The 72089-nt window shown below is 35.7% G+C and overlaps 6 protein-coding genes across 6 annotated transcripts; 1 reads left to right on the top strand and 5 right to left on the bottom strand.

Annotated features, from left to right (window-relative positions):
- Positions 1–5861: 5861 nt before the first annotated feature.
- Positions 5862–6809, bottom strand: LOC143391432 (olfactory receptor 56A3-like). The gene has a single exon (XM_076844133.1). It carries the CDS (start codon positions 6807–6809, stop codon positions 5862–5864), a length of 948 nt encoding a protein of 315 aa, XP_076700248.1.
- A 10283-nt stretch (positions 6810–17092) lies between these two features.
- LOC143391431 (olfactory receptor 52E5-like) lies at positions 17093–18034 on the bottom strand. Its single transcript, XM_076844132.2, has one exon. It carries the CDS (start codon positions 18032–18034, stop codon positions 17093–17095), a length of 942 nt encoding a protein of 313 aa, XP_076700247.2.
- An 11689-nt stretch (positions 18035–29723) lies between these two features.
- LOC143391430 (olfactory receptor 52E4) lies at positions 29724–30668 on the bottom strand. Its single transcript, XM_076844131.2, has one exon. The coding sequence runs from the start codon at positions 30666–30668 to the stop codon at positions 29724–29726; it is 945 nt and encodes a 314-aa protein (XP_076700246.2).
- Positions 30669–39662: 8994 nt separating this feature from the next.
- On the bottom strand, positions 39663–41989 carry LOC143391429 (olfactory receptor 52E8-like). Its single transcript, XM_076844129.1, has 2 exons — positions 41982–41989; positions 39663–40605 (listed from the first exon to the last, which is right to left on the bottom strand). Exons 1-2 carry the CDS (start codon positions 41987–41989, stop codon positions 39663–39665), a joined length of 951 nt encoding a protein of 316 aa, XP_076700244.1.
- An 11836-nt stretch (positions 41990–53825) lies between these two features.
- On the top strand, positions 53826–54767 carry LOC143391428 (olfactory receptor 52E8). Its single transcript, XM_076844128.2, has one exon. It carries the CDS (start codon positions 53826–53828, stop codon positions 54765–54767), a length of 942 nt encoding a protein of 313 aa, XP_076700243.2.
- Positions 54768–68399: 13632 nt separating this feature from the next.
- LOC143389092 (olfactory receptor 52N5-like) lies at positions 68400–69353 on the bottom strand. Its single transcript, XM_076842394.2, has one exon. The coding sequence runs from the start codon at positions 69351–69353 to the stop codon at positions 68400–68402; it is 954 nt and encodes a 317-aa protein (XP_076698509.2).
- Positions 69354–72089: the final 2736 nt, after the last annotated feature.

The raw sequence follows: 72089 nt of genomic DNA, 5'->3' as shown, positions 1-72089 counted from the left end.
CTATTACTAGAGATGTTAAGCATTTTTTCATAAATTTTTGATTGATTGTATATCATCTTTTGAGAAGTGTCTGTTCAGTTCCTTGACTCAATTATTGATTGGGTTATTTGTTTTTTTTGGTGTTAAAATTTTTGAGATCTTTATGTATCCTAGAGATTATTGCTCCATCTGATGTGTGTGTGCTAAAGTTTGCCCCAAAAATATAGTATATTTTAATTTCTGGTATAGTGATGCCACCTGCTTCACTCTCCTTGCTAAGGATGCTTTAGCTATTCTGGGTCTCTTATTTTTCCAGATGAATTTCTTGATTGCTTTTTCTATTTCTATGAGGAATGTCATTGGGATTTTGATTGGAATTGCATTAAATCAATGGTGCTTCTGGTAGTATGGTCATTTTGACAATATTAATTCTTTCTATCCAAGAGCAAGGTAAATATTTTCATCAGGATGGTATTTTAATCTCACTTAGATGTTTGATTTTAGGATCACTAGTTTCCTTCCCTTTACTCAAGAAACTTTTTCATCTGTTGAATAACCTGAATTCACAATTTCTTGCTACTACCAATAGATTGTGAACTCATTCTTCTTTGCATCTGTAACATCTAGCATTAGATATAATGTTATATAACAAGTGATTTTCGTCTCTGTCAAGACATTTGTTCCCACCAAGGGATTTCTCAAGTATAGTCTCATTCCAAAAGACAGTACTGCTTATCGATGAGATTTTATATAGATGTTTTAGCAAACATATTAAAACATATGTTATTTTACAATATCAAAAGTATTAATTAGTGTAATGTAGCAGAGAAAAGGAATTTCTATATTTAAAATGGAAGATATGCTTCTAAAGCAAGCTTTAAAGAAACACCAACAACAATGTGATATTACATACTTATTCCACAGAAAGAAATTAAGAAGACTCCCTGAATATGTACCCCATCCCACCCCTGCTTTCCATCCAAGAATTCCTCATAAAATATATTGGATGGGTGATTGTTTTAGGTTCTTTTTAGTTATAGTCATCAGCCAGTTGTAATAATTTTCTACCATTTGTTTGAGATCTTCCTTTAGATGCATCCAGTCAAGAAGTAATAAGGATGGAATAATTGAGGTGTATGCTTTAGAGTTGAGCACCATAATAATTAAACTTATCCAAGATATAATGTATTGGGTTATAGTATTCCTTCTCTAGTACCAATATACCAATAAGAATACAGATTTTAAGGCCTAGTCTCTTCCTTTATATGGGCTCTGGTTCATAGGAAGGGCTCTCTGCTTCTGACCCATGTTCCCATTCTAGCATTCTGCATTGACTTTCAGTCATCTACCAAGTCTGGGCTTTGAAAGTCACCTTCTCATGATCAGAGGTACTTTATTTAGAGAAAGAGGTCCTACTACCTGTAGTCAGAATTCCTCAAGTTCCACTGACCTGACTTCTGCCTTTTGCTTCCCATGACTGTATCCTATCATCCCGCTGGGATGTCCACTACTCCTTGGACTTCCACTTATTCTAGGCTTAGACTGTATTTACTGTCCTATATGACTGACACAGATTTACTCTTTATGTGCAGATGATCAACATCCAATATGCATAATTTTAGTTCAAAAATAATTTTCACAGAAATCACATTCTTTTAAATATTTTTTGTTTTATTCATACATGACAGTAGGATGTATTTTGAAAACACACACACACACACACACACACACACACACACATATATATATATATGGCATACAACTTCCCATTCTTCTGGTTATATATGGTGTAGAATTACATTGATTGTGTATTCATATATAAACATAGGAAAGTAATGTCTGATTGATTCTACTAACTTTCCTACTCTCAATTTTGCTTTCTGTCCTTCATTTCCTTTGTCTAATCCAAAGTACTTCTATTCCCCACCCCCATATTGTGTTAGCATCTGCACATTAGAGAGAACTTTTGGCTTTTGGTTTTTGGGAATTGGCTTGCTCACTGAGTATGATAGTCTCAGTGCCATCATTTACTGGCAAATGCCTTAATTTCATTTCTCCTTATGGCTGAGTAATCTTCCATTGTGTATATAAAACACATTTTCCTTATCCATTCATCTTTTGAAGTGCATCTAGGTTGGTTTCATAGTTTAGCTATTGTAAATTGAGCTGCTCTAAGCATTCATCACGTCAATAGATTTATAGACAACAATCTCATGACTATCTCAATAGATGCAGAAAAAACACTTAAGAAAATATAGCATCCATTCATGTTCAAAACACTAGAAAAACTAGGGATAGTAGGAACAGACATCAACATTGTAAAAGCTGTTAATGCTAGACCCAAGGACAGCATCATTCTAAATGGAGAAAAATTGAAAACATTGCCTCTAAAAACTGGAACAAGAATGCCCCTTTTTCCCCTTTTCTATTCAACCTCATCCTTGAAACTAGTCAGAGCAATTAGTCATGAAAAAGAAATTAAAGGGATATGAATGTGAAAAGAAGAACTCAAAATATCATTATTTACCAATGACATGATTCTATATTTAGAAGACCCAAAAAACTCCATCAGAAAACTTCTACAACTGATAAATTCAGAAAAGTAGCAGTGTATAAAATTAACATTCATAAATCAAATGCTTTCCTATACATCAGTGATCAATCAACTGAAAGAGAAATTAGGCAAAGACCTTAAAAGATGAAAAGATCTCTTATGCTCTTGGATAAGCAGAATTAATATTATCTAAGTGGCCACACTATCAAAAGTACTATACAGACTTAATGCAATTCCCATTAAAATTCCAATAATGTTCTTCAGAGAAATATAAAAAGCACTCATGAAATTCATTTGGAAAATTAAGAGACCCAGAATAGCCGAAGCAATCCTTAGCGAAAAAATTGAAGTAGGAAGCATCACAATACCAGACATTAAATTATACTACAGAGCTATAGTAACACAAATGCCATGTATTGGCACCAAATCAGAAATGTAGATGGGTGGTGTAGAATAGAAGACACAGAGACAAACCCATATAAATAATTATCTTGTAGTAGACAGAGATCACATTCTTAATAATCACATGAAAAGTGGCCTTTTAAAAATTAGCTGTACATAATTGTGGGGTTCATTTTTATATAATCACACATGCATAGATTATAATTTGTTCCATTTAACTCTCCAGTACCTCTTCACTCTCTTTCCTTCTCCCTTGGCATCTCCACTTCTTATTCCCATAGCCTCAGCCCAGCACAAATTTATTGTTTCTATAATTTAATACTTATAGGTGTAAATAAAGGTGAAATTCACCATGGTACATTCACACATGCAAACAGCATTATTTGGTGAACTTAATTCCACAGTTCTTCCCTTTTTCCACCTCTTCCCTTATCTACACCACTGAATTTCGCTTCCATTTTCTTGCATCTTCCTTGCCCACATCCCCTCCTTATTTTCTTGGACTTACACATATGAGAGAAAATATTCAACCCTTGACTTTCTGAGTTTGGCTTATTTCTCTTAGTGTGATGTTCTCCAGTTCCTTCTATTTACTCGCAAGATGCAAGTCACCGGATGAATGAATAAAAAAAAAACGTGGCATAACTACACAATGTAGTTTTACTCAGTTATGAAGAAGAATGAAACTCCCGCAAAGTGTCCTTCTTCTGACTTTTCTGATGGAAAGAGATATTATAACATCTTTTTTTTTCTTATAGCATGTACTACTTTCTGAAGTAATTTTAAAATTTGTTTCTTTACTTAATGTCTTAAATTTCCCTTCAGAATATACATATATCTTGTTTTTTTCGTGACCCTATACTCAGCACATAGAATGTGTGACACTTATCAGGTATTGAATATGTATTGGACAAAGAAATAGCTGGTCCCCAAATTTGGCCTTCAGGGCTACTGCTGTGCTGTGGACACTTTGCAATTTTGATCAATATTTCCTTGATCACTCTCTAGTGAAATATTTCCTTAGATATCTGTCAGATGCACATAGAAGAGTGGCTAATTCCTGGCAATGTTAAAGTTATTGACAAATCAGGGCTGGGGCTGGGGCTCAGCAGTACAGCACATGCTTTGCATGTGTGAGGAAGTACTGGGTTTGATTCTCAACACCATATAAAAATAAATAAATAAAATAAAGTTACATAAAAAAGTTACTGACAAATATTATCTATGTGTTCCATTGTTCAAAGGATGAGATTTCCTATATCTGTTTCTTACTGAATGCTAGGTTATGAAGTATTCCATATATCTTATGCCTTCTCTAAAATTTTTTATTTACAATTAAAATTAGCCAGTTTCTGATATTGATATATAGAATTGTGAAAATCTTTTGAAGGCAAGATTTGTCTTAAGACATAAAAATTAGGATGCAATTATTTCTTTAACTCCTAACTTAAACAATTAATGCTTATTATAATGCTATTATTTTTTATTATTCATTGATAAAAGTAATTACAATGTACATTTTCCTGGATTTAAATGTAGTTCATTGTGAGCCTGTCTAACATACAGAAAGCTAGTAAGAAAGTCTTCTGCCATTTTAAAAATTAGTTTTCAGGCTTTATGTGACAGACATGGATCCTGAAGTTGAGTGATACTCCTGGGTTCCTCTTAGCCACAGAAGTCACCTATGGTTGTTGAAGCACCACAATGCAGAACATGGAACTCACCATCTCATATCTCAGGTTTTCTCTTTTTTGAGTCATTCCCTGAATGTATATGAACATATTTTTTATTTCTCTTAATTTTGATGAACTGTTTTGCTCTTGAACTTGCCGTCCTCCTTCCTCATCCTCCCACGTATCTGGGATAACAGGTGTGCACCGCTGTGTCTGGATTTGTACCCCGTTTTTCCCTGTCTTTTTTACGTAGGAGAAAATATTTTTTAATAATCCTAGGTCCCAGATTGTTTTATATTTTGTCTAAATACCATATGAGTTTCTCAATGATTGTCAATTGTTCTATGTATCTTTATACTTACCAAGTTTTCTAACCAAGTTCCAGGAAGAAAAAAGTTGCTTTAGGAAACTTGTGACTCATTGGTAATAGACCCTAGTATATTTAAGTGTCCTTTCTAGGGTGCTTTCTGATATTGTAACATATGAGAATGCTGCAGTAGAGTCCTGTCCACAGGTCACAAGTGGAATCACTGTGAATCCTGCATGTGAACTTCAAGCACAGACAGTGGCACAAAGACATTAAGGAGAAGGCTCTCTATGGTAATTCCTTCTAACCCAGGAAAAACTCATTACTCTGTGGGTCCTTAATTTTTATAGAAGCTTTATTCCTTTGAAGATTCTGCCAACAGAAAAGGGTCTTTGCTTGAAAAAGAGGAGGAGGGAGAAAAAGGTATTGGTCTGGTTAGAGGAAAATGAAAGAGATTATGGATTCTAACCACTGTCAATGCTGACATTTAAACTATTGTGGTCTTCAAAATTGCATTATGTAGATGGGATAACAATAGAAATCTTTATAATAGCAATTTATTATCAAGGCCACTAATATCCACAGTTTTATTTTTTAAAATATTAAATGTTTAAAGATGTAAGTTTAGTGTTAACTGGGAGTAATTTCTCTAGTATTCATCTTCTTGAGTTCTTATATTTTAGACAAAATAGAATCATAAATATTAGGGAATCATTGAAAGGTCACAAAGATGTTGGAAATTTTTTTTTCTTTTTTTTTTTTTTTGCATGTGTGTTTTGGAAGAGTTATTGGGTTTAAAGAGTAAGGAGTCAGGAACTTATTTCAGAACTAGAACTTACCTTTATTTTAAAAATCTTGTCTCTAAGTTATGGGTCTCAGCCCAATTTTCCATCAACTGATCATCAAGTCATCCTACATTAGGAAAGCAGGGAGTCAGTTGCCCTGGTTACCACCCTTTCTTCAGTAATCTCTGGATTCCTTGCTTGATCTCCTGGGTTCTCACCCCATAAACAATGGGGTTTAGGGCTGCAGGGATGACATGGTGAAGGACATTGAGCAAGACTGGGACATTAGGAGAGACATTTCTCTTGACCACATGTGTGAGGACAAAGACCAGAAGAATGGTGCTGAAGAAGAGGATGAGGATGAAGTGGGAACCACAAGTGCTGAAGGCTTTGGCCACAGCACCGTCAGCCTTGAGTTTTAGCACAGCTCGCAGTATGAGGATGTAAGAGAGGAAAATGAGGATAAGATCAGATCCCAGTAGAGTCCAGCCTGCAGCAAACTGGTAAAGGCGATTGAGGGTGACATCATCACAAGAGAGCCTGGAGACAGACATATTGGCACAGATGCAGTTCTCAATGACATTTCTCCCACAGTAATAGAGTCGTGCTGAGAGAATGGGAATGGGCAGAGATATAAAGACATTCCTGGCCACAATGAAAATGACAGCCTTGACTACAAATTGGTCAGTGATGATGGATGGGTATCTCAGTGGGTGGCAGATGGCTATATAGCGATCAAAGGCCATTACCATGAATGTACAGGATTCCATGGCTAGAAAACTATTCATGATATACATCTGAAGGAAGCAGGCAGAGAAGCTGATGAGCCTGAAATCAAACCAGAAGATGGCCAGGACCTTGGGGATGACAGTGAGGCAGAGCACAATGTCCAGCAAGGAGAGGAGGCTGAGCAGATAGTACATGGGCTCATGCAGGGAGGCCTCCAGCCAGATGGTGATCAGAAGGACAGCATTGGCCCCCATGGCCAGGAGGAAGAGGAGACTGAGGGGCAGGGACAGCCAGAGTTGCCAGCCAGGAGATGCGACAAAACAATTCAGAAGGAAGTCTGAAATTTCACTGGGGTCGGAGTCATTTTGGTGTGCCACCATATTCAGTCATGAATTTTTACAACTTTCTTTTAGTGATCTGTAAATTGAGAATAAAAATCATCTAATGACTCTAAGTACATGGAGATAAAACAACATTCATTACATGGACACAACTGGTGGCAGTATATCCAGGCCATTGTTATTTGTCTGTTTATCCATAATGCCATGCTAGTTGGGCTACTCCTATTACATTATACAGTGCAGAGGACTGAGATAATATGATTTATTATGGACTTGATTTAATCAACTTATGCTTTCAATAGAATTCTTGGGTACTTTCAGAAACTGAAGAGGAAAAAATTACTTAGGAAACACTTTGGGGACAAATGAGATTCTCAATTTGTATCTATAAATTTTTCCTGTTTTCTTTTTCATAGTCACATAAACTATCGTATCTGCAATTTAACTCTCACAGTATGCCTAGTAGAGCCTGACATAAAAGGGGCACAGATAAATGTCCCTAGTTCCCATGCAATTTGCATTATGTGATTGTAGTTGAATTTATTTTTGATTTAATTATAGATTTTTATTCATCATATACTAAAAATAAAGTTAACTTCCACTTTTCTAAGAGCTCACTTTTATTTGGTAAAATGGACCCTACCACATAATTGTACCCCCATCTACCTCTTAGATCTTCATATTTGGAGAATAGCTAATTTCTGGAAGAAACAAGTTTAAAGTGAATGAGCAATTTCACATAGTCACAAGGGAGCAATAAGTGTCATTGAACAAGTGGAAATCTGGTGATTGCAATGGTGCAGGGGTGCTAGAGCCCACCTTTCCAGCCTTCCATCCCTTTTTCATGCTCCTTTTCTATCTTGAATATAATGATCCATGTACATGTTTCTCACCCTCTGGACAGTAGTTCAATATTGCCACTATTTTCTTTTTATTTAGTCTTTCCCCTGGCATTCCATTAGGTGCCAGGTCCACAAATTAAATAAGAAACACTTTTACTGTGAAGGAGTGAAACTAAAATAACTCTTGAGGCTGATGGGTAATAATGAGAACAACCAATAGGAACAATGATAATTATATGTGCAAGAGCGATGGCTAACTCTGACCTGAGGGATAGGCTTGAGAAAAAAAAATTGTACATAAATTTGTTAAGGAGATCCCAAAAGAGTGTTGTACCTTAGCAAAAGTATCAGTCAGGCCTTACAAATCATATAGTCCTTTGTACTTAAATATGTTTACTGGGACAGAAATCTCTATTAAGTTGTTATTTTGTGGATTTAGAAGCTCTTTTTCATTGAGAATTTAAGAATTGTCCTGTTTCTTTTTCATTAGGCTCACCAATATAACATAAAATTATATAATTATTTTTGGAACCCTTACTATTTCCTGTGAAGTGTGTTCAAATATTCTAGAACTTTATAGCATTTAATCATCAATATCTAGTAAAATATATCTTATTATCAAATATATCTTATAAATAAGGAACTGAGAGCTCAAGATCCAGATTGGTAGGCAACCATGCTGTACTGTTCTAATCTGTGTAAAGCCCACTTTACACAGAAGATTGGATACAATTAATTTCTAGAACCCATTTAGGCCTCGCAAATAATTCCATGAAAATGTGCTTGCCCATCAATCTTATAAAAAATGAAATATACTTTACTCGTGATGTAACTAACCATTTAGAAAATGGAATCTTTTAAAGAAGGAATAGTTTGGGGTAGAGGTAGGGTGACAAAGACGTTGTAATTATACCATAGACCCCAAACTGTGTGATATTGACACATTGGTAGAGGCATACCTTTTTTAAGAGATTCAAATAGTACATTTGTCCAGTTATGTATTTCTTTTTCCCCAAATGCCATTCCAATCCTGTCAGCTGGCTCATCTCAGATTCTTTTCATTTGGGAGACTTTTAGTGATACTGGCTGCTCTACGTGGAGGGAGGATGGACATTCCTTTCCTGGTCTCCCCATTTCACCTCTGCTTCCCCAAGAAAGTCTGACAGATGTAGCTTTCCTGCCTGATACTTAGAAAATCTCCCAAGTCTTTTTGTCTTGCTAATAATAGAGTATATTAGCAATGACTTTGGCAAGTCCAAAATCAATTTTAAACAAAGTGTTTCATTTGTGACACACAATGAAGTAGGTCGGGTAAGTTGACTACTTTAGCCGTCTGTCTTTCACTGTGCAAGTTCAGATTCAGTGATATTATGCCTTTTCTATGGTTTAACTGATAGTATTCAAATGTGTAAGAAATAGAAGTTCAAGTCAAATGGAAGGACTGGGAATTCAGCCATATTTGTGGAGAAGCCTAGGGGAAGAAATATGTGTTTTTTTTTTTTTTTTTTGTCCCTTAATTATTTTTACCCTAGCATGGCATTTCTGAGGGCAATATAAGAACTATAAGATTATTTTGTCTCCCATTCATTTTCTTCTCCTTTCTATGAACATTTCTGCATGTTCTTCACTCATAAGTCATCTAAAAAGCTCTGAATGACTTACTCAGCCCTAGAAGCAAAGCACTTGTCCTTTTGCCTCCCCTCCTCTTTTAATCTTGTTTGCAATCTGGATTGGTAGGCAACCATGCTGTACTATTCTAATCCTAATCCCACTTTACACATAAGGTTGGATACAATTAATTTCCAGAACCCCTTTAGGCCTTGCAAATAATTCCATGAAAATATGCTTGCCCATCAATCTTATAAAAAATGAAATATATTTTACCCGTGATGTCACTAATCATTTGCGAGAGACCGAACTGGTGATAAGGACTAAGAGCTTGTGTTTTCTGTTTCCAGCCAGAGACAGCATGAGGAATCCAAGGAAGCTGAAAGTCTAAAATCAAATCAAAGTATTTGAAGCCCAAGCCCTTCCCCAGGCTGCATGACAGGCCCACAGCATGGCACCAGGGAAGCCTTATTTTAAGCAGTGGAAAGGTTGTTGGAGGGATCACCTAGTTGGATAAAACTCAGGCATGGAAGGCATCTCTACACATGTAGTTCCAGCTACTATTGAGTGTAGATAGAGATAGGTAGCTCCTTGCTTTTCTGGGTACAATTTTCTGAATTTGGGAGTAAGAGCTTTTACCAATTGATTGGGTTGTGCTGAAATTTGCTCAACTACTACTTTCTTACTGCCACCCAGCTGTGGTCTTTGTCCCCTGCCTCTGAAGTTACATACACCAAATGTAATTTCTACCCAATGATCAAAGATTTTTAGAGGCAGATTCTTTGTCTTACAACCCCTAAATTTCTATATTTGTAGCTGAAATCTCCAAATTTTCTTAACTGGGTTCCAGATGATGCACTTCCTAGTTCTTCTACCTGCTATTAATCTCCTTTGGACAAAGGAGCTTTTATATTTTATATTTCTGGTGCTACAAAGTGCCCAGAGGAGGACAAAGAGAGAAGTTCCAAAAGTATAGACTCCCCCACTTGTGCCTCCTTACCTGATGAGGAGATGGTCTATATTTCTTGCTTTTCAGACTACTTCAGCAGTACTGACTCAGGAAAGAAAAACAGATTGAGATAGGTGTCTTGTCTTCTGGTTAAACTCAGTACAGCATCCTGTGCTAAGATTCACTTACAGAAGAGATGAAGCATGGGGTCAGGTTCACAGGAATTGAGGCTCTGGTTGGTTCCAGCGGTATCTGCAGAATATTATACTCTAGATGCTCAGGGACACTTCCTTTTTTGAACTTCTCAATTTGCCTTCCCCTGGGCCTAAAAGGTCCTCCTAGGTTAGGCAGGTGGATGAAAAAAAAGTGATTTTCTTTCTTTCTGAATGCTTTCCTGGTAATTTAGCCCAATACTGTGCAACAGGTGGTCTCCTGGGTACAAAGTTTACTTACTCATCTATGGATTTTCATGCTCATTTACATGTGCACATTCAACATCTTTTGCATATTCCAAAAACTCCTTCAGAAGTTCTGTGGGCTTCTGGCACATGCTTATTAGATATGTACAGCCTATTCAATTGAATGAATGAAAGTTAACTCCTCATGGCATTTGTCATGGAACTTTAAAAATGCCATAAAAATTATAGTGTATGCTGCAAATTATACAGCAGGAATCTTTCAATTTAATGAAACAAATCCAACTTTTTTTCTTTATGCAGTAATAATCTACCCTTGATGCCATCAATCTACATTTTCATCTTTGGCAGTTTTCCTTGTCTTCTGAATGTCTTCTATGACTCTACTTAATGTTTTTGAGTGCATGGGATTCAGTTTTAATGATTGAATGTTTTTGTTTTCTAATTTGCTAATTTTGATCGATTAATTTCCTTCCTCATCCTATTTGTGGTTGTATTTTCTACTTATATTCATTTCTAGAAACTTTTTATTGTATATCACATATTTTGGATTTTGCTTAGATACTAAATTTAATTTAGTTTTAATTCTGCAAATATTCTTAATCTTTTCTCTGAATGCATGTAACTTACTTGGAAACAATTTGACCTTTTTGGACTCTGTTAGCATAACCAGAACAAATTTTGGTCTAGAACTAGTTTTGATTTACAACTGAAGAAAGATTTTTTTGAGTATTCTGACTGAAGCCTCATGAATTATGTTTTTGTTTTCCTTTTCTGGCTTGTAGAATGGCTATTCTTTAGGCTGATGTGAGAGCTGGACACTCTCTTTTTTAATCCTTAGGGTACTGTAGTTTCTCCCCTTACCTCATGTAGCTTCCTCATTTGTTACACTTATCACTGGATGATCCTTTGCAGATTGTGACCATTCTCTCTGTGTGCAGTTCTTTCTTCGCCAGAACTCTGCCCTGTTAACTGTAGCTTTATTCTTCTTTATATACTTCCAACTAGACCTCTTCAATTCAGGGACTCCACTGAATTACACCTGGGGACCATCCCTCTTCCCTCACAGTAGCCTGGGAACTGGGTCGAGGCAGCAAACTGGAGCAACTGCCTCACTTGTTTCCCATACTGCAGGGTTCCTGTTCTCACTTGCATGATGTCTGGTGTATTAGAACCATTACTTAATATATCTCACTCAGTTTTGATTGCTCTTTTTTTCTAGTTATTAATGTGAATTCAGTTCCTTTTACTCTATCTTGGCCAGAAGCTGAAGTTTATGGGAATTTTAAACTTTACCTTTTATCACCACTTGTTGTGGTTGACCTAAAAAGATGATCTCACAAAGTAGCAAGCCAGTCAGGATGCCATATCTTGTGTGATTTCATTATCTTGAATCTGGAAATGGGTTCATTGAAACTGGTTCAGTGAGTGGAATCCCTGCTCTGACACCAGCCTTCTGCTCTGTTCATATACTTCCAAGACAATCTGGTTCTATACCATTGAACCTCCTTCAGAGAAAAATGGACTATGGTTTGGGCATCCAAAGATCCTCCTTCCTTCTGCTTCTGCTGTTTCTGGGGTGAGGTGGGGATCAGGAGTTTACAGTGAACATCTATTCCATTTCATCCTCATGTCCTTTCCTCTCTATCTTTTGCCTTTTTTAATCCTCTTTATCCTAGTTGCTTAATTTCTCCCAGTCACATTCTTTCACCTTCTTCAGTTTCTTCAGTTTTCCCACATTTTTTAAAAACAAGGTGTTAGGGAGAGTCTGAGTTGATCACCTTGCACCATGTAACCCTGAGTTACATTCTAGGACCCCAGGGCATCTACTGTAGATGGAGTGCCCAATATGGCTTCTTTACTTATAGCTCTGGCTCCTGGGTTGGAATGGCTCAAACACAGCAGAATGGCTAGGCATAGTCCTTTTTCTGAGCCTTCACCATATTGCTAACTTGGCCTCCCTCATAGCAGAGTTGCCTCAGGGTAGTTGGACAATTTTCTCGCCAAGGGCTCTTCTCTACTTGCTTTCAAACCTGATCCTCAGCCTTCAACCACAAGCTTTCCAAGTTGCAAGCCCAGCTTTCATCATACCACAACCCCTGTTCTAGGCAGGTGTCTAACATCATAGTGGTGACTTGATGCCTTCATATCCCCATTTGCCAGACTCTGTCAGGCAAAAATGTTCCTGAATCTGACTCAATATTCTTAACTTGTCGTAATTTACTCCATTACTTCCTGCAGGTAAAATATATGGCTGAACTTGTGGTAATGATTTCTTTTTTTCTGACTAGTCCCCTTCCTTGTAACCAAGGATTCAAGTGTAGAATTTGGGCAGGACAGAATTTTGCTTCCATGTCTGCCACTTGACAAGTTGCATAAATTATTAAAATATTATATTTCTAATTTGTTTATTTACTGGAAGAAATAAATGTGAGCATGTTTGTAAAGCCCTTAGAGGTTCTTGTTGGTGGTTCAATGCTGTTGTGTTATCATTATGATTATTATTACTAAACCCTAAAAATAGGCTTCTCAGTATGTTTTTGGGGAAAATGCTAATGAGCAATAAGTAAATGTTTGCTGCTACTCAACTTGGAGCCCATTATTCAAAATTGTCCGTGAATTTTAATCTCAAATCAGTGCCCAGTCTTTGGGGCACATGTACTATAATTGTTGGTTTTGTGTTAATTTTATAAAAAATAATTTCCTTGGCTCAGAGCATCTTAAAAAATTGTTGCCTATGGGCCTCTATAGCCTAGGCTCATTTTCTGTGGACTATTGTCTAGATCTTGAAATCATCCTCTAATTCCCCTCAAAGTCAACTCTGCACATATTGTGTAGCTAACTTTTAAAGTCAGACATTCCACAGTCTGTCCGGCTCTTTTCATTTGCTTTTGAAATAAGGATAAACTTAATTTTAAACAATTTGCATACAAATCAAAATCACAATGAAATATTATCCCACTCCAGTTAGAATGACTTATAAAAAATAAAAAGTAAAAAAGTCAGTCAAGAATGCAGAGGAGAAAAATCTGATAACTCATTTGATGGGACCATACATTAGTAGAGACATTATAGGAAACAGTATGGAAGTTCCTCAGAAAATTACCACAGGATACAGCAATTTCAACACTGGGTACATATCCAAAGGTGAGGAAATTTGTATGTTGAAGAGATATTTGCACTCATATGTTTATTGCAGTAGGATTCACAATATCCAAGGTACGAATAAACCGAAATGTTTATTGGTGAGTGGATGGACAGAGCAAAGGTGGTGTAAATACACAAAGGAATGTTATTCAGCCATTAAAATCATGACATCCTGTCATTGGCACCAAATTGAGGACATTCATTAAATGAAATAAACCAGGTGCAGAAGACAAATACCGTATACTCTTCCTTAAATGCGAAGATAAAATCATTGACCTAATAGAAACAGAGAGTAGAATAGTGGTTAGCAGAGTCTGGGAAGGGTGGAGGATAGGGGGAGATAGAGGATAGTTTACAATTGGACACCTGTAGCTTTTAATTAAAAAGTAGAAAGTATAATGTCTAATGATCTCTAGCACAGTAAGTAACTATGGCTGACAACATTTAATAGTATATTTCAAAATAGCTAGTAGAGAAGGTATTGAATGTTTCCAACACAAAGAAATGATAAATAAGATTTTGGATATATCAGTGTGATCTGATCATTAGAAAATCTACACATGTGTTAAAATATCACACTGTACTCCAAAAATATCTTTAATTGTAAAGTGATAATGAATTAAAAAGCTAATTAAAATGTATGCAAGCAAATTGATGTCAAATTTATAATTTTATCTATTTTTATATGTGGGGTTAATCTATGTATCTGTTTCTCTTGAAAAACTTCTCTGTATTTACGTTCTTCTGTTTTTTTTTTCTTGTTTATTTTCTGATTTTGCCATAAGGATAATGTTAATTTTTGAAATGGAATTTGCAAGTTTTTGAATTTTTTAGTTCTGTTAATATAGTATAGGAAACTCAATAATGTATGAATATTCCATGATGAAATCCACTATTCACTTGTTGATTGATTGTATGTCCTCCTCTGAGAAGTGTCTGTTCAGTTCCTTGGCCCATTTGTTGATTGGATTATTTGTTATCTTATTGTTTAGTTTTTTGAGTTCTTTGTATATTCTGGCAAGGATGTGGGGAAAAGGGTACACTTGTACATTGCTGGTGGAACTGCAAATTGGTGCGGCCAATTTGGAAAGCAGTATGGAGATTCCTGGGAAAGCTGGGAATGGAACCACCATTTGACCCAGCTATTGCCCTTCTCGGACTATTCCCTGAGGACCTTAAAAGAGCATATTATAGGTATACTGCCACATTAATGATCATAGCAGCACAATTCACAATAGCTAGACTGTGGAACCAACCTAGATGCCCTTCAATAGATGAATGGATAAAAAAAAATGTGGCATTTATACACAATGGAGTATTACTCATTACTAAAAAATGACAAAATCGTGGAATTTGCAGGGAAATGGATGGCATTAGAGCAGATTATGCTAAGTGAAGCTAGCCAATCCCTAAAAACCAAATGCCAAATGTCTTCTTTGATATAAGGAGAGCAACTAAGAACAGAGCAGGGAGGAAGAGCATGAGGAAAAGATTAACATTAAACAGAGACGAGTGGTGGGAGGGAAAGGGAGAGAGAAGGGAAAATGTATGGAAATGCAAGGAGACCCTCATTGTTACACAAAATTACATATAAGAGGTTGTGAGGGGAAAGGGGGGGGAACAAGGGAGAGAATTGAACAACAGCAGATGAGGTAGAGAGGGAAGATGGGAGGGGAGGGGAGGGGAAATAGTAGGGGATAGGAAAGGTAGCAGAATACAACAGTCACTAATATGGCATTATGTAAAAATGTGGATATGTAACCGATGTGATTCTGCAATCTGTATTTGGGGTAAAAATGGGAGTTCATAACCCATTTGAATCTAATGTATGAAATATGATATGTCAAGAGCTATGTAATGTTTTGAACAACCAATAAAAAAAAGAAACCCACTATTCAGTGTAATTCATATGTAACAATAAAAGAATTTTTAAAAAAGCTATATTGGCTTGACATTTATTTGGAAGACAATCTGAAATGACTCTTTTGTCATCTTCATTTTTTGTTATGTTATCATTTTAGTCTTTTGAGCTCTTCTTTCTGGTATTTCAAACTTTCTATTTAGAAAATTAAGGGCTAAGGATGAATGCTTGCCTGAAGTATAGGAAGTCCTGGGTTGGATCCCCAGCACTGGGGGAAAAAAAACAGATTTCCTGACCATTTCTTTCTTTGTGTCTTTGTTTCATTTCTTCAAATTTTGCTTTCTCCTCTTTCAGTTTACATCACTGTCACCTTAGCCCATTCTCTGTGTTTTTCTGCTCAATGTACCCCGAGTTTCAACCAGGGTCTTATTTCCAATTAGAAGTCAGTTTCATGTTTTTGCAGCTCCTAGAATACCCAACAAATCAATGCTCTTATTTAGCTTCCACACCCTAGTGAGAATAACTTTATGCTCTTGCAGTAGCCACCATTGCAGTCTCTCTCAAAGCTCATCTCAAGGAGGACTGTGAGGCAAAGGTTTTCTCTGATCCCTCAAGCCCAGATAGAGGCCATTAAACTAGTCAGGGCTTCAGTCCTCCTGACTGAGAGTGTCTCTGAAGGTAAGGGCTGAGAGGACTACAAAGAGGACCAATTGCGGGACTAGGGACTGTGCACTGGATCTGGATTTAGTAAGCTAAATCTAGAAGCAATGCCAGAAGGCACAACAACACTACCTTAGTATGTACCCTTTTTTCCCAAATCTTTTAATGTTTTACAAGCTGTGAAGATTTTCACTACAGTATTTTCAAGTTCCTAGTACTTAATTAATATTATTTTATAACATTTTATGGACAGGGATATTGATGTTCAAAGAGTTTTCACTGTGATTCTCTGGTCAAACTTCTAGACAAGTCCAGAACCTGAATGTGTATGTATAATTTAAGACTGTCAGTTAATTTCTCTGGCCACTGTATTCTGGTTGGTTTACAAGAAATCCCACATCATTTTTCTGCTCATAAACTTGACCTTGTGAATGTGAATGGAGAGAATCTCCAGGTGGGAGGAAGTTGTTCAAGGTACTTGTTGCTGCAACAAGTTTTTGCAAAACTTCTTACTCCCTTCAGGAATTTTGAGATACCTGTAGGGTTAAACATGAATATTGTTTTGTACTCTTCATGGATGATAGTAGAGAGATTGTTGTGGAATCTCTATGCTATGACTTTTGATGGGTGTACTGGAGTTTTGGGCAATGGAGGAACACATAATGTGATTAGCTTGTGTGGGAATGTCAGAGGAGTTAAACAGAAATGTTCCTGCTATTTATGAGCTCATTATTGACTTACTGGGGAAGTTTAACAAAAATATTTTCAGTTTCTACTTCTGGTATGATCTCATTATTTCCTGATTGGACTACTGTGGAAGATACTCCTGGGGATAAATGTCAATGGCTTTTAGGATGAAGCATCATTAGTACTCGCTCTCGTATCTGTTTTGTCCTGACCCCATAGATAACAGGGTTAAGGGCAGGGGGAACAACCACATACAGATTTGCCAAAAGTATGTGGATATAGTGAGGGACATTGTGGCCAAAGCGATGTGTTATGAAGGAAAAGAGGGCTGGCAGGTAGAAGGCCAACATGACACAGACATGGGAGCCACAGGTGCTGAGTGCCTTCATCCGGGTATTCCAGGATGGGAGATGGAAGACTGCTTGGAGAATTTGAATATAGGAAAATCCAATCACTGAAAGGTCAATGAATCCCACTGAGAAAGCAATGAAGCCATAAATAACATTGACCCTAACGCTGGCACAAGCTAACTTTGCCAAACCCATGTGTTCACAGTAGGTATGGGGGATAATCCTGACACCACAGAAAGGCAATCTCAGGATAAGAAATATGAAAGGAGTCATAAACACCAAATTCCTAACTATAATGACTATGCCCAGAATGGCTATCACCTTGTTGGTGAGGATCATGGTGTATCTTAGGGGGTTGCAGATGGCAATATAGCGATCTATGGCCATGACTGTCAGCACCACAGATTCCAGGCCAGTGCATATGTGGATGGTGTACATCTGTGTGATGCAGGCACCAAACACAATCTCTCTGAGATTGAACCAGAAAATGCCTAGCATCTTGGGGATGGTGGCTGTGGACAAGCCCAGATCAGTGCAGGCCAACATGGCCAGAAAGTAAAACATTGGTTGATGGAGGCTGCGTTCAGTCTGAATCACAAACAAGATAATGATGTTGCCCAGCAGGGCTATCAGATATACTGCAAAGAAAGGAAAGCCGATCCACATGTGCACATCTTCCAACCCTGGGATACCTATCAGAAGAAAGGAGGAAGGGTGGAACTGTGTGCTGTTGATCTGAAGCATGTTGGTGGGAATTGGTTATAGGCACATTTCTGACAGGAGTTTTCTTGCTTCCAGTGACAGACCCTGACTTCTGTCATAGCATGTTGCCTATTTCTTGGAGAAATGGGATGTCCATTCTTTAATTCCATAACACAGCAGAGGAGACCTAGAGAGGGAATATCAGGGACAGTTAACAGATACATTTGCTTTGAAATATTCACCTCATCTGTAGAAAATCCATGTGTAAAATTTGTAAATATAATAATAATCCTGAACTTTCCATCTCTTTTGTCCCTTCAGTCTCTAAGGAAGAAACTGCATATGGTATTAAATTAGCAAATACTCACTGTTGATTATAATTACTAATGAGGATGTAAAGAATAACTGAGATTTTGTGTGTGTGTGTGTGTGTGTGTGTGTGTGTGTAAAATATCATCAGATTGTGATACAGTGTTTGTGGGGGAGATGATAACCCAACCTGTCTGGTGGTTTGAGCAATGATATTTTCTTGTAAAGTGTTTCTGAGAAATTAAGAAGAGGCTTTCTGGGAAAAAAATCCAGAAAAAGTGGAGGATTGGATAATTGTTACTTAGATCTGAACTTGAGATGGAATTACAAAATTTAGATGCAACTGGAGGTTATTATATCATTTCAAGAAACCAATGTTCCTTCCTAGAACTAAAAAATTGTATCCCTCACCTCATTATGTTCCTTAGCTGAACAGAAAACACTGGATTCACCCAGATAGTTTTCAGAGCCTTTTATAATTTATTCTTTTTCATGCCATGTTATGTAAATGGACAATCCTTTCATAGTACCAGGGAAGTGGCAGTGGCAATGTCTGTGTCTTTTTTAAAGTGAGAGCAAGATCAAGGCTAAATACTTGCCTCAACCTGAGAACAGTCTAGTTTATATTAATTCTGTAGCAAGTTTCTGATATAGTGATGGGAAATAATAAGTCTAAGTTGGCTGCAGTCTAGTTTACTATAATAATTGAAGATGTCTGGTGCCTTGTGTTCTACTTATGTTGTAATTTCCCCTATGGCATGGAGGCAAGCTGTAAAATGATGTGGTGCTTAGGTGCACATGAGTCTAGGTAGGACATTATTAGAAATTTGACAATGTATGTTTTGTGATTGGGTTATAGGTGGGATTCGGATAGAGACTGGGCTAGTTGTACCTAGAAAGTGACATATCTTTAGACATTCCACGTATAGTTATTATGTCCCATTGGCTAAGTTTTGGAAAGTTCTATTTATATCCATGTTCAACTTTTTGTTTTTCTACCTATTTTCATTTTTACTGTTATGAAACATCTGACCATCTTTGTTCTTTTGAGCTATTTCCACATTGTCCTATGTGGTTTTTCAGTCTTCATACTTCCTTCAATATAACGCTTCTAGAAAGACCAACCACATGTTTAATTTATCTCTGCTAATTATAAAGATTAAATAAAAATAGAGTTATGCATCCCAATAATATTAGTTATCTCAATGAAGAAGCTGCAGAAAGAATTTAGCAGGAAAAAACTTAAAGACTAAAGCTAAATAATTTTTCCTTATCTGCAAAATAAGAATGAATAAGGAATACCTAAAATTGTCTGCATTAGGAACACAATGGTAAAAACCAGCAAAGGCATCAACATTTAAATTTCATTTTATACTTTCACAGCTTTCTATGACTTTAAATTCATGTCCTCTTCTGTAATATGCTACATTCAATCAAATCATTGTTCTTTTTAACCTTTAGGTTATACTTATTACAAGAACTATATTTTCTAAAGATATTAGCTTTGGAAAAAGGAAATTGAGATAGAGAATGGATAGTAGGGGTAAGGGAAAAGAACGAAATGAATCTGACCTAACTTTCCAATATACCCATATGAATATATTACAGTGAATTTTACCATTATGCCACAAGATACTAATAAAAAGAATGTAGATAAATGGAAAGATCAGTAGGGTAGAGGAAAGGGAACAGGGGAGGGTGGAGGCAGAGGGCAAGGGTAAGTACTGGCCACTGAATTGGAGCAAACTGTATTCCATGCATTTATAATTCTGTCAAAATAAATCCTAATGTTATGTGTAAGTAGGAACCTATTAGATAACTAAAAAGAAAAAAATTAGCATTGGAAAATTATATTGTTTCCTTAATGTTTTAAACTATCTTTGGTGTTAGTATTTACCTACTAACACTGTCACAGTGAATTAACTCCCAATAACCTCAGTAACATTTTCATAGTTAAACTCGGCAAATGAAAAATTTCTAGTAATTCTCTTATCAATGAAAAAATATTTCTAGGTTTAACGTCTAAAGTAGCCTTTCTCCTCTGTTGGATGTTGAAATAGTTTTTTTCTTTTTAAATCAAATTCATTGCAGAAGCAAGTGAAATCTTCATCTTCTGGGGTTGCAAACTATGGCCCCGGGCTTCATCAGCTGCTTACAAAATAACTTCCACAGATGTAACATCTTATCTAATAAAGGTCATTTCAACTTGATCATCTCCTCTCTGAAACCATTCGTCTTCCTTTTTCCTCAACCCTACTTAATGGTGTGATACACACATTGTCCCATGAAAGAAACCCTGGAGACATCCTCAGTACTTTCCTCTTCTCTACATTCCCTTACTCTTCAGTTCTAAACACTCATCTCTTCATTCAAGTCCACTTAAATACTAGATAATCACTGGGTACACAGTATCAATGCTCAAGTAGCTAGACATACTTGTCCTGCTCTTATGGGTCAAATAGGTTAGTGAGGAGGACCAACACTGATCAGATCATTTAAGTGGCAACTGGATTACAAAGAGGAGTTGCTGTACACTAGGGGCTTAACTAATCTGGTCATTACTTTTGGGGGATGATTTCTTGAGGAGCTTTGGCTAAATTGACAGCAGAAGGATGAGAATGAAGAGTGATAAAAAAAAAATTCTCGTTTATGGAAAAGAATAGGAAAAGATTTGAGTGGTGAGGAATGACAAGGCAAAGATGAAGGAATGGAAGGTCAGAGTGAACCTGGCTGAAAAAAAAGGCACAGAATCGATGAGATGAGAGTTGGTAGAAAACCAGAATGTAGGCTCTTGTGGTTAATCCAAGAAGTTTTATCTTATCTTAGGAACAATGAAAAAGAATGTAAGCTTTAAGCTTCAGTGTAACATGATTCAACTGCAATTCAAAACCATAATCTGCTTGCACTGTCAAAAGTGTATTAAAGTCAGCATGCGTACATGTAGCCAAATCAGTTACAAGTTTATCACTGACATCGGATTAAAGATGACATTATGTTGCACCCTGCTGCTAGTGATGGAGGTTGTCCGGAGCAGGTCAATTTAAAAATAATTTAGTAGGCTTAATCTTCAGAAACTACTATTCAATCAGTTTTTCTTTCTCTTACTGATACTGAGATAACAGGATATCTTTTACCACAACTCCCCCCTAATTCATTTCTTTTCACCAAAATTACTTCATATTTTTCATTTTTGAAAAGCATCTAATTGATCAACATATTAACCTTAATTATTAATGAGATTAATCATTGAGATTGGGAAGCAGTGATTCACATGCTATGAGAAGGGAGAAGGGAGCAGAACTCTGTGTGGGGCTAAGGGAAAGGGTTTGAGGATATGTATAGATACATGCTCAAAAATTTGTATATGTATATATATATCTTCTATATTTATATGTATATATATTTTATAAATCCCGTTGACTCCTTGTGACAGCACTTAGAATGAGTGGATGGGGGTTGATGTTAATTTCACAGGTATTTATTTATTATATTGTTTTTAATATGCAATACAGCTCATGTGTCAACGTCCTAAAACCTTATAAATTGTGACATGCTCTAGCTGCTTCTAGTCAGTTAAGTCTCCCACCTTCTATATTCAGAATTATCTGCAAACTTAACCACTACTACCATTTTCTGACCCCATCAGGTATATTACAGAAGTTCCCATAAGAGAAACGTTTATAGCATGCTGTGGCAGGTGCTGCACCAAATGCAGGTGTACACCAGCCATTTAATCAAAGTCCTCAAATTCATGGGGCTTAAATCCTAGCATTGCAATATTTTGCTTCCTGGTCTCAAAGAAGATTTCTGCGGTCATTAGAATCCACTTATCTATTAATATTCTTTCTAAAATTTCTTTGATATTCTAAATATATGACAAATTCAGAATATTTAATAAGCTTAACAGCAGCAGAATAAAATAAAATAAAATAAAGTTCTACTATGTCACTACTTCTTTGCAAACTGCAGCCATCATTGTGCCCTCTACTAATGCAATAATTTTCACCTTTTATATACTTTGTACTTTTTTCTGTTTAATATGCACTTTCATGCATGTTGTCTAAGGTTTTCTCCACCATAACTTTCTGAGGCCTCTCTCTTCCTTTCCCTTTCTGAACCTCTCTTCCCCTTTCAGATATTCAATTCCCCAGTTCAGCTATGTTGAACTCTTCCTAGTGACTGGCTTCCATCCTCAGAGGCAGAATATTTAATAAACTCTCTACCCAGGGTTAAAGGCTTCCCATCCCACAACCCATCTATTCTCCATTTTTTAATAAGCTATAAATCTTCTCCTCCTGGAATGACTGACTACTAAGAGCTTCTCTTCTGAGTGACAAAATGAAAGGATTTAGAGAAAGAAAAACATCAGTCATGACAACTGGCAGATTACAATGAGTGTTCTCATATAACTGCATCTGTTCATATGTTTGTGTCTACACATATGCTCCTGCATTTGTTAAAACTGGATTGCTTGTTTGTCACTGTGCATGTTTTGCTGTGTGCTTCTGTATAGTGTCTGCCTTGTGGCAACTGATCCAGATTATTCTCAACATGACTCCTCTCTCTCTTTCTGCAGACCTTAGAAATGGCCCTCTACAGAAGCACTGGCTGATTCACTGGGGCTCTACCAACCCTGGGATCACTTTGGTTACTGTCACTGGAGCCCTCTTTCAACAAAACCAGGGTAGCTGACTCACCTACTTCTGCCCAGCATCTGAGAAGTCATTCCTCAAAGACTGAATGCCACAGACTGCAAACTAAATGTGACTGAGTTTTAACAAGCTAGGACCAAGAAATTTGACAGCCACTCTAGTCTCCTGGGAAAAGCCTTCACAAGCAGGTGGTGTCTCTGGACCTGGGATAGAGGGTTTTCATATCCCCGAGGACAGAGCTCTGTTTTCTAGTCAGAGACTTCTGGTTCCCAGTCACTTTCTATCTGTGCAACCTCTAGTGAATATTCTCTCCTGAACAGGTCCCATAAGTCTAGTCAGAAGTGGTGGAATAGTGGCCTCACACCAACACTTTAAATCCCAATGTGTCACTCAATGAACAGTTACTTTTGGCAGAGAGGCAGCACAGGCAAAAACACAGCACTGTAGGAAAACCCAGAAGCTCCTCAAACTCAACTCAGAAATATGGATAAGTAACAGAGATATGATTCTAACTAGTTTCCAAACCTTGAACTATATATATCTCAAGGTTTATAACTGAAGAATTATATTACATGATTTCCGTGAGCATTTAGTGACTCTAACTCTCTATATGTTATTAATTTAGAGAAACATAAAAATAATTATATATTTATATAAAGGGAATAAGTTTAGAGAACAGATTAAAAACATAACTTCTGATCCACTAAATTTTTTCTACGATTTTGATCTACTTCATGTGACATTCTAAGTCCTAGTTTTGGTTTACTCACATGGAAAATGATAAAATATTGTGTCAACGTATAGGATTTCTGTAATGATATAATAATGTAATTCTTGCAAAGTTCTCAGAAACTATTAGGCATTTATTGATAAACAAATACTGGTAATTTTTATAATTTTTAACAACCTTTTCTTTGAAGTTAACACTTGGAAGTCAGTGATAGTTTATGGTTACTTTAACTTTAGACCTATTTTCTGTAATTTGATAGTTGATAAAACATTTCTTAACCTCTCTGCAACTAATGCTTATTTGTAAAACACCCGGGAGTCATAAAAATGACAATATACATAATTTTTCTAACAAGTGAAAGAATTTATGTGGCTAGAGTAGCAGTGTGTTTGAAAACAGATCCATACACTTATTGAAATGAACATCATTACTTATTTTAAATAGAATTTATTGGTGTTCAAAACCAGATTAAATATCAGATGGACCAATAGCAGTTACCTTTTTAGTTCACTAGATTGCTCATGTAAAGGACCCTCATTTATTTGTTCAAGAAATGCATTTAGTTTGACCACTAGATGTCAGAAATGCTCATATGTCAAACTGAAGCTCCTTAATTAATTGAGTCTACATTTGTTGAATTTCTGCTGAGACAATATAATAATTAGATGTTAAATAAAATAAATAATAATAATAATAATAAGTGGATAATAAATTAAAGCTAAATTTACATTTTTTTGTCTTTTGAGGAATATGGATATGTAATTATCAAATCAAGTACAGTTTTTAAACAAATAATGTGAATTTTTCTGTGAGCTATCATGCTAACTGCAAACTTTGAAGGTATTTTAGGCATATCTTTGCTTGCATATCTCCAAGGTTAAAACAATCTTATCCTGAGGAAGCACTTATTTCTTTTGCAATACAGTGATATAAAGCAGAAAAGAGGAAGTACTGGAGATTGCAATGGATTAAACTATGTTATATGCTTTTATGAATCTGTCAAAATGAACACCACTACTTTGTATAACTATGATGAACAAACAAATATAAAGGACATAGGTAACTTTTCCCCATAATATAGTTATTATTTATAAAGTTTGATAATATCACCATACATTATTATGTTCATGTGTTTAAATTACAACATTCATCAAAACTTTAGAAAGTGCAATGTTTTCTTCAATATCTGTGAATACTCTAATAGGAAAGGATACTCTTAACATGTCAATTGTTTCTTCACACCACTTTGGACCTTGTATAATTAATTCTATAAAATTGTGTGAGAAATCTAGGAGTATAAGCAGGTAATATGTGTGGTGATTACAAGGTTTGTTTCATTTTTCCCATGTCAACCTCAGTGCAAACATACTAGATTTGATTTCAAAGTCTATTAGTGTAAATGATTTTTTAAATCAACATCATTTTAGTTAACTCTTGGTTTATCTAAAATAATGCAAAACTATTCTAACAACTCAGAACAAAAAGGGACACAGTATCTAGTATTAGAGATAAAAATCCTGAAATAAAGAGCAAAGAAGTAATTGAAAAGGGAATATATAAAAACTCTGGTCTTCATGAATGTCTGTTTTCCTTCAGCTCTTCATGTATTTGGCCAGTGTGCTGACTGTGACCTCCTTTGTCTCTCCAGGTATACTCTGTACTCTGCTGAGGACTCAGGACTATGTCCTTCAGTGATAGTTTCCTTTGATTGACGGCATCAGGTTGGGTTCAGAAAAGGGAACATGCCAACAGGAGGGCAGCGGGAGACTGTGGGTTAAGATATTTGTTCTGGTCCTGCCTGCTCCCTCACTGCCAGTGTTCTTAGTGTCCCCATGGGCCTCACAATCAATCTCAATTCCTGACATTTAGGTTTTTCCAGAATGTTCTCCTGGGCTCTAGATTCCAGGAACCCCTGCCCCTCTTCCAGCAAGGAGCTGTAAATATCCTACAATTACTGTCCCTAATGTCCCTTGTGGTTTCCCTAAAATGCCCACATACTTGGGCAAGTTTAGGGGCTCAACTTGAATTTGTCAACTTTTTTTCCTGGAGACTTGACTAATACTGACAAAGCAGTCTTAAACTTTTTCTGTAGATTCCTATATTTAAACTTAATCAATCAATTAATTAAATTTTAGTGCTAATTAAAGTGGTGCTTAACAATTGAGCCATATCTCTAGACCCTGTCTCATAATAAAAAATAACTTGGTTCGGGCATCAGTAAGTTGCTGAAGCTGGCTTTCATCTTGGGATCCTCCTGCCTCAGTTTCCCAAGCCACTAGGGTTACAGGCACATGCCACCATGCCTGGCTCAAAGTTTCTTTTAGTGCTTCATTGGTGTTGACTACAAATACCAGGCTTAACCATAGCAATCTTTTTTTATTATTATTTATATATGACAGCGGAATGCATTACAATTCTTATTACTCATATACAGCACGATTTTTCATATCTCTGGTTGTATACATAGTATATTCACTCCAATTCGTGTCTTCATACCTGTACTTTGAATAATAATGATCATCACATTCCACCATCATTTCTAACCCCCTGCCCTTTCCCGTCCCCTCCCAACCTCTGTCTTATCTAGAGTTTGTCTATTCCTCCCATGCTCCCTCTCAAATGTGAATGATCATTTTTACTGTTCATGTTAATTTTTTGTTAGGAACTTTATAGCATAACTGTAGAAAAATATCTTTCCACCACTTGAACTATTTAGACCCTGGTTTCTGCATTTCTAGGGGATCTGTTTTAATGTTGACCATAATGCTTCTGTTTGAATAGTGCCACCAGCTGGAGTAGGGGGTGATGTGCTGGGTGGGATTAACAGTCTCATCCATACACAGAGGGTCAATCAGGACATAGATTGAAAGTACATGGTGGCATAGCAGTGTAATGATCTCATAGACTTTGCAGTAGTATGGTATCCCTGGGTTCAATCCTTGGTATATAAAAAAAAAAGCCTAATGCAGACACTTCTGTGCAAATGCCTGACAGGTTATGTGGGAACTGCTGTGGGGTTGGAATGACCACTCTGAGTCCAGGTGCCAGGGTTGTGGGTTGTGGGATGGTAATGTCTTCTGTTCTCTCTGACACCATGAGCATTAAAGATAGAAGGCAGTGCTTGCTTTTGGAAACAGATGGGTTAGATACAACATGCAGCCCTAACACATGGCTTGAGTCCAAGGTTCAATGGTGAAACTTTTAAACCAGAGTCTTGAGTACATCTTGGGTCTGATCTAAGAATCACCCCATATTAGCACATCAACACTTTATGGTGGCCTCATCTTGTGTGATTCCATGAAAGAAAATTATACTGTCAAGAGGGAATCTCATCTGGTCACCAAACCATTCTCTTGAAGCCAAGTCCTAGCCATGAGAACACAGGACAGCCCAATAGGCAGAAATCACAGAGCTTCTTGGGAAAAATGGGTAACTCCACAAGCTGGTGGTTATAGGAAGACGATAGTAACAGAGTTCTCTGCAGAGGAGAATTGGACTTCTATGTTTGATTCAGGGTCAGGGCATACAACCCAGAGAGCCTTGTTGTTATCATGCACCAGATGTGGACTTCTAAAATTTTGAGGAAGCTACTCCAAAGCACAAAAAGTTTTCCTGACAAGAAAACCCAGATCAGGGACTCTGCTTAGCCTGGTCTAAGCATTTTCTTTCTTTTCCCCCTGGTGTACTAGGGATTGAATTCAATGCTTTGCTTATGCTAGACAGATTCTCTATCACTGTGCTACATCCCCAGGTGTAAATTTGGTATTGCAGTTTGATAATAAACCACTTCAGAGCCAGCATTACTATGTGCTTCAATCCACACTGTATGCACTATTATGTTTAAGCTTTTCCCACTTCCATAAATAAATTTAACTGGAAAATTGCCTTACACATGCTATTTCTTAATATCACTGAAAGAAGAAACCCTTTTATTTAGCATGTGTGTGTGTATTATAGGTATTGATCAGGATGCTCACCACTCAGTACTTTGGACCACAGTGAGAAAGATAAGATCAAGTTCAGTCACTGTTTATTAGTGATCTATTGCTCCCACACAGAAATTCTTGAGTCTAGCTCTTCATTATCAACACCAACTCTAGGCTACTTTCTGTTTTCCATTTTTCTAGATATCTCTACCTGAGGGCCATGATGTGACCTCATATAGTTACATAGAATATTTTTACTTAAATCTTCTATAAGAGTTAAGAATTTCTGGACAAAAGAATGTATCTGAGTGATCTTCCTTCTCTTGTATGTGAAAACAATATTAAAGATGAGTGTGATATTATCTATTTTATGTACATTAGCGCCTGTGTTTCTTTCTACCTCAGCCTTTTTACTCATAAGATAATGGGATGGATAATGTTAAATGTATTTCCATCTTTAAAAATTGATGTTTCTATCAATGATCATAGTGGCACAATTCACAATAGCTAGACTGTGGAACCAACCTAGATGCCCTTCAATAGATGAATGGATAAAAAAAAATGTGGCATTTATACACAATGGAGTATTACATAGCGCTAAAAAATGACAAAATCATGGAATTTGCAGGGAAATGGATGGCATTAGAGCAGATTATGCTAAGCGAAGCTAGCCAATCCTTAAAAAAACAAATGCCAAATGTCTTCTTTGATATAAAGAGAGCAACTAAGAACAGAGCAGGGAGGAAGAGCATGAGGAAAAGATTAACATTAAACAGAGACGAGTGGGGGGAGAGAAAGGGAGAGAGAAGGGAAATCATATGGAAATGGTAGGAGACCCTCAATTTTACACAAAATTACATATAAGAGGTTGTGAGGGGAAAGGGGGGGGGGACAAGAGAGAGAATTGAACAACAGCAGATGAGGTAGAATGGGAAGATGGGAGGGGAGGGGAGGGGGGATAGTAGGGGATAGGAAAGGAAGCAGAATACAACAGTCACTAATATGCCATTATGTAAAAATGTGAGTGTGTAACTGATGTGATTCTGCAATTTGTATTTGGGGTAAAAATGGGAGTTCATAACCCACTTGAGTCAAATGTATGAAAGATGATATATCATGAGCTTTGTAATGTTTTGAACAACCAATAAAAAAATTGATGTTTCTATAAAATTTTACAAATTTGAAGTGAAGGTAGTAAATCAGTAACAACACATCCAAAACAAAACAACAACAACAACAGCAACCAAAAAAACCCCACTCAAACCAAATTATAACCCATGCACAGAGACAGGAAATTTCACAAGGGCAGCAGGAATTTTATTTGCTGGGGTCAAATTTAATGCCAAGAGTTGCCCAGGTCCACAGGAACTGAATAGTGTTCCTCTTCTATCTTCTTGGTTATACCTGCCCTATTTCCTAATAATCTTTCCTGGTATGTTTTTGTGTATTTTACATATTGTCATGCAGTCATAGAAAATGTTTCCAAAGTACCGGACATGAAGGACACTTCTGAGTTTTAAGCGAGAGTTCTATAGTCAGTCACAAATTTCAGTTCAGCGCTCCTTTGACTTATTTTAAAGCAAAGACACTATCCTCAGATCTAGAGTATGAAAATAGGACTGAATATTGGAAATCAGAGTAAGAATAAGACAGAACATTAAAATAAAAATAAATCAAAGATTTTAGAGATGAAGATAAAATTTGGTATCTCTGTAAAGGGTAGAAAATTGTAGCATTAGCTGTTTTCATCCAGACATTGCCATTATGCCATAAACTGAACCTTATTTCTTCATCTAAAATGTTATTAGATCTGTTCTCCTCTAGGATCCAAGTTTACCGCATGAGAAGATATCTGGAGATATCTTCTCCAGACTCCTACTTCAAGGTTACTGACACCTCCAGCATCTTCTCTATTAGTCTTTTTCTTTTGTCCAGATATGGGAAGGAGATGAGAAGAACGGGCAGCAAAAGAAGTTTTGTTGTCAATACTAAACCACTTCCAATAAAAATGAAAGATGTAAACCCTAAGCGGGTGGTATGAAATATTTAAATTGGAGCTAGATTATTATAACTTGAATTGCATATAGATATGTTTACCCAAACTTTCAATAGAATTATTCTTTTTGTACAAATATCTTTACAACATGCTCTCGGATCTGCTTGGTCCTAACACCATAAATGACAGGGTTAAGGGCAGGCGGGATGACCACATATAGATTAGCCAAAAGAATATGGATGTACTGGGGAATGTTATGGTCAAAGCGATGAGTCATAAAAGAAAAAAAGGCTGGTGTGTAAAAGCACAGCATGACACACACATGGGAACCACAAGTATTGAGAGCCTTTAGTCGTGCATCTTGAGAGGGAAGACGGAAGACAGTTCGGAGGATAAGCACATAGGAAGAGGCAATCAGGATCACATCCACAATAATATTAGAAATCACCATAAGCCCATAGATTATGTTGACCTTGATGGGGGCACAGGCCAGTCGGGCAAGACCCATGTGCTCACAGTATGTATGAGGCATGATGTGATTCCCACAGAAGGGCAGCCGCAGAATGAGAAATACAAATGGGGTTACAAGAATTAAATTTCTTCCAATGACAACAGAGGCTAGAAGGCTGATGGTTTTATTGGTGAGAATCGCCGTGTACTGGAGAGGATTGCAGATGGCAACAAAGCGGTCATAAGCCATGACCACCAGAAAAACAGTCTCCATGCCAGTGAACATGTGGATGAAGAACATCTGAGCAAGGCAACCCCCAAAACTGATCTCTTGGAGACTGAACCAGAAGATGCCCAGCATTTTGGGGATGGTGGATGCAGACAGACGCAGATCAATCATGGACAACATGGCCAGGAAGTAGAACATAGGCTGATGAAGACTGTGCTCAGTCTTGATCACAAAGAGAATGGTGATGTTCCCCCCAAGGGAGGTCAGGTACACAATGCAGAAGGGGAAAGCAATCCAGATGTGTATAGTTTCCAGTCCTGGTATTCCTAGCAAGATCAAGAAGGGAGGATGGAACTGGGTGTTATTGATGGACGGCTTTATCATAGCAAGTGTCAACGAATTCCTATCAAGTACAAGCATCCTTGCTTTCATTAGCATCTTCTCTTTTCAAGGTCCTGGAGGGACAGGAAAACATCAATCAGTGTGCTGGATGGAATGATATGTGTTAATTTACAGATGTGTTAATTTACACACATCTGGGATTTGTTCGTTTCAAAGTTAATAGGAAGTCACTCAACATAGGTTATTGTTCTGAGATCTATCCCAGGTAATATTGTCCATGGTTTTATTTTTTCCTAATTCATGAGTTCTTTGAGGAAATATTTTACAATGTAATGTATGTTCATGCTTTATGGCATTCCCTTCTATCCATTACCTTGAGGAATCACCATATCCAATGTTTCTTGAATTGTCTAGAATTAAAAAATCCAATCAGTGGAGTAGGGAAAGGGACCAGGGGAAAGAATGAGCCAGAAAGAGACAGGGGTGGTACTGGGGAATAAAATGGACTAAATTATACAGTTATATTTGGTACACATACAAATAAGTAACAAAGAATCCCACTGTTACTAAAATTATAATGTACCAGTATAAGGAAAACAAAGAAAAATTTAAAAAAGTCTACAACAGGTGAAAAATAAAAGAAAAAGTCCTAAATTACAATAAGAATTGCTGCTGTATACCATTATCAGTGTTTTGATTTGATATAAATTTAAGGATTTGCCTCAAGTGTCTAATGTAATCACATGACAAAAGGAAGATCACTCAGATGTCTTAGAATTTTCTTCATTTAAAATGTGCCTCCCTGACTAGTCTGTTAGTCTATGAGAGCATTGCTTCTTTTTTAGTTTTTAAATCTTTCCTCATCTTTTTGGATTGCTTAGTTTCCAATCCCATATTCGTGATCTCTTATTTTTTTCTACAGTAACCTATCAGACAAATTATGTTTATCTTCTTTATAACATATAACATTAATATATAATATCTAACATTGTGATATGTCCTAAAATCATGCCTCCTTTCAGATATAAACAGACCAAATATCCTACAAGTTTTATTGATACTAAAATTAAATCATTGTTAAGGAATCCTCCTTGGTCCCTTAAATATAACAAAGAAAAGTATCTTCTTTTAATCCTTTGTAGCCCCAGGATACTGTGTAACTCTAAAGCAACTAACACAAGCTGATTCCATCATTCCTTGCCTACCGAATAGCTGCTACTCAGGTTAAAGAACAAGGAAATATTAATTTTAATATACCTAACATTGAAATAAATGAATTTGGCTCCTAGTTTATGTGTGTGTGTGTGTGTGTGTGTGTGTGTGTGTGTGTGTGTATGGGAGAGAGAGACAGAGAGACATAGAGAGAGAGATTGAGGAAGGTGAGTGGAGGAAGATATTATATCATGCATGTTGCATACAACAGTTGTCCTGTAACTTTGCCAGGTAGTTACCCCATAGTAGAAATGACTAGGCAAGGGAGTTAATAATCCCCCTCTTCTATATGAGAAGGAAAGGAGTGTTTTTTAACTCCAGAGAAACTGGAGAGTATTGTACATGTTTGAGGGAGGGCATAATATTTTCCAGTGTTGAGGGGAAGATGCCAGGCTGAGAAATCAGAGAGAAGCTGCTTGTGCAACTTGGAATAGTCTGAGGAAATAGCTAGGGTGATAGGTCATGGAATTTCAGTCCAGAGTCAGTTCTATCTTCAGGGTGGAGATTTTCAGTATGACCCTTCAGTAGCAGAGGAAGAAGTTTCCAGGGGAGTGGCATAGGAGACCAGTCTTTCATGGCATATCCGGACACTTACCCTGTGGCAGTTTAGACCAGGGTGCTTGCCTCCTTCCTGATGCAGCTGTGAGCCACAAACAATGGCAGACAATGTGATCCAGAAGATTATTTCTGGAAGGCAAAGTGACACATTCATCCTGCTTTAGGTGGGTACAAAGATCCCAGCCCTACAGTCCATTTCAAAATCCAGATTTATAATAGTTGAAGATCTTACCCTTCTACTGCCCATCACAATGCTAAGATCACGGAGCCCATGGTGTCTTTTTCTCTGCTGACTAGTCCATTTCTCTGACTCTAGTATGCTATTAAGAGTATTGATACTTTGAACCCATTCAAACTTAAAATGGCTTAAATCTTGCTGTACCATTTGCTTTCTGGAAACCTTTAGGCAAATTCCTTTCACTTTCCAGATTCATTTCTGCAACCATATCATTGGAAACAATAAATCTAAGTAACATTGTTCATTTTTTAATGGCTGATAAGATCAATGTAAATCAAGGAAGTAGCTCACAGAGTATTCCAAAATAGTATTCATATTATCAATGCCTCCCAATATTGTATTTTCTTTTAACCCCAATGTTAACACAGTAAATCACATGGTAGCAAAAATAACAAGCTTCTTGTTAAAAGGTCTTCATCCATAATTAAGTCATCTTTGACTCTCAGATGGTGTGTATGAAGGAGGTGGGAATGATGATTGTCACATAGGAGACCAAAGAGAGAGTGTTGTTGGGCCAGACATTTATACTTATCTTTAAATCTTTATTAATATTAACATAACCCAACTTTGTTCACTTTGAGGGGAACTGTGTTCTTTCTTTCATCTCCTAAACTCCGTGGAACCAAGGCAGTTGATGAGTGTGGGTAATAATCTCTATTTAAGCACTTTTTCTTTTTTTGGTACTGGGGATTGAATCCAGGGGTGCTTAAACACTGAGCCACAATCCCAGATCATTTTATACTTTATTTTAAGACAGGATCTTGATAAGTTGCTTAGAGCTTCACTAAGTTGCTGTGGATGGCTTTCAACTTATGATCCTCCTGCCTCAGCCTCCTGAGCTGTTGAGATTACAGGTGTATATTGCATGGTTTATTTCTGCATTTTCAAGACTGAGTCATAAAAGAGGTTAGGGAGGCAGGCTCAGTTTGACTGCTGTAGCAGTGGTATCAATTTATACAGATAAAGGCTTGGAATTGGTTTCATAAAGTTGATAAAACTTGAAGAACACAGTGCAGATCAAATATTTGTCATTCCATTTGGAAATTGACATTAATCACCATTCCACCCCCAACTCAAATATATGACAGTGTCTTATAGGGGTGTCTTTCTGTCTTATATAAACCAGAGTGAGTTTAGCTGCTGGCCTTTCCTTCTGTAATATGTAAATTTGCTAGTCTGATCAATTTTCATTATTTTTGACAGTTGGTGTCAATATGATTATCTTTGTGGCATTTGGTCTACAGCAAGTGTGCTGGGTACCTGAGTATTTCTGTGTGTGTTGGCCAGTGGGTGGTGTATAATAGAAAGAAAGAGAGGGAAAGAGATAGAAATGGAGATAAAAGGCAAAGAGACAAAAAAAATTCTGCATATGTGCATTACTCATTGGTATGCCACAGTCATCAGCTGTGGACGCTGTGCAATCCTACATGCTCTAATGCATTTGTCTGTGAAGTTAATGGCAATTGGGATAACCATTTGGCAAAAGGGAGGCTCCTGTCCTTTTCTTTCATTTGTCCTTTCCTTCTCCTCTCTGTAGCATCTCGCCTGCCCTGTTCAAGCATTCTTACCTCTCACATTTCTTTTCTCAGCTCTCACTTGGAGCATATTTGCAACATGACTAAGGTTTTTAAAGATGGTGCTTGGGAGCCTCTTCAAGCCTCTGGGCCCCAAGCCTACCTGGTCACAGAGAGAAAAACTTTATAGTGAATCTAAGGAATGTCCCAGAATCCCTGAGCTTAGTCTTCAGACTCCTCTGGGTATAAACATGGACAAGGGTCATTAAGTCTCTCTAACTCTTTGTCCCCACACTACTGCATCTGCAGAGAAACACTGTACCAGATATAACCCCTAAGTGCAGGGCAGGAGATGTGCATGGAATGTGAGGAACGGAAATATTCTGATTTGGGCAGTCTGGGAGATGATGTTGAGTCAGCCCTCTCAGGAGCCCTGAAAATATTAAATTCATACAATAAAGTCTTCAAAGAATGACATCTTAGGAAACTGCCCTTGACAACTCTTCTGTTTTGTTTAGTGGAAATTTATAAATTCAGATTTAGTTTGGCTACTGTCACAATTGAGGATTCAAAGATGAAGAAGGAGTAGAACTCTGAAACAGACCCCGTAGACTCTGTGGCAGCACATGAGACCTGGTGGGGGCATCTCTGTTTATGGGCAGAGGGCATGCCTTCAGATTATGGCTTCAGCTTCTTTCAAGCCAGCGAGTCTCCTTCCCAGATTATAACTATGGTGAACATGAAGTCTCTGGGAAAATGTATGTTTAGCTCTTTTGGTTGATAGTGGAAAAAAATCTACATTTTCCTAAGAAAACCATGATATTGTCTTTTCAGGCCAGAGCACAGAAGTGTGTCCTGAGGGTGTCCCTCCTAGACGTGGTGAAGTGGACCTGATGGTGACACCAGGGCAGGCCACAGATTCTGATTTTCCCAACTAGAGCATGAAAGGGACTGATGGACAATGGAATTATTCAGCTGGTTTTTTTTTTCTTTTAAGTTTAGTCTTTTTTGAGTTGTTACCATAGAGATGGCAGTATCTGTGGTCCAGAAGAGATTCCGGTTTAATCCACTACATTCTCTTGTTCATTTCATTCATTTTAATTAATGAGAAGATTATGTTCTATTTTCCTGCCCTCCCCTCATTGAGTCCATCTTCCCTAATGTATCCCCATTTGTTTTCCCCTATTGAGCCTAACTCTATTCAGTCTATGCATAAAATTTTTCCTATGACCTCTACTTTGTCCGTGATATACAACGGAAATTTTAGGATACAATAAGCACTGTTGTTGCCAAAGTCCTTTTCTCAGTACTCAATCAGCCTTTTAAACTTTAGTTGTACTTCTTAACTTCATAATGCATATCCTTTTATTTGGTGATTCAAAGTCCTACATACAACATAACTGCTACTTATTTCTACTTCCTTTCAACCATTCCTCAATAACCAATGTTATTCTTCCATATCAGTCAAATGGATATGATCTCTGGATCTCTTGTATTTTCATATCAGTGTAAAACATTATCATACATGGACATGTGTAATTGAATTTAATGTTTTCTATCTTTCCCATTATTTTAGTGGACTGTTACTACAGTGGTGTTTAACTCACCTTATCTAGCATAATACCTTAAATGTTAGAAGTGCTCAGGCATATTGAATTACATTATTCTTGGAATATGAAAATTCCAGACCTGAGGGTCATAACACCATATATTTGTATATATCGTAATCTTGTCCTATGCCAAAAATTATTCCACTATGACTTATGGAATAAAATTTTCATGAACAGCAGTATTATTTTTGCCTTAAACCATTTTGATGCTCTATTGATTTTACTTGTGAGACAGAAAGCCGGCTATTCCCTGAGGACACTGCTTCTCTGAAAACTTTTTAGGGATTGGATGTTTTTCCACTATAACTCCTCACACTGAAAAGCCTCGAGGAAGACTTCTCCTCATTTATTCTCATTGATACCACTGGAATAATATCCACTCCTTATCTCTAAAAATCAAATCTACTTTGATACTCATGACATAATACAGTCAATACTCCTACTTCCTTGAAGACTTTGAAGTCCAATGCACTGCCGCTTTGTTGAATATTTTACCAATATAACTCTTGTTAGTTTCACTTTAAACTATGATGAAAATTTTGTGTTTCTTATGACTTCTTATATACATAAGTAAAATTTATATTATACTCCTAGAATTACATTATAAGTCAGCACGGTACCACATTTTTACTAAATATTAACACATTACATCCTGGTTAATTTAACTCTTGCTGTACCCCATCTTGTAGGCAGCTATGTAGGCTTACTATGGTTTACACAAGGATGATGACTGTTTTCATCACCATCTCCATCTTACTTAAGTCCTGTATAGGAAACCTTCATATCTCCTTGGTTGGGTACCATCAGGGAGGATTATGTAATGTGATCAATGAACCAAACTTTTGCCTCATGGTGTTTGCATTTTGCATTCTGTTACATCATTTAACTTTAGTGATATAAAAAAACAAATACAAAAACAAAAAAACAATCCAAACGAAACAAAAACTTCTGTAAAGTTAGTTGCTTAAAAAGAGTAATTCTTTTTTAACATATTTTATTTTTTAAAAAAACTATTTTTAATTTTTATTGGTGTATCATAATTATACATAATAGTGGGATACATTGTGACATATTCGTAGTACACATAATATAATTTGATCAATTTTATTTTCTAGTACATTCCTTCCCCTTTATCTTCTTTCTTCCTGATTCCCTTCTTCCATTTTCATGAGACTTCTTTTCTTTTCTTCAGTCTTCCACATATGAGAAAAAAAAATGTACAACCCTTTTGGTTCAAGATTCTTAGGGTTGGATGAGAGATAATTTCAGTCTAGGCTCTCTCACTCTATCTCTTCCAGCATTTGCTATAAGTCAAGTCATAGTTTGTCTGGATGGTGGAAGACAGTTTCATCTAACTTCCCCAGAAATTTGAGAGCTGAATGCTGGGCTCTTTCTCATTGCCCTTTGCAGTTCAGCAGGTCAACTAGGACTCACTCATGACAATTTTGGGGTTTCAAGTGCTACAGCAAGAAACTCCAATTCACAAGCTCTTTTTAAGCCTTTGTTTGCATCACATTTACTGATTTCAAAAGAAGTTATATTCCTGCCCAAACTCAAGGGGTAGGGAAATAAGCTCATCTCTTGATGGGAAAATGTTAAACATCATGTTGAAAGGGAAGTGATTCAAGGGAAAGTCACTATCCCATGGATCTAAATTGGTTTCTCATTTGGCTCTGCCCCATCTATAAAAACACTATGCATTCTTGGGTGTTCTGTGGTGCTGTCTGTCCTAAATCATGTCTGTATGTGGATGTGTTTGTTCTGTACTAAACTGTTCCACCAGTTTGCCTGTTCTTGTACACATATCCCACAACTCTGGTTAGTGAAGCTATAGAATGGATTTGGGACTGTAATAGTATAAACCCTAAAAAATTCTTTAAGATGGTCTGGCTCTTATCTTTTGAATCTATGTTATAATTTGTAAATGAAAACAAGTGGGCAAATAAACTCTCAGAAATATTTATTATATTCAATACATAACTCAAGAGGATTTAAAAATTATTGATTGTTCCACATTGTTTACCTGGTTTACCTTAAATTTTTACTTTGAGTTGAAAAGTCTGAAACATCAGTGGTTGGACTTATCATGTTTCATAGTGCTATTGAAAAATATTGTAGAAAAATAAACTTCCAACTTGGATTTCTATACCCCGAAGAAGATATTTTCTTGGGCATGGAAATTTAGTTTGGAAGTTCATTTTTCCACTATAGTTTTGGAAATATTTTACCATTTACTTTATTTAATAGTTTTTTAAAAAGATATTTGCTATTAGTTTTCTTAATGCTTCGTTGAAGATATTCTCCTCAACCCCTTTGACTTTTTTGGAAATTTTCTCTTTATCTATTTCCCAGTGGTTTTACTTTGACCCTCTTAGGTGAGTTTTTTTTTTAATAAATCATGTTTTAAATTTTTGGCTTGATTTCTTTAATAAATTTTATAATCTTCATTTAAAATAATGCTTCTAACCTATATTTTAACTCTTTTATGGCCCACGTATATGTATATATATATAACTTGATTATTTTCTAAATCTATATTGTTTTTCATATTTTCTACCAAGTTATTTCTCTAGGAATTATTATAGATGTTATTTTGATAACTCTCAGTTCATTATCTCTTCATCTAGGTATGATATGCTGTTAGCTCACCTATTGAATATGTTTTTTAAATTAATGCAATTTCAAAAAATAAAATTCTTAACTGGTTATTATTACTTTCCAGTTTATGGCTGAAAAATTTCATCTTACCATCCAATTTATTGTGTATAATGATCATAGTTCTTTTATAATCCTACTGATTTTCTTTTGAAAATTTTAATGTTGTCTTTCTATTTGATTTTTAGTTGGTAATTATTGTCCTTGATGATTATAAAATCTGTTGGACACAGTGTTTTTAACAATTACCTCAATATTAACTCTTCTCACTGAAATTGGATGATCCTCATTAATAACATTTAAAAATATTTGTTTTATGTTAAGTTAATAGAAATCACTAGGATTTTCATAGAAGTGAGTGAAATGCTGTTAATAGTGACTTCCAAAGTCCAATTTGATCTTTTCTTTTCTTGAGCAATATTCTACTTATATTATTCATTCCTTTAAAATGCTCTTTCTTGTAAATTAACATTATCTTTTCTGTTGACATTTTTGAAAGCCATGAACTTATTATTTATTTACTTTGTCCATTTTATATACTTTATTATATTAAACTTTCCATACTCCAAATTTTTTAGGATTATTTACAATTTGTTTTCTGTTACCATCCATTTTCTTTTGAAGTTCATGAATAGTGTTCGTTTTTTTCTTAAACATTTTGATGTTAAAATTCATCCAGTTAAAAACCTGTACACAAATAAATAAATATTCATTCTTGCTCTCTCTGTAATGTGTGATTAAACTCCCTCATATCTTCCTCTGTATGTGAATTATCACTACCCAAATTCCAGTTCTCCTGTCAGTGAGTAAAATTTATATTATATTCCTAGAATTACATTATAAGTCAGCACGGTATCATAATTTTAGTAAATATTGACAAATTACATCCTGGTTAATTTAACTCTTAACTTTACCTCTAATTAAATATCTCTATGAAGGAAATTTTGTTATTACCTTAAAGAGATCGATAGTCAGATAGTTCTAATAGTATGTTCTTCCCTCAATGAATTCAAGTTCTCCTCCTACATGGCATATTCTGCGTTAGGATTCAATAGAGAATATGTACTCACACACAAACACACGTCTCCAATAACTGTGGTCAATATCTCATATATATGTATTTATGTATATCTAATATGTATATTCAATTGAAGGTCAAATTGACAAAAGAAATTTCTTTATTAATTTTTATCATAAATTTCAGTCTTTTATGTCTTTGGCTTCCATAACCTAAATAAGTTACTCTAATTCAATCTTTTGTAGCAAAGAGACTCTTCACCCGCTCCTGGATCTGCTTGGTTCTGATCCCATAAATGACTGGGTTGAGGGCAGGGGGGATGACTACATAGAGATTAGCCAGGAGGATATGGATATACTGGGGGATGTTTTGACCAAAACGATGAGTGAGGAAGGAGAAAAGAGCTGGGCCAAAGAAGGCTAAGATGACACAGATATGGGAACTGCAGGTGTTGAGAGCCTTCAGGCGCGCATCTTGGGAAGGGAGGCGGAAGACAGTGCATAAAATTTTAGCATAGGAGATGATGATTAGAAGCACATCCAGGAACAAGATAGAAATATTTCCTAGACCATAATAGACATTGGTATGGATGCTGGCACAAGCCAGACGTGCCACTCCCATGTGCTCACAGTAGGTATGAGGGATGATTCTATGCCCACAGTAAGGCAGCCTCAGGAGGAGAAAAACGATAGGTGCAATCATGCACAAGCTTCGCAGAACTATGGCCACAGCAATCACCCCAATGATTTTGTTGGTGAGGACTGCGGTGTACCTGAGAGGGTTACAAATAGCCACATAACGATCAAAGCCCATAGCCAGAAGTACAATGCTCTCCATGACTGTGAAAAAGTGCACAAAAAACACTTGAGCAACACAGCACCCAAAACACAGCTCCTGAAGGTTGAACCAGAAGATGCCCAGCATCTTGGGGATGGTAGCGGTAGAGAGACTCAGGTCGATCAGAGACAGCATGGCCAGAAAGTAGAACATGGGTTGGTGGAGCCTAGGATCAGTCCAGATCACAAACAGAATGACAAGGTTTCCCACAAGAGCAGTCAGGTACACGACACAGAAAGGAAAACCAAGCCAGACCTGTGCAGCCTCCAATCCTGGAATTCCCAAGAGCAGGAATGAGGAAGGGTGGGACTCAGAGGCATTGGGAGAAGACATTCTCCTGCAAGCTGAGGGCGGTCATGGCTTTAAAGATTGCTGCCAGTTCCCATTGGGCAGTGCCTCCAGACTTCATTGAACTCTACAAAATTCAAAACAATAAAAGGCCATGAACAGAGGATTGATAATGGGAATATATTTCTCTAAAGGGCTTTGATTATTTTTCTTTCCTTTGACTCTCCATAAATAATCCAGTGACATTCCTTATTTGTACTGGACGTGGGAGAGGATGAGCAGCTGATTAGAAGCCAACACCATACCTCTTCTAAAATTATGGGTTCAGAGTAGAAAATGTGCTTACTCCCCTCTTATTCAAGAAAAGAACATTATAAAGGATAAGAAAACTGATGATAATGATCACTACCACAATATATCAGCTATGATTAATTTGACATATGCTATTTTTCTTTGCATCTGATGTCATTTACATGTATCATCTTGTTTAGTTCTCCCCAGGATTCCCTGACACAAAATACTACCAATCTGCTTCTATGGAAGAGAAAGCTTTCGATAAATTTATTAAATTCCCATTTGTTTGGAAGTTAATAAGCAGACGAGTCCAAGATTTGGAAACAGTTTGAACCTAGGGTATGTGACATTGATTTGGATCTGACTGTGCAATACTTGCTAATGGAAGTAGTGTTAGAAAGATAAGGCCTGAGGAGAGTAAAAGGATCTAAAACAGACAAAACTTCCTCACAGAAGAGTAAGTCTGTAAGATTTACACTACAGGGTTTTGAGCTTTCTATGAAACTGTGTTAGTGTACCTATTTCCAAAAAATTAGAAAAAGAAAGAGTGGAACAAAACAAAACACGCATTCGCCCCCAAGTATTAGTAAATATTGCTGAGTGTGGTGGCTCATGCTGGTAATCCACAAAATTTAGGAGGCTGAGGCAGGAGGATCACAAGTTGAAGGCCAACCTGAGCAACTTAGTGAAACCCTGTTTCAGAATCAACAATAAGAAAGGCTGGATTGTCCCTCAGTGTTAGAGCAATCCTGGGTTCAATCCCCAGTGCTGTTGAGAAAGAGAGGGACATGGTAGGAGAGGAGGGTGAGTGGAGGAGGGCATTATATTATGCATGTTGTTGCATATATCGAGGTTAATTGATACCACATGATCAAAAGCCTCCTCCCCAAATCCTTTTTGACATGACCAGTCCCTATCCTAAGACTTGGTATTTCCAATCCCCACTTAAAAAAAGACACTTCTACCAAGTGTGGTGTAGATTACAGCCCAGGAGCCAGGAGTAAAGGTTAGAACTCTCTTAGGGAAAAGCCAAATTCTTTATTATACATTTGCATATTTGGTTACAAAGCTATCATTTTTCACTGCTATATCTAATCATTTTACCTCATTCCTTATGTGGGGCCCCTGGACTCAGTCATAAATTCAGATCTCCCAATAATCAATTTTGGGTTCAGTCTAATCCCTTTGAAGTGTGAAGAGACACCAGCAGCTGATCACCAGTTGCACCCTTTTCTTTAGCAGGGTGTGTGTGCAGTCATCTAACTGCAAAGACTTCAAGTTCATCACTTTAGCTTTTGCTTACTATGTTTTTAAAAAATCAATTTGTGTATTATTCATTCTATGTCCATAAAGGCAATATGTGCAGAAAGAATGAGCAAAATACAGGCTATTTATGTGTGACACCAAGGCATGGGATAGAGTCTTAATTCCGTTCTGAGCTTTCTGACTTTAGATAAGTTACATCATCTTCTGAATTCTGGTTTCATATATAAGTTAGCATAGTACTATTTACCATAGTATTGGGTGGGGTAAATGAGGTCATGCATGTTTGAAATATTGTAGGTGCCCAGCAAGGATATTTTTCCCTTACTTCTTCCCAACTTATTCTTCCCTCTCTCTTCCTAGATCACAAATATGATATGTGACTTTTCACTTCCTAAACCAGTATGCTAGACTCAATTTTTGTGAGTCCAAATTCCAAGTCTAAACATACACTGCAAACACTTACCACGGTTTCCTCCTCTGTCTCAGGGAGTCATGTAACAACTGTGCCTTCAGTTCATGTATATATATGGTTGGAAAAAAATCATCAGTTACCTTCAAAGTGTTAGTAAAGTTGGGGTAGGGGGATAGTAATTAAGTCTCTAGGTGCCAGAGAATCTCCTGTTCAAGTGAATAGTAATTCCCCCTTGTCATTACATCAGCTAAAGAGAACCTTTAGGGAAATCTCTAAACATTCTGACTCTGACTCAGTCAGTTGTCAGTTCTTGTTATTGCACATAATATTTATGACAAGACCCATTTTATCTTTTGCTCTCCTTTCTGAACTTTCTGTCAGTTTATGAACTACTTGGAATAATCCTTTGGGAACTGTTGGATATTTATATAATCAGTAACTATTTTCTGTTTATTTTCACAAAAGGCATATGATATCCAATTTGCTATTTAAAAATTTACAATTTAGTGGAATTTTTTTTCATTTTGCAATTATCAATGTTATTTAGTTCCAAAAAGCTTTCATTACTCTAAGACTAAATGCTATATCCATTAAGCAGTCACTACCTTTCTTCCTTCCTATCATCTTCTGAGAACCACTACTTCTGAATTCGCTTCTGTGAATTTTCTGGTTTAGCTTATTGTGGATGGTTTATAAATGGAGTCATGCAATATGAGCCTTTTGTGTGTGTCTTCTTTCACTTCACCTAATAATTTCAGATTACATACATATTATAGCATAAAGCAATATTTTTCCATTTTAATGTCTAGTTAGTATTCATTATGTGGATATATCATATTCTATTTATACATTCATCAGTGGATGTATATTTGCGTTGTTTCCAAATTTGGGCCATAATAAATAGTGTTTCTATAAATATTTTTTGCACAAGTTTTTATTTGAACTCCTGTTTCTAAATCTTTTGTATATACACAAAAGTGGAATTTGGGGTCTTATAATTCTGCTTGGCTTTCTGAGTAAACACCACATTGTTTTCTATAATGACTGCAAAGTTTACATTCTCACAATGTGTGAGGGCTTCTACTTCTCACATCCTCTCTAAGGTTTGTTATTTTCCAGCTTTTAAAGTTGCAGCAATCCTAATGGTTTCTCACCGTGTTTCAGATGTGCATTTCCCTAATGACTAATGATATTGGGCATCTTTTAAAGGGCACTAGGACATTTTTACATCTTCTTTAAAGAAATGTGTATTGAAGACATTTGCTTGTATTTGATTGTTTATTTTAGAATTGCTAAAGTTGTTTATTTTACATTCCTGAATTGTAAGAATTCTTTGTATATTCTACTGTTAGGTTTTATACGATATATGACTTTTCAATAATTTACCTTATTTTATTGATTTTATTTTCACTCTTTTGGTAGCAGTATCTGTTTGATCCTGAAGAAATGCAACTTATTTATTTAATTGCTTCATTTCTATAGTCCTGCTTAAGAAGCCAAATCTGAGGTCATGAAGATTTATTCCTATAATTTGTCCTAAGAGTTTTATTATTATATTATGTTTAGGTTTTGATCTAGTTTAACTTAATCTTTGTATATAGTGTGGGATATCTAGTTGTGTTTGTATCATTTGTTGAAGAGATTATTATTTCTTCCAGGGAATGATTATGGAAGCATTGTCATAAATATATGAGTTCATTTCTCCATTCACAATTTTATTCCATTCATTTATGTATCTGTTTCTATACTGACACCACACTTTTTAACTTAATTTTAGTTTACTTATTTTTTTTGTTATACAAAACATTAGGATTCATTTTGACATAATCATAAAAGCCTGGACTATAATTTGCGCTACTTCAGTCCCCAGTACTTTTCCTTTTTCCTCCCTTCCTCTTTCCCCTGTTCTCTTCCCTCTATTGATCTTCCTGCTATTTACATATATATATATATATATATATATATATATATATATATATATATATATTTTTTTTTTTTTTAATTGGTGCCTTGTGGATATACTTGATGGTGAGATTCATTGTAGTATATTTATGTATGTACATAGAAAGTGAGGTCAGATTCATTCCACTGTACTTCCCTTATCACATTCCTCTTACCTCCCCCTCAATTTCCTTTTTCTACTCCACTGATCTCCCTTCTATTTTGATTGGATGCTCCTTTTTTTCTTTTCTCTTTCTTTTCCTCTATCTCTTCTCTCTTCTTATTTTAGACTAGCCTCTGCATGCCAGAGAAAATATTCTACTTTTGATTTTTTGTGACAGGCTTATTTCACTTAGCATCAAAATCTCCAGTTCCATACATTTACCAGTAAATGTCATAATTTCATTCTTCTTTATTGCTGAGTAATACTCCATTGTGTATATACACATACTGCGTTCTCTTTATCCACTCATATGTTGAAGGGTTGTTCCCATAGCTTGGCTATTATGTATTGTCAGCAACACACTTTTTTGAGAATTGCAGCTTTGGAGGATGTTTCAAAACTGTGATTCCTATAAAATTGTTTTTAGTTTTCAGATTATTTTAGCTGTTCAAGGGCTTTGCTGTTTAATGTAAATTTTAGGACCAGCTTTCCCATTTCTGCAAAAATAAAAATAAAACAACTTTGATATTTGGGGAATGACTGTACATTTTATATAAAATCCCTTTGGGTAGAATTGCCATATTAAAAGTATTATCTCCTGATGAATGAATACAAAATGTCTTTCCAGTGATGTTTTGTAGTTTTCAGTGTACAAGTTTCACACTTTCTTGGTTAAACTTGTTTTTAATTGTTTTACAATGTTTGATTTCATTGTACTTGGAAATGTTTTCTTAATTTCAGTTTTGAAATTTTCATTACTAGTGCATAGAAATACAACTGATTTCTTCATGTTAATATTGTATTGTGTAACTTTCTTGAATTTTTAAATTAATTAACTTGAATATATTTTTTATAATTTTCTTTTTTGGGGGGAGGGGCATACCAGGGATAGAACTAAGGGCCTCTCAACCACTGAACCACATACTCAGCCCAATTTTATATTTTTTTAGAGACAAGGTTTCACTAAGTTGCTTAGCACCTTGCTTTTGCTGAGGCTGGCTTTGAACTCTCGATCATCCTGTCTCAGCCTCTTGAGCTGCTGGGATTATAAGGTGTGTGCCACAGAGCCTGGCTCTAATTTTGTAATTCTAAGATTATGCTACCTGCAAATAGAGACAGTTTACTCCTTTCTTTACAATTTTAATGACTCATTTCTTTTTCTTGTCTAATTTGTCTGGCTAGAAATTTCAGTACAGCTGGGTGCAGTGGTCCATACCTGTAATCCTAGTGCTTGGGAGGCTGAGAGGAGGATTGCCAGTTTAAAGTTAGCCTCAGCAATTTAATGAGGCACTAAGCAACTTAGCAAGACCCTGTCTCAAAATAAAATATTAAAAGGGCTGGAGATATGGCTCAGTGATTAAATGCCCCTGGGTGCAATCCCTGGTTAAAAGAAAGAAAGAAAGAAAAAAATTCTAGTACAAGGTTAAATAGCAGTGCAGAAAGCAAGTATATTTGTATTTTTTCTGAACTTAGGGAAAAGTTTACTTTTCCCCTTGAGTATTATCCATTTACTATAATGTGAGCTTTGAGGTTTTCATAACCTTTATATGAGGAACTTTTCTTAGATTCTGATTTTGTTGAGTATTTTTATCATGAAAAGATGTTGAATTTTGTCAAATGCTTTTTCTGCATCAACTGAGATAGTAATTTTTCCTTTATTCTATCAACATGGTTTATAGTGTTGATTGACTTTTCTATGTTGATTTCCTCTTGTAATTTTGCTTGATAATTGTGTATAATCCTAAAATATGCAGTTGGTTTGGTTTGCTAAGGTTTTTTGAGGAGTTTGCATCAATATTCATAAGAAGTATTGTTCATTTTGTTATTAAAAGAATATGGACATTCTAAAGTGTAACCATAAAATTCACTAAGTTTGTATCTGTATCTCTGTGTGTGCATGTCTGTGTATGTGTGTGTGTGTGTGTGTGTGTGTGTGTGTGTGAGAGAGAGAGAGAGAGAGAGAGAGAGAGAGAGAGAGAGAATGAATTTGAAGAAGACAACTAAATGAAAAGATATACTATGTGATACTATATACATGAATTGGAAGCCTTAATATTTTTAAAATGTCCACACTTCCCCAAGTTATCTACAGAATCAATGCACACCCTTTCAAATTTTCAATGTCATTTGTCACAGAAATAAAAACAATATTAAAAATTTTGCATGGATTGAAGAAAGATCCCAAATAACCAAAATAAGCTTGAGCAAAACCAAACCAAACCAAACCAAAACAAACAAAACAAAACAAGACAACCCTGTAAACAAAACAAAACAAAAAGCTATGGGCAACTTACTACCTGATTTCAAAATATGCTACAAAGTGAAATAAATGAAACAGCATGTTACCAGTATAAACAGAGACATATAGACCACGGAAATAGAATGGGGAGCCTGCAGAGAAATGTATGTAAAGTCAATTTATCTTCAGGAAAGTTTCCAAGAACACGTAGTGGAGAGGGGACAATCTAATTTATTATGTTGGGAAAACTGAATATTCACATGCAGAAGATCAAAATTGGAGCTGTGCCTAATGTCTTTTAAAAAATTCAACTCAAAGTGGATTTAAGACTTCAACAAAAGACTTGAAACTGTAAAAATCTTAAAAGAAAACAGAGAAGACGTTTCTTGACATTAATTTTTTAATTTTTTTGTATATGATCTCAAAATCTTGGCAAAAAAGCAAAAACAAAAAACAAGGAATTGCATCAAAGAAAACTTCCGTGCAGCAAAGGAAATAATCAACAGAATGAAGATATAACCTTTGTCATGGAAGAAAGTATTTGTAAACCAAACATCTTATAAGGGGTGAAGGTACAAAATATATAACTAATTCAACTCTGTACCAAGAAATCAGACAACTTGCTTAAAAATAGACAAGGACCTGAATAGACATTTCTTAAAGGAAAATGTAGGTTAACAATGAGTAAGTGAAAAAAGAATTAACATCATTAATCATCAGGGTAATGCAGATTAAAACAAAAATGAGATAGTACCTCACACTTGGTGGAGTGGCTATTATCAAAAAGAAAAAATATGAGTGTTGGGTAGCATATGGGGAAAAAAACTCTTCTACACTGTTGGTAGGAATACAAATTCGTTCAGCTGTTATGAAAAGCAGTGGGGGTCCTCAAAAATTAAAATTGAAGTACCACATATAATTAATCTAGCAATCTTATTTTAGAATAAGACAAAGATCCCTGTTCGCTCATGCTCACTGCAAAGTCAAATTAGGCAAGACATGGAATCAACCTAACTTGACTGTCCATGGATGGACGAATGGGTAAAGATGTGTTCTTTATATTCAATAGAATATTATTCTATCTTACATAAGAAGAAAATCATTCATGACAACATAGATGAGCATGAAGAAAATCATTCCAAGTAAAATAAGTCAATCACAGAAAGGCATGCATGGTCTTGTATGCATAAAAATGTCTTTTTCATAGAAGCAGAGAGTAGAACAACAGTTGCCAGAAGCTGTAGGGTGATGATGAGGAAATAATGTTCAAAGGTCATGAAGTTTCAGTTAGACAGTATAAATAAGTTCTGGAGATCTGTTTTACAGCATGGTAACTAATGTGGCATATGTGAAAATCCTTGAGAGTAGGTGTTACAGTGACAGGTTAATTAGCTTGATTCAATTATTTTGCAATGTATACATACATCAAAGCATCCCTGGGACACTATTTCTATTTAACATACTCTAATTTTAAACTGATAAAAGTAAAACAAAATAAATGACTTTAATCAAAATTTTTCATAGCAAACTCTTATTATCCTTTATAATGTTTGATGTTGCTATTTTTTGTCTCATTTTTTTAAAAAAAATCACTAATCACTATTGCTAAAGCTTTTTAATATGGATAGTCTTTCAGGAAAACCACTCTTTCTTTTTTTATTGAGCTATTTGTATTGTACTTCACTAGTTTATTCTCCGTTGTTCAATCCCTTCTACTTTTGTTGTGTTTGATTTTGCCATTTTTGTTTACTTACAATTTCAGCATTTCTTCTTGCCATCTGTATGAATTTAAAGGACACTCTTTACTCTTTGTGCACTGTGCACATCATTCCGTGCACATCACACTGGTTTTTATGAAACAAATGCTTTTTCAGTATCTAATGGGTAAATGTCTGCTGTCAGTGAGATAGAGGGAGAAATACCAGGCTTTATTATTATAGAAATCAGATCACCATATCAGAAAGAGGTAAGTGGTTAATCTATGCAAAAGAAATCAAAAGAGAGTAAAAAAAGTCTTTGACTGGACATTGTACATTGAGTCGTGAGACAAGGTGGCCTAGTAGATATCACTTAGGAAATTTGAAGCCTAAAATATGTACTCCAGTGAATGCAGACGCCTCTCTTTTGAATTTATCTGGATTAATTTATAACTTTATAAAGAATTAATTAAATGAACACTTAATTTCAGACACTCATAGCAACTGAGGATAAACTCTTGAAAAGCATAAATATTGTATCTTTTTCATAAAGCTAATGTTTTAGTTGGAACATGTAAAAATTTTAAGAATATATAATTTCTGATAGTGAAAATGTTTTAAATAAACTAAAGCAGGCAATGTAACAGAGTTGGGAGGAAGATGAGTTTTGCTGAGTGCTCAGGGAAGACTGTGAGGAGACCTCTGAGCAGATACTGCATGAAGCAAGGCCCCTGAGCACCTTAGAGAAGCGTGCTCCAGGGTCACACAGAATCCCTGAACAAAGAATGCGCTTAGAGTATCTGCGGAGCAGCGTGAAGTTTCATGTGCCTATAGTGGAGAGGACAGAATGAGTCCTAGGTGATGTCTATGTAACCAACATCAAAGAACGAGCGGGCCATCTTAAGGGGTTTTGATTGAATAATTCAGAAAATATAGGGGGAAATGAAGGGAAAGGAATGAATAGATGACCAGAGACCAAATCAACAACAACAAAAAACATATCAAAGAACTTTTTAAGTGGAAAATTAAATATTCTCTTAGAACTAGAGACAATGGGGGCAAGTATAGATGGGGGTTAGGGTGTGGGAGAGAGAAAGTGAGAGAGAGAAAACCAAGGATTGGATAGGAAGATGAGGACAGATATCCAACTGTTTCCAGGAGCTTAGCGATTTGATTTGGAAATGAGAAATCAAACATATCCTATCCATGTTGATAGAGGAATTGAAAGCAAAAGAGCAGTAATAAACTCTTGCCTTTTTGTTTCAGTATAAGTAGAAAGAGATTGAGCATAATTCTCCAGAGTTTATTAACTGAACTCTATCAAGGTCCCCAAGGTACTCTGCCTCCCATCTCAGGGGAAACAGGGCTAGAAGAAAAACATAAATACCCTCTATTCAGCATGTTAAGTGGTGTTCCCCAAGAATACGCCGAGGGTTGTTTCTTAGCAATTTGGAGATCAAGGTAAGTTATATCAAGGTTAGACTGTGAAAAATAGCAAAAGGAATGGAGAAAGCTTCAGCTAAGCTACTAGGGAGAGAAGAGGAAAGGTGGAGGTATAAAAATAAGATGAAGAAGGAATGAAAATCCATACTCACACTTATACCTATGCGCCTACCCATACTTATATGTATGACGATGTAAAGTCTACATGTAAAACTAAAGGGAGAAACCTCATGAGGAAGGACTTAGGCCAATATATATTGCATCAATTTAATTATTGTTTCTGACTCTGTAAACATATGCACACAGAGAATAAACAAGAGTCAAGGACGAGATTTCTTTTCCAGATTTCTTTTCCTGGTACCTCCACATGCCCTCTCTCCTTCTTCTCTCTCTAATCCCTTCTCTACTCTATTAGTTTCCTTTCTATTTTCATGAGAATCCTCTCCCCTTTTTTTTTCTCTCTCTCTTCTTACTTTCTGCCTATGAAAGAAAACATTTGACCCTTGACTTTCTAAGTCTGGCTTGTTTAACTTAGCATAATGTCCAGTTCCATCCACTTCCCAGCTAAATTCATAATTTTATTCTTCTTTATGGTTGAATAAACTCCATTGTGTGTATATATCACATTTTCTTTTTCTATTCATCTGCTGGCAGTCATCTAAGCTGTGTGAATATACTGCAATGAATTACATGCATAATGTCTATTATTATAATGCACTAAGTGAGATAACAACAGAAGGGAGACCAGTGAAGCAGAACAAGCAGATTTGGGAAGGGAAGACAGGAGGGAAAGGAAAGGTACTGGTGAATGAGATTGGTCAAATTATATGTATGTGTCAATATGGAAAAATAAATCCCACTATTATGTGAAATTACAATGCACCAACAAAATAAAGAGTCAAGGACTGTTCCAAGAACTGTACTAGGTATAAAAAAGATGATCCAAAACATGTTTTTAAAGCAATGAAAACAAATATTTAGCCCTGAGGAATAGACTGTTGTGAAATAGGACCCAGGGCTAGACAATAAACATCTAAGAAAGAGGGAGAATTTGTCTGATTGCAGGATGGCCATGAGTCTGCAAGATGAGTGAAGGTGAGAGAGAAGGTGGCATTAGCTCTTCTCTTTATGCTATCAGTTCTAGGGCATGTGGATGTCTATGTGGATGTCTGGAAACCAGGGGAAATTAGTGGCCTGAGAAGGAGGTACATTCACAAAATGGTGATAGACAACTGGATAGAATCCCACATGGAACTCTAGAGTGAGTGAGTGAATCAAATAATAGGAATGGGCCATGTTATATTTGAACCTAGGACAGATCAGAGAATATACGAATATATGTTGAAATAACAGATCAGTTATTCTACTCCTGGGTATTTCTCCTAAAGAATTAAAGTTGTCCATACTACAGTGATACATACATACCCATGTTTATAGCAGCATACTCCATAATAGCCAAACTATGGAATCAGCCATCATTAAATGAGTGGATAAAGAAGATATGATATACATGCACAATGGACATAAAATGAAATTTTTTCATTTGCAGGAAAATGAGTGGAACTTGAGAGCATTATGTTAAACAAAATAAGTCAGACTCAGAAGGTCAAGCGTCATATATTTTCTCTCATGTGGAAGATAGAGAAGAAAATAGAAAAGAAAGGTGGGGAAGGATCTCAGAAAAATCCGAGGAAGATCTGTATAGTAGAGGAAAAGGAGCTGGGGGAGAGAGGAGGAGGTGGAAAGGGAAAATACGGGGGAATAAATTGGTCAAATTACATTGTTATATTGTGTGCATGTATGAATATGTAATGACAAATTCCACCATTATGTGCAACTATAATACTCCAACAAGACAGAGGAAAAAAATCAGTATACATTTATAGGACGGTTAAATGATCAGTTGCTTTGATAAATGTTTATAAACTTGGAAAGGAAGTTGTTCCAGAGAAGATGGAAGGACCAATTTTTAAACTCTCCTGAAAATCCTCAGAGATAAGTAGGACAAGTTTTCATGGGATTTACTCATATTTTATTTTCTCGGTTTCAGCTCTAGGGAGCCCTTGAGAGTGACCAAGACACCAGTGAGTTGATTCTGGTCATCAGTCTATGAATTCTCTGGATAAGGTCATTGAGAGGCTGAAAGATTCCTTTTTATGTCCTGAAGGGACACTGTACTTTTTTGTCCACTTTGTCCCACCTCTAAACTTAACAACCTCTGTGCATTTTTCTACTGTAGATCTTTCAGCATATTTTTTAAAATTTATACTACTACACAGTGGTGCTCCTTGAGGGTATGTGACCAGCTTTATTCAAATTGCTGGATCAGTGCTGATACTCAGAGAGCTTCTGACATATTTGATGGAATAAATTATGAAAGATACTTCTCCATCCCCTACCTTGTGTATTCTCAACTAATGAAAACAGAAGAATTATAATCTTATCTCTTGTAGTTTCACATTATAAAATTGAGGACTTATCTTCTCCCTCCTTAGCACTAGTAAGCCCAAGTCCCTCCACACCACCCTGCTCTCTCTCTCTCTCCCTCTCTCTCTCTCTCTCTCTCTCTCTCTCTCTCATACACACCCACACCCACACCCATATACACACACACTCTCTCTCTCTTCCTAACAGAATTTCCAAAATTTTTAGGTTTTGTATCATTTTGGTTAATCTACGTACGCTTCAAATGGACACTTTTAGCAAGGATTTGTTCTGTAATAGAATTAAAGTTGGATGTACTGAAATTCATATTTTTCATAGGTGTTTTGACTTCTCCTAACATTTGTGTATTCTTAAATTGAATCAAATCTTTCTGTGCAATTGTACACATCACATTCAATCATTATTAGGACAACTAGCTTTCCACAGATAAGTTCACTGGAAAGAACATATTCCTTTCTTGCTTCAATTTTTTAATTTACTATAGGTGCAGAATTTATTACAATACAGACATCTATAATGACGTAAGAGCTGTGATGGAATTTATGCAGGAAAACAACCTGTAGGTTTTTACAGAACTGCTTCTTCCTCATGAATAGAAGACTGAGATATATTTGGAAATGGTATAACTCAAATATTTAGTCTTCCTTCCATCAACTGGCCTTTATTTGGTCATTTTCTTTATGAGATGTATTTCAAACACTGACTAAATGATAGATTTTTATTTATTAAAATAGCCTCTTAATTCATATTTCATCCTAATTGCAAAATACTCTTTGCCACACATTTCTTTCTCCTTGTCTTTGTCTGTTTTCTAAATCTGATGAGTAATATTTTTCAAAAACAAGCTATAATGAGAAAGGAATTATTTATTTTCTGAAACATAACATTGAAATTACCTGAAGTTCTGTCTCTTTTTAATCAATTTGTATGTTTCTAAAAATCTTAAGTGAGAAATTCCATGCGAGATAAGAAATACCAAGAGAAACAGCAAGCATATTAAACAAAAATATACTTATATAACACTATGAGGTGCACAGACCTGACACTTAATATTCCCTGTTAATTCTTGTTACACTCCAGAGTGTTCAGCAGGCGTCCCTCTGCCCTCTCCTCTTTAATCGGTCTTTGTCATCAGATAAAGCAACAGTAGAGTAAGGAAGATCCTATTACTTGTCCCATATAATTCTCATGAGATATAAGCAGAGACTGAGAAGTATTTTATTTATAAATATGAATAAAGTAAGATTAAAATGTCATTTTACATTGGACTAGGTATCTAGACAAAGCAAGAAGTGGAGCAAGAATCACTAATGGAAAATCAGTAATTATCTCTGGCATACACAAAAGGCTACTTAAGACAGAAAAAAAAATGTCTATGCCTAATGACACCCAATTCCATCCTTCTTCATTCCTACTGGTGGGCATCCCAGGACTAGAAGATGTGCACATCTGGATTGGACTACCCTTTTTCTTTGTGTATCTTGTTGCACTCCTGGGGAATGCTGCTGTCTTATTTGTGATCCAGACTGAGCACAGTCTTCATGAGCCCATGTACTACTTCTTGGCCATGTTGGATTCTGTTGACTTGGGCTTGTCTACAGCCACTATCCCTAAAATGCTGGGCATCTTCTGGTTCAATCTTGGGGAAATATCTTTTGGAGGCTGCCTTTCTCAGATGTTCTTCATCCACTTTTTCACTGTCATGGAGAGCATCGTGTTGGTGGCCATGGCCTTTGACCGCTACATTGTCATTTGCAAACCCCTTAGATACACCATGATCCTCACCACCAAAATCATCAGCATCATTGCAGGTATTGCTATCTTGCGAAGCCTGTACATGGTGGTTCCACTGTTATTTCTCCTCCTGAGGCTGCCCTTCTGTGGGCACCATATCATCCCTCATACCTACTGTGAGCACATGAGTATTGCCCGTCTGGCTTGTGCCAGCATCAAAGTCAACATTATGTTTGGTCTTAGCAACATCTGTCTCTTATTATTGGATGTGTTTTTTATTATTCTCTCCTATGCAAGGATTCTCTGTGCTGTCTTCTGCCTGCCTTCCTGGGAGGCTCGGTTCAAAGCTCTCAATACCTGTGGCTCCCATATTGGTGTTATCTTATCCTTTTTTACACCAGCATTTTTCTCTTTCTTGACACATCGTTTTGGCCATAATATCCCCCAGTATATTCACATTTTCTTGGCCAACCTCTACGTGGTTGTTCCACCAGCCCTCAATCCTGTAATCTATGGGGTCAGAACCAAGCAGATTCGGGAACGAGTGATGAGGATTTTTCTCAAGATAGATCACTAGCCAATTGGAGGTTGGAGGGTTTGTTTTAGAATTTGTTTCCTCTATTAGAATTTGTTTCCTCTATTATCCAAAGTAGAGTTATTTTATATATAATCCAGTAGAAAGGAAGGAGATGGAGGAGAATCTTGTAATCGACCATGTTATTTGACTGTGAATTGAAGCTTTTTCCTTTGAGAGTAATAGTGAGAATATTGTAATTTATATAAAAATCTACTTTTACAAGTACTTTCATTAATATTGTTGCATCCTCAAGATACTCCTATAAATCATATATCATTTTCTACACTTTTTCAATGAATATATTAGTGTCTTAGAAAGCCAATTAATTTATTCAAATTTTGTGTTAGTGGGAAGTAGTTATTTAACTCAAGTAAGTTTCTCCAAATTGTAATAATTTGTTTTATTCATTCCAGGGAGTCTCAGAATTTAAGACAATACAGAATGAAAGTACTAATTTCAGAGAAATCATGAAAAGATTAAGTGGCTGCCAGAATTTTTAAAATAATAATAGCTTACCCTAACATGGCATATCAATCTACTGTAAATCTACAATGTAATATATATGTATATATATATATATATATATACACATATATACACACACATACACACCCACACACACATATACATTCATCTCAAAGAGATTGATATAACTACAATACATACATATACCCATTACCAATATTATGTTTAATTTCCCCAAGCATAGAAAGAAGCAGATATAGTAATAAAATTAGAAAATAAATTAGAAATTAAAGGGAAAAATGGAGTATCAGCATTTCATGAATTATTAATTTATAAATAGTTTACTTACTTAAATAATATTCACATATATATATATATATATATATATATATATATATATGACAGTATCACTATATATGCATATATCTATACACACAAACTTTTAACATGTTCTACATTGTCAGTTTTTGATCAATAGAAATATATATAGTCACATACTTTTGTCTAAGCACTTTGGGAAAGAAGAAATAATAAGCTAGTTCTACAATAGTGGAGATAAACAAATATTTCTGAGGATTTGGAGGGCATGTGATTACCAGTAAATTCATTCATAAAGGACTCAGAAAGGTTTGGGAGAAAGAAGAATTTAAGAAGAAGCTTTGGATGTGTGCCCTTTTCTCTGCCTTGTCTGCCATGAACCCACTGAAGACAAAATTCAACAGCAAACCACATAGACATCTTGTTAAGGAAACAATAAGACAGATACCTTATATATATATAAATATATAAAATGTGATATAAAAATATCACATTGAAATTAGTTGTCTTGACTCTTATTTAATCAATCATTTATTTATTTTTTTTAAGATATTTAGTTGTAAAATAAAATTGTATATATTCAATGTGGGCAATGCCATAATTTGAGATATGTATGCATTGTGTTCTGATTACCATAACAAAATTAACATAGCTATCAATGCCCCCTTTGTGTACTGATTCAGAACTTGTTCACCTTAAGACTTGAAGTTTTAGCCCTTTGACCAATGTTTTCCCATTGCCCTTTCTCTCAGCTCCTGGTAACACTGTTCTACTTTTTGTTTCTATCAGTTCAACTTTTTAAATTTCCATATATAAATAAGATCATGGAGTATTATGTAACACACTGAAATTTGGGAAGGGGATGGTGTGATCTAAGCACAATATAGCCTATCTTGATTTGTAGACAAGATACATTCTTGAGTTATATTAGAGATATATTATAAAGCTGTAGTAATTAGGACACTATATTTTTGGTGTAAATATAGAACACCAGTCAAATCAAACTAAATAAAATCTAGAAACAGATCCAAAGATATGTTTTTTCCTGAATTAAGGCTTTGATAATATTGCAGCACAATGAGAAAAGATGTTATTTTCAATGAAAGATACTGAGTCAAATGGATACCCATATGAAAAAAATGAATCTAGATGGTTAGCTTATGCTACACAAAATATGTTTCCAATTGTAGAGTTGTGGGTATACAGTTGAAAGCAAAAACAATACAGCTTCTGGGAAAAAAGTATCCCCATGACCTTGGAATAAGGATAGATTCTAAAACAAAACGCAAGTACATGAGCATATACATGCTACATACATGCTAACAATATTGGAAACATATCAATTAGCCAGTGAATATTAAAAGTAAAAACTCTCAGCAAACAAACATTTACAAAGAAAACAGGCAAGGCAAAAGGCTTGCATATGGAATATGAAGAGTTCTCCTAAAAAATTAGCAAAAAAGGGACCACAACCACATAGAAAAATGAGTGAAGAATATGCATGGGGATTTCTCCAAGGAGAACATCCAAATTTCTAGTAAACATGAAGAGAAGATCTACTTCCTTAGTCATAAGGGAAGTACATTTAAAACCATTGAGTAGCTTCACTATCCACTGACCAGGATGGCTAAAATGAAAAATATTGAATGGTAAGAAAGAATGTGAAGTTAATGCTTATATGTTGATAATGAGAAAGTAAATTGGTAGAATCATTTTTTAAAATTAGTATTATTTTCAAAATCTAATCATATACATTCCCTAGGACCTCCAAATTTCTTTCTTAGGAATATATCCATTGGGAGTTTTTCACATTTTTCCTGGAAATATGTGTATCAATTATCACAGAAGCATGATACAAATCAATAATACTGCTCAAATATATATTGAATAGAATATATAAATATTAAGTACCAAAGAGAATGAGCAAACTGTAACAACAATAAACACATTGAATGAAATGGGTCAGATAGAATAAGTTTTATTATGTATATTATATACATGTTGTTATATAATACATACTATCACATTTATTTAAAGTTCAAGAACAGGAATGATAACAAAAGGGCTTAATTGTCAAATCAAGTTCATACAAACTAGTACAAAAGTTTTCAGTGGTTTAACAAATAAGGAAAATCATAATTTTTTTAATAATAAAATATTATTATTGTAAAAACCTTCAAACAGAAGTATTCTCACAGAAGTAGAGAATAAATGAAAATTCCTCTTTTCCTGTGACCTCTGTCCAATTCTACCTCCTTCTCCAGATGTATTGTAATAAAAATTTGATATATATATTTCATATATTTTTCTTTTTTAAAATTTATACTATTGTGGTAAAAATCTTTCATATGAGATCTGTTATTGTACCAAGATTTTAGTGTACAAGACATTGTCAACTATAGGCACAGTGTTGTACAACTGACTTCTAAACGTACATTTCTTCCAAAAGTGAAACTTCACCTGGAAGAGTAATTCCCTATGTCTCTCTAACCAGCCCCTGGTAAGCCTTATTTCCCCCTTTGATTGTACTAATTTGACTATTCTAGATACTGCCCATAAGTCCAGTCGAATAGTATCTGTGACTGGCTTATTTCATTTGGCACAATATACTCAAGGTTCATTCTTAATGTCATATGTTGCATAATTTCCCACCTTTTTGTTTTCTATTACCGAGAATTCAACTCAGGAGGACTTTATCACTTAGCTACATCCCTAGTCCTTTTTATTTTATTTTGAGATGGGCTCTCACTAAGTTGCCCAGCTGGCTTTGAACTTGTGATCCTGCCTCAGCCTCCTAAGTAGCTGGGCGTATAGGCCTTGCCACCACATCCAGCTAATTTCCCTCACTTTAAAGACTGAATAGTATTCTATTGTGTGTATAACCCAAATTTTCCTGATTTGTGTTTCTTTTGGTGGACATTTAAGTTGTTTTCATATCTTGGCTGTTGTGAATGGTGTTTCAATGAACATGGGGATGTGCATATTTCCTTGAGATCTAATTTTAAGTCTTTAGGATAAACACTCAGAAGTGGAATAACTAGACCATATGCTAGTTCTATTTTTAATTCTTAGAAGTCTATCTTCAATACTATTTTCCAGATGCAGTACCATTTTGCATTCCCACATTCTCACCTGCACATCTTTTTTTGTTTGTTTGTTTTAAATAATAGCTTTCCCGATAGGTTTAAAGTGATATCACAATGTACTTTTGATATAGTTTTCCCTGATGATTAGTAATATTAAGTACCTTTTCCTAAATCTGTTCACACTTTTTCATGAAGAAATATTCATTTAAGTCCTTAACCCATTTTTAAATCAGGTTGTTTTTTGATGTAGAGATGTGGGAGATTTACATATTTTGCAGACTTATTCTTTATCAGCTATATATTTTATAAATATATTCTTCTACCTCAGACGTCACCTTTCATTTCATTGATTTTTAAAAGAAAAAGCTTTTTAGTTTGCTGTAATCCCACTTGTGTGTTTTTCATTTTGGTGGTTTGTGCTTTCATTGTTATATTCAAAAATATCATTTCCAGGACTTATGCCATAAAGTTTCACCCTAAGTTTTCTTCTAGAAGTTTTTAGTTTCAAATTTTACATTTAGGTTTCTAATCCATCTTTAATTTAATTTTATGGTGTAAAATAAAATCTAGCTTTATTTTTTTGGACATAGATAACTAACCCAAGCCTTATGGTTTTTATTTAACATGAGGCATGTTTTCAGGCATAAATGTGTAGAAATTGATTGCACAAGGTGAACTGTTTCGTTTATGGTCTATCTCCATATTATATCTCATTGCTTATAATAGCAATTCTCTATCAAGCTAAGCTCTCATAAATCCCTCAAATCTAAGTTTTTATGATAAGAAACCTGTCTGAACCATGAATAAAATGATTATAATATCTACATTAGCTTTCTTCTGGTAAGTAGAGTTAGTGAGCTCATTAGGATGGCTGGTTACTAGTCTACAAGATGATTACCTGGGGTAGTTGCTATTTCTGGGTCTCCCAAGCAGAGAAAAATTGTTTCCTGGTTGCAGTTTGTTCTTTGTTTACTTATAAGCTTCTTCTAGTGTAGAGAAAATATGTATGTCATGTGTAGTTTTATCTGCTAAATCATTGCCCAAACTAAGGGCTCCAGGCAATCCTGTATGTGCCCTGATATGTCCTATAAAGAATGGATCTTTTCTGTCCCAGAGTAGACTTTGTATAGTGGAAAACAAAGAGAAAACAGTAGAGGAAGGGGAAATCCTACCAGCATCTTCAAGGGATACTATAGCATTAACTATATACTGAGTATCAGAAAATAAATTAAATACAGAATCTTTAAACTTCACAAAAGCTTGTAATACTGCATTAAGCTCTGCCTTTTGAGCTGATTGTTTGGGTACTAAAGATGTAAAAGTTTGATCAGGGATAACTACTGCTGCTGTACCATTATTTGACCAATCAGTGAATATATTTGGAGCATTCATGATAGGTGTTTTTCTTGTCATTTTTGGAAAAACTACAGGATGCGAAGACCAAAAAGACAATAAAGGGTTAGATGGTAAGTGATTATCAAATGAAACATTAGATTTACACATGATTATTGCCTAAGTATTAAACTCATTAGCTAACTCATCAATTTGATCCATTGTATATGAAGTAATAATTTTATTGGGAGAAATTCCAAACACTCCCTTTGCTGCTTTTATTCCTTTGAGTATCAATTGTCCTACAGCCTCAGGATACCTAGTAAGAATAGTGTTAGGAGAATAAGATAAATGTATCCATAATAATGGAGCTTCTTGCCAAAATACTCCTGTAGGAATATTTTTTGTTGGTAGTGCAATAAATAATAAAGGCAAGCTTATATCAATTCTATCCAAATGCGTATTTTCCATATATGTTTCAATGATTTTTAATGCCTTTCTTGCTTCAGGTGTTAACATTTGGGGTGAATTTGGATCTGATGGAACTTTTAGGATATCAAATAAAGGTCCCAACTCTCCTGTTGGTATACCTAGATAAGGCCTTATCCAATTTATGTCTCCAAATAACTTTTGAAAGTCATTAAGTGATTTGAATTGATCTACTCGTATTTGAATTTTTGGTGGACGGACCATGGTTGAGGATAACAGAACTCCTAAATAATTAATTGGAAAATTTAATTGTACTTTATCTATTGCTATCTCTAGATTTTAATTTTTTAATAAATTTTTAAGTATGGCATAACATTCTAGCAATGTGTTTTTATCTTTGTGTGCCAATAATACATAGTCCATATAGTGAAATATTTGTAGTTCAGGATTTTGTTTTCTAAGTGGCTGGATTGCTTTGTTAACATAAATTTGACACATAGTTGGGCTGTTAGCCATCCCTTGAGGGAGTACTTTCCATTTATATCTCTGATGAGGACCTTCATGATTCAGCGCAGGGATAGTAAATGCAAAACATGGGCTATCCTCAGGATGAATTTGAATTGAAAAAAAAAACCCAATCTTCAATATCTATAACTAAAACATACTAGGTTTTTGGCAAAGTAGACAATTGAGCAATCCATGATTGAGCAGATCCCATAATAACCATCTCATTATTAATGGCTCTTAAATCTTGCAATAATCTCCATTTACCAGATTTCTTTTTGATGCCAAAATGGGAGTATTATGGGGAGATAAGGAAGGTTGTATATTTCCCTCCGCTAATTGTTGTTTGACCAGGTCATGGGCTACTTGTATCTTTTCTTTAGTCAGGGGACACTGAGGAACCCATACTGGTCTTTCTGATTTCCAAGTAATATTGTCTCAGTGACCCCTCTGAAAACCCAATCCATATCTGTCTGTTCCTTGATCTATTTGTATTGGTGCTGCTATACCTTGTTCTTGTTCTCCTAATCTTTTTTCTTTCCTAAAACCTTGTCTAGCCATAATAGTGGGCGCATTTGGATTGATGTTATTTGTTAATGTCAAACCTCATTGATCTAGGATATCTTGTCCCCATAAATTTATAGGAAGATAATTCAATACATATGGCTGTATAGTTCCTTCACGTCCTTCAGGATCCTTCCAATGTAATATCATCACACTTCTATGGGTATTAGTTGCCACTCCTAAGCCTCGAAGCATTTGAGTGGCTTGTTGTAATGGCCAATGTTTCGGCCATTCTTGACGAGATATGATGCTAAGGTCTGCAACTGTGTCCAGTAGCCCATTAAAATCATGTCCTTGAATATTTAGTTTTAGCATGGGGCGAGAATCTAAATTTAAACACAGCATAGCACAATTATGGAGCCTAATCCCCTGGAAAATCTTTTTATAGTATGACTGGAAAATTTATCATGCAGGCTGGGTATTATTAATAACTGTGCTATTCTATCTCCTGGTGAATATACTGATATACCTCTTGGAGAACTGGCTATAATTTTTATTTCACCTTCATAATTGGAATCAATTACCTCAGGACTTATCATAAGTTCTTTTAGAGTAGAAGAGCTGCATCCCAATAATAAGCCTACTGTTCCTTGGGGAAGAGGCCCTTATACCCCTGTGGGAATGATTTGAACTCCCATCTCTGGAGTTAGTACTGCTCTGGAGGAGGCACAGATGTCCAATCCTGTGCCTCTTCTGGTTTGTCTAGTGAGGGATCTAATGTATAATGTGTCCTGGGCACTACCCTGATGGTGTTGCTGGGTTCCTCCAGTGCCCCGTATATTTGTGGTCGTGGGCCCCGGAGCATTGGGCCCCCCTGTCCATTTTTTGGCAATAGAGCCCGATGCCTTTCTCCATGATATCGCGGGTAAACATCTGGTCCTTGTCCGTTTTTCAATAATGGAGTACCCTCTATGGTGGTTTCAGAATGGCATTCATTAGTCCAATGTCTCCCTCGACGGCATCGTGGGCAAATACCCTGTATTCTACCCCTTTGATACCTAGTTTTGTTAAACCCTCCTCCTATGGGGCAATTCCTTTTAAAATGTCCTGTTTGTTCACAATTGTAGCATGTTTTTGGCCTGGCATCTAAAGCCTGTTGTACTGCAGCTGCCAAGACTTGCCCTTTTTCATTAATGTCTCTACATAATTTAATATATGTGTTTAAATCTTCATGTTTCCATGGTCTAATGGCCTCCTTGCACCATCAATTTGCTTGCTCAAAGGCTAGCTGTTTTAATTAATGGCATTGCTTGTTCTGTATTCCCCAAAACTCTGGTAGCTGTTTGAATCAGCCTATCTACAAATTCAGCGTAAGGTTCATTATGTCCTTGTATTACATTAGATAATTGACCTTGTAAATCTCCATGTCCTTGTAACGTCTTCCACGTCCTAACCGCATCTGCAGCAATTTGTGCGTATATGGCAGGATCATATGCAATTTATTGCTGCTGACCCTCATAAGGTCCCTTTCCTAACAACATATCTAGATTTCTATGAGGATAACCATCTGCTGCATTTCACCTAGCCGTCTCTGTGCAAAATTCCTCATTGGCAACCTTCCATAACAGGTATTGTCCTCCATTTAGCACAGCTTTACACATACTAGTCCAATCTTCTGGCGTCGTGTTCAAGTTGGTAATGGATTCAACCATGCTTACAATGAAGGGTGCTTGAGGACCACAGGTTGTTACAGCCTCTTTTAGCTGCTTCACTGCATTGAAATCTAAAGCATGGTGAATTTGCTGCCCTCCTGCCGTCTCAAATACAGGGCCTGCTAATCTTTGAGGTCCTGTCACAGGATCCCATCTATCAACTATGGGGGTTGGGGGTCCCCAGCATATGTTGTCTCCATAGGTGGAGCTGTTGGTTGGACACTTACACCCTCTGGTGATGGAAAGGTGTTAGTAGCAGCCTCCTGTTGTAACTTCTCCCCTGATAGCCCTTCCTCCTCTAGACCTTTTTCCTTTGACTAACTGGAGAAACTTCCTCTTTTACTTGATGTAAGATATCTTCTCCTAGACTAAGCAAACACGATTGTACCAATGTCCATAATGGTAATGTGCCAACTGGCAGAGTTCCTGGGCTTTCCTTTTGTATCTTTTATAAATCTTCACCATGATGGTTCCATTGTGATATATTTAACAACCCTTCTTTAATGAACCATGGGCTACACCTTTGTATCGTCTTAACCTATGCCCTAACTGTTCTTGATTTTACTGAGATGCCTCCTTCCTCTAGCACTTTACTTAACACCCTTTCAGTTTGGTTCTTACTAATTTTTAATTCCATATTTCCATGATGAAGCTACCCCTCACTAAGATAATGCAAAAGAAAACCGAGACAAAATGAAACAAAAATGGAACAAAAATTCATTATATCAATCCTTTCTATCTTCCTGAAATGTCCATCTGTCCTTTCTCCCTATCTGTTCCTCAGACACAAATAGATTTTCCTCAGATGTGAGTGGTTTTTCTTCCATCCCAGCCATCTCCAGGGACAGGCAACTTAAAACAAAAGTGAAACAAAATGAAAGAAGAATCTTTAAATGGTTACCCATCCTCTTGCACTGCCCTCAGGAGCGAGCAGTTTACCTTATCACTTACCCTCAGGCGTTCCCCGCACAGGCCACCAATTGCTGCAGTCTAGCTGGGCACAAATCATGAGCCACTCAAACAGGAACAAACTTTATTTCCGAACTCCCCTGAACGCCACCCACGTGGTCCTTCCAGTGACCACACACCAACGGGAACTCCCCAGCTGGAACTTCCTCCACCGGAACTCCACCAACCAATACGAACTCTTCAGGAATCCCAGAGAGAGCTCAACCAGAACTCAACAGGAACTCCAAGAGAATTCAAAAGTCATCATCTTAATGGCTTGCTGGCATCACCTCTCAACTACTACTTCTGGCAAAATGCCAGGGGCCATTCCGACTCAGCTGTGCCTCTCAACAAACAATTATACTAAAGAAAAAAAAATAAAGATTTTTTAAAAAGTGGATATTTGTAATGACCATATTTGACAAATGAAATACAGAATAACAAATTAGGAAACTTAATAGAAAAGTGGGCAGACATAGCAAGCACAAGAGAAAAGAGAATGCCATTTCATTCATACTAATATTTTATGTAAAATGTAGAAAGCCATTAGGTATACTAGGGACATGCTAAAGAAACTACAATGAGATACCACTAACTAGAAGAGTAATAAAAAGTTAAAAAGCTGAAATTATCAATTCTTGGCAATATGTGTATCAAAAAACTTTTCTGTATTGCTGATGGGAATATAGACTAGTACAAACCTTTTGGAAAAGTGTCAGTATTTATTAAAGCTAAAATGCACATATTTTATAACCCATAATTTGTATTTATAGGTAAATGTAAAAAATGATCAAAAATTTATATGTATATATATATATATATATATATATACATAGTGTTATTTTACACACACACACCCACACACACATATATATATATATATATATATATATATATATATATATATATTTGTGTAACATAATACTACACAGCAATAAAAAACCAGAAATGGTATTATATGAAGTAAAATGTCTAAATCTCAAAAAACCTATTCTAGAGTGAGAAAAAACCCAGATAAAAGTACATCCTGGTTTATTTCTAGTAAATGAGGTTTATGGGAAAAAAAAAGAGAATTTTGATATTGACGTTAAAAGAGTATCTATCTTTGGAAGCCACATGAAAGCCACTGGGGGTGATGGAAATGTTTTATATTTGTGTCTGATTGTTGTAACATAGTTATGTGAATATGCAAAAAAATCATGCTCTATGCTTCAGACTTGTACATTTTATTCTTTATTTGCTATATCTTAAATAGAAGCAATAAGAGAACACTTTATGGAAATTACTGACATTATAGGTGAATTGTTCCCAATATGTTAGATCAGCAATTCTCAAAATTTTGGATCTTATGTCCTCAAATCATCCTATTAAATTTCACTGAGACGTTAAAAGGCTTTGTGCATACTAACTTGTATTTACAAACACTTCAGTCAAAATTAACTTGAGTAATTTTAAAATATTTATTTATTTATTTAAAAATAAGATCTATTACATGTCATCAAAAGGACATTGTTTTGAAAATTTGTTAAATTTTTCAACAAAAAATTGGTGAAAATAAAATCATTTCACATTCTTCTTTCTTTGCAAGTATTCACAAAATTATGACTCAGTGACAGCAGTTAGATTCTCTCATTTACTTGTGTATGCAGTCTGTTAAAATACATTGTTTTGTTTAAAGTTTATTAAGAAAATATGACATTATGCAAATATGTAGTTGAAGGCAGAGAAGTTGAGCTTATAATAAGTTTTTAGATATTGTGTATAGTGTTCTTTATTACTGTACATACAATAAAAAAGAAATAGTTTGCCAAAGATTGGTTGCAATGTAGAGTTCAAAGCCATAACAACGAATTTTTGATGCCCTGGTGCATTAAAATCCACTGGTCTATCTTGTACTTGAGTTCATTTTCACCCATGCATTATTTTGTAACTTCTAGTATTTGTTATTGGAAATACTGATTCTCCACATTGTATAGATCTTTCAAATGTTGACAGTTTATTATGCAATATTATCACTTGGCATGTGGGCTCTGAAAAGCTCCTTTGTGTAATAGCAAGAATGAAACAAAAAAGGAAATAATGCCTAAATATTACTACAGAAATTCTTGGGACATCATGGATATCACCAATGGTCTTTAGGCCCTCAGGGCTCTGTAGATAACACCTGAGCCAATGTTGCATTAGCTACTCTGGAAGTAAAATGAAAGAAACTGGAGTTCACTGATGATCAGTAAGCCAGAAAAGACATGATTTAACTGGAACATTATATTTAATTGTACATCAAAGGCTTTTTTGCATATCTGGGGGTTGTCATATTATTTATGTATTAGGCTATTTTTACTCAACAGAAAGAAGTTCTGAGATCTGTAAACAGCTGATAAAAATAATTCAAAATGTGAAACAGCATAAGCATTTTGAGTCATGCATGATCTTTCAAGGGAACATATAGAATTTATTCTTTATTTCCTGAGTAAATTGGATGGTACAACTTTTTAAAATATTATGTTTACTGATTGGTATACTTTTAAAATTATATAACTGCTATTTTTACTTGTATATGATCAGAATAATTCTTTAATCACTAGTAAGTATGAATTTGTTCATAATACCTCTAGTTTTATTTGCTGAGTTATAAAAACTTTAATAAATAGGTACAAATTCCTCAATTATATAGATATTATAAATGCCACTTGTAAAGGCAGTTTGCCCAAAGGGATTAGGCCACCTAGCAAGGAGAAGCCTTTCCTGAAGAAAGAAACAAAACTCTGTTTCCCTTATAAATAGATTTTCCTCCTAAATTACATCCTGAATTAAATCCTATCTCTCTGTGACTTTCTAATTCTCTTGGGATTACAGGTAATTTTCTGTGATGTTTTAACACTTGGGAAAAACTGTTTTACTGGTCCTCTAACATGTATTCTAATTGTATGTGTCCTCTTTCCCTCGAGTGAAAAAAACTTTCATTCACTCTTGATTCATCTCCTGCTAAGATGTTCCAGTAAACACCTTTCATCCCTTAACTTTCTTGTTTGAATTGGGGACTTGTCTCTTTCCTGCCTCCTGTAAAGACTATTATCATAGCAGGTAGTTTAGTAGATTTTTATGGATATTTCACCACTCAAATATTCCGTGAGCTTATATCTGACAGGAGGAATATCTACAATTTTCTAATTGTTAGTACCTAACATAGGGCCTAACAAATGTAGACTCATTCACTTGGCCATTTAATGAATATTTGTTTATACATATTATGTGATTTTCACTATCTACATATATTATCATCAGCTTGAAACACAAAGATTAATATAGATATCCAGTGTCTTTTAAAACAACATATTCTAGAAGTCAATAAACAAATATGGAAAACAAACTTACTCTAAGCATTTTATAATAGGATGACCAGGAAGAGAAGTGATGAGTTCCTTTTTCACATGTTACTTGTGCTAATAACAATATTCACTTATTTGGAAAATGAAAGAGTGAACAAAGGGAGCATGAATGAATAAATGAAGAACCTTTTAATCATTTTATTGATTAGAAGGCATTCGATTAGGAATGCTACACCATATACCAAATAGTTCCTCCATTGTGACTCCTGGATTATCTACGCTTTCAGGTAAATAAGACTTGTATGTCCATTGTATAGACTGTGGTGATATTGGATATCTTCAGAATTGGGTGCACAGAGAAAACTATGTTCCTTAACATTATTTTACAAACTGAACTTCAGCTTCTAACACTATTAAGTTAAAAAAATTCCTGAAAAGCCATTTAATTTCTTTTTTAAAGTTGTATATGAACAAATACCTTTATTTTATTTATCTGTTGATATAGTGTTGAGGATTGAACCCAGTGCCTCACATGTGTTAAGCAAGTGCTCTGGCACTGAGCTACAGCCTCAGCACCTCATTTCTTTTATATTAGGAAGAGCTGCCAAAATAAATAAGACATTTAAGGACTCTTTCAAAGGTTAATATCTTAGATGGATGAATTAGAGGTAAGATGTTACAATTTCATACTAATGAATTGATTAATATTGGTGATGGAAACCAACATTTTACTCTCAACTTCTATGAGAGCAACTAGATTTACCACTATATATACATACATATCACAATTGTATCATTTAAGTTGTATTAATTTAAAAAAATGTTGATGGAAGAAAAAGGAGGGAAAGGCATTGAGAAATGAATCCAGAAAGAGCTATGAATTCCTCAATAGGTTTTCAAGAAACTCATTCTTGGAGAGACAATGAGAATGTCTGACACACAGCTGAGTTTTCTCTTTGTTATATTTTATTCATTGTTATTCTATTTAATTTCAATTGTCTTGAATCAACTTCCAATTTTTTGCCCCTGGAAGAACTTTATGACACTGTCTCGGATCTGTTTTGTCTTTACTCCGTAAACAATGGGGTTCAGCGTTGGAGGAAGAAGGAGATAAAGATTAGCCACAATGATATGGAGAGAAGGAGGAATGATGTGGCCCCCAAAACGGTGGGTAAAAAATGTGAATAATGCTGGTACATAGGTGATGATGATGGCAGATATATGTGCAGTGCATGTGCTGAAGGCTTTTTGCCGGGCAGCTGATGATGAGAGGCTGATCACTGCCTGGAGGATCATGGTGTAAGACACAGATATGCAACTAATGTCAAACACTCCAATCAGAAGAACAACAATCAGACCATAGATGACATTGACCTTGATGCTGGCACAGGATAGCTTTACCACAGACATGTGGTCACAATATGTGTGGGGAATGATATTGTCCTGGCAGAAAGGCAAACGCTTGACCAAGAATGGAAATGGAATCATCAACAGCATACCTCTCAGGAAGGTGGCAAGCCCAGCTTTTGCAATGATAGGGTTAGTGAGTATGGTGGCATAACGCAATGGGTAGCAAATGGCCACATAGCGGTCCAGAGCCATGAGCATGAGCACTCCAGATTCCACACCCGTGAACCCGTGGACAAAGAACATCTGGACTAAGCAAGCGTTGAAGTTAATTTTCTTGAGATCAAACCAGAAGATGCAGAGTGCATTGGGTAGAGTGGTGGTGCAGGTGAGGAGGTCAGTGAGGGAAAGCATGGCCAGAAAGCAATACATGGGGCGGTGTAAGGCCTCCTCATGATAAATGAGGTACACAAGACCAAGGTTACCCACAAGGGACATGATGTACATTGTGAATAGTGGAAGAGAGATCCACACATGGACTCTTTCCAGACCAGGAATTCCATTAAGAATAAAAGATTGGGGGGCCACATATGAATTATTGGAATTGAACATAACTAATTCAGGAGAGGAACTTGATTTTTGCAGAAGTCTCTGTCCTGAGGAAAAGGAATTAAGAAATAGAAATTTGATTTAGATCTTTGAAAATGCAAACTCAAAGCTGTAAGAAAGTTATATTAATAAATATTGCCAAAATTTTGAATAATAACTTTGAAATTAATTTATTGAATAATATTAAAATCCTGATATTATTCAAAAAGTTTTATAAACAGTCTAATAGTAATGTCAAGCCATACATAGAAAGTTGTAATTGCTTTTACAAAATAGAAGCAGAAACTGGGTAAAAAATATAGGATAATGTTGACTGTCACACATTTAGATTCAGGAGCAGAAATGATATTCATATATGATACCAACACTTGACAGAACATGTGTCCTATGATAGTAAGGGTACTCAGGTAAAGAATAATAGTGAAATTTGTTTATTAAATTAATTTTTGTGGAAAACTTTAATGGAAAGATTTTTGTTATTTCAATCAAATAACACTTTATTTGCATTTTAATTTTTTCTATATCCATGTGTATCTTGATGACATTTACTTCATTCTTACAACATCTGTTGTTCATCTATAATGTAAGAGTAATGGTGCTTACCTTAGAGAGTTCTGAAAAATATGCAGAAGTTTAGTTTATCTCAGGTTAGCATTCTGATGGATTGATCAAAGGAATCCTTTGGAATGCAGTTGTAGTTGATATATGAATATTAAGTACAAGGATAATGCTATGGATATCAATCTAATTTATTTTCCCAAGAAAAAGAAAGAAACCTCCCTTTTGTGCTGGGTGTGGTGGCACATGCCTGTAATCCTAGAGACTCTGGAGGCCGAGGCAGAAACCTCAGCAACTTAGCAAGACCCTAAGCAACTCAGTTGGACTCTGTTTCAAAGTAAAAAATAAAAAGGGCTGGGTATATGGCTCAGTGGTTAAGCACTCTTGAATTCAAACCCCAGTATCAAAAAAAAAAAGAAAGAAAGAAAGAAAGAAAGAAAGAAAGAAAGAAAGAAAGAAAGAAAGAAAAGAAAAGAAAAGCAAGAAAAGAAATCTCCTTTTGTCAAATACTTTGGGATCTCCCCATGAGATAATCTATTTCTTTTCAATCTCTGTCTTTTCTAAATGCAATTTTTAAGAAACATATACTCTGTACTCTTCCTGTTTTCTGTCTATGGTGAAGATAGGTTTCAAATATCTAAATTTATGAGTAAGCCACGTCATAATTGTTGTGTCTTTCTAAGTGCATGCTGGATATTACCACTTTAAATTTCCACAAATATCTTAAATTTACCATGTCAAACATTAAACTCATTAATGCAAAATATACCCATGCCCAAAACAGACTTTATCCCTGAGGCTTTTTGGATAATTGTGTCATTATACACCACATTATCAAAACTGAACTATATAAACTTTCTCTCTGATATTCATCCACCTCATCTTAATGTTATTTCCTTATAATCCAGTGTCCCAATTGATACTCTATTCAGGTTACCTCAACATATCTATTTTCCTGGCTTTCCTGAGACAAGATGAATTGGTATTTTGTGTGTGTGGGGGGGGGAGGGAATACTGAGGATTGAACTCAATGGAGTTTTACCATTAATCTACATATCTGGTCCTTTTTAAAATTTTTATTTTAGAGTCTCACTAAGTTTCTGAGGCTGGCCTCTTTCCTATGATCTTCTTACTTGGGCTTCTTGAGTAGCTAGGATTACAAGCTTATGTGCCAGCATGCCCAGCAACTTATATTTTAAGTTGTATTGGTATGTAATTATATACATAATAATGCAATTCATTGTGGCATATTTGTTCATGCACAGAACACAAATTGACCAGCAATATTTCTAATAGCCGTCCTTCGTTTTTATCACCACTTTAACTGTACTTTTTAAAGACTGTCCAATTTGTCTATCTCCTTGTTTTGCCTCTTCTGCTTTTCAAATCAGTTTGTGCTATTGCATAATTTGGAAGATATTTTATGTCATTGTTTAATAAACATCAACGTTTTCTCATTGCTTTAAGGATAGGGCTCAAATACCTTGGCATTATATTCAAACCAGTAAAATTTAGATTTTATCTTTTCTATTTCATTTCTTCCCATTCTCTAGTCAAATGTATCCTGGTTTAGATGGTAGGTCATATGGCCAATGTATCACAAACTTTCATTCTTGAACTGAGCTGTACTACTTGCTGATTGCAAAATGCTACCTAGAATTTATATCTGGTATGCCTTGCACAATTTTTTTCATTTATTTGAAAATCTCTGTAACATGATTGGAAAGAAGGAAATAATAAAGAACTGAGTACAAATAAATGAAATAGGGACTAGAGAAACAAAAGACCAATAATCTAAGATTGCTTTGATTTAAAGGAAAAACAAAGTTGACAAGCATTTAGCTAAATGAGAAAGAGAACTCTAAGGTAAATAAAATCAGAAATGAAAGAAGGACATTATGACTGGCACTATAGAAATACAAAGGATTTGAAGAAAATATTATGAATTACTAGCAAATTATATTCACCTGCACATTAAAATTGTTACTCACCATGATCAAGTGGTATTCATCCCAGGAATAAAAAGGTATTCCAATGTACTAAGCCAGTCAATAAATGCAATATACCATATTAACACAATGAAGGGTGAAATTCTATAATAATTTTAATAGATGTAGAAAAAGCATTTGATAAAATTTGACATCCCCTCTTCTACTTAACTTAGTACTAGAGGACATAGAT

This window comes from Callospermophilus lateralis, chromosome 2, assembly GCF_048772815.1.
Source record: "Callospermophilus lateralis isolate mCalLat2 chromosome 2, mCalLat2.hap1, whole genome shotgun sequence".
Classification (NCBI taxonomy): Eukaryota; Metazoa; Chordata; class Mammalia; order Rodentia; family Sciuridae; genus Callospermophilus; species Callospermophilus lateralis.
This window is presented reverse-complemented; position numbering and strand designations above follow the sequence as displayed.

Coding starts and splice junctions, on each gene's coding strand:
- LOC143391430 (XM_076844131.2), bottom strand. CDS start 30,668: ATGATAAAGCCGTCCATCAATAACACCCAGTTCCATCCTCCCTTCTTG.
- LOC143391432 (XM_076844133.1), bottom strand. CDS start 6,809: ATGGTGGCACACCAAAATGACTCCGACCCCAGTGAAATTTCAGACTTC.
- LOC143391431 (XM_076844132.2), bottom strand. CDS start 18,034: ATGCTTCAGATCAACAGCACACAGTTCCACCCTTCCTCCTTTCTTCTG.
- LOC143389092 (XM_076842394.2), bottom strand. CDS start 69,353: ATGTTCAATTCCAATAATTCATATGTGGCCCCCCAATCTTTTATTCTT.
- LOC143391428 (XM_076844128.2), top strand. CDS start 53,826: ATGTCTATGCCTAATGACACCCAATTCCATCCTTCTTCATTCCTACTG.